Source organism: Cinclus cinclus, chromosome 6, assembly GCF_963662255.1.
Source record: "Cinclus cinclus chromosome 6, bCinCin1.1, whole genome shotgun sequence".
NCBI classification, from domain to species: domain Eukaryota; kingdom Metazoa; phylum Chordata; class Aves; order Passeriformes; family Cinclidae; genus Cinclus; species Cinclus cinclus.
The window spans coordinates 2,729,144-2,801,232 of record NC_085051.1 but is presented as its reverse complement, the minus strand read 5'-3'; the positions used below and the strand labels follow the sequence as shown (position 1 = coordinate 2,801,232).

Below are 72,089 nucleotides of genomic sequence, written 5' to 3'. Positions count from 1 at the left end.
TTTACTGATGACAGAGAAACAAACACACTCTTCACACAGTAGCAACAATCTGCTGAGAATTTGCTTACTATGCATTGAAAACCCCCACGTTTTATTAATTTCTTTTAAATCATGCTAAGTCCATGACACTGCCAAGGGAAGGAACGATGTCTCAAATAACTAATAATATTTGTATTCAAGGGAAAAGAAAATGTTCTGCTTCTGATACACTGGTGATTTGACTGCACCATAACTGGTGCTGTTCCAGTTTAGGGCAGCATCCCAGGAAATTATCAACATATGCACCATTATGCTTCCTTTATTCTCTCACATTACATTAGACATCCACTTCAGGACAGGATATTGGACTATGTGAAAGTCCAGTCTGATACAGTATTGTGATTTTTATGGCAATTTGGCTTTGTTTTTAACTTACAGGCAAGAAATCATTTTTCTTTTAAAGTCATTTGACTAGATGAAATGCCATTTTGAAAATTTAAGAATATATATATATATATATGTTTTATACTAACTACTGCATCAATACCTGTGACTCCAATTTGCAGTTTATTTTAAATATGCTGAATTTTTGCTGTGGTTTAACCCCAGCCAACAACCCAGTCCCAGGCAGCTGCTCACTGGAACCCCGGCAGTGGAACAGGGGAGAAGATGGAAAGGGTTGAAGCCAGAAGATTCATGAGTTGAGATAAGGACAGTTTAACAGGAAAAAAGCAAAAGACACACACGCAGAAGGAAAGGAAAAATTTGGATTAATTCTTTGCTTCCCAAGGGCAGGCAGGAGTTCAGCCATCTCCAGTAGAGCAGGGCCCCATCACAGGTAACAGTGGCGTGGGAAGAAAAATGTCATCCCTTTCAAATGTCCCCTCTTCTTCCTTCACCCCCCACTTTATATACACCCATAAGTGTGGTATCTGCACCACTTATTAGTGGCTTGTCTTCATTTTCTTCTGTCTTCACTCAGAGTCAGGATTAAAAACACCAAAGAGACAAATTTTCCTCGTGTTCGAGCTCAGTTGTTTATTAAATCTTATCTAAAGTACAGAGAGCTCTGCAACACTTTTAGCTACCAGCTAAAAGTGAGCAAAAGGGAGGTGAACCTAGCTAGTTACAAGGTCTCTTAGAGCTACACAGTCCAATAGAGAATTAACACCTATATTAGTGATACTTTTGACCCAATAACCAAACTCCTGTGACCCTCAGTGCAGCACTAACTGTCCAACCAAAATCTACTGCCTGAAACCATGGAGAAGAAGGAAGAAGAATGACAGAGACAACACCCAAAATCCTCCATCTTGTCCCATACCTATTACTATATTGTAAAACCTTCAAATTCCAAACCCTTCATTCACCATGTGAAATCCCACACTTCTGTTTAACTACGCACCCGTGACTTTAACTCCATCACTTAAATTTGGAATCCTTCTCCAAGACTTCAGATCAAATGCAGTGTTCTCCATGGGGTCAGTGCCAGAAAGCACAGAAGGCTCAAAAATTCCAGGTTTCTGGGATCCAGCATACACTGAGCATGACATCCCACGGTCTGGAATTTCCCTTTGGTCAGCTGGGGTCACCTGTCCTGGCTGTGTCCCCTCCCAGGCACCCCCAAGTCCCTCACCAGCGTGGCTTTACCAAAAGCAGAGAAGATCCTGGCTCTGTGCAAGCCCTGCTCAGCAACAACAAAAACATCTCTGTGTTACCAACCCCGAGTTCAGCACAAATCCAAACACAGCCACAGCAAAGAAAATCAACCCTACCCCAGCCAAAACCAGCACACCTTGACTTGCACATATATAAACCTACAAGCCCTTTGCCTCCAGCTCCCCTTCCTCTCACAAAGCAGTACACACTTTGTTAGAATTTTCCCAGCAGTTTTTCAGACTCATTTGTTTCTTTCCACTCCCTTGCAACTTCTTTTTATGTGCTATGTGCAGTAGCTCAGTTTCTAGAAACTATTCCAGATTAAAACTGATGACTTCAGCTGGTTTCTTTTTGGCATAGATCATCTTCCCTAAGTGGTTCACTGAATGCTGGAGCAGAATCCTTACCAGGGAGCTGCACAAGTCCTACAATGACAAGGCACAAGTGGTGGAGGCTCCTTTCAGCAGCAGCACTTGAATACACTGATCCAGAATACACTCAAAACTAGTCCCAGCCACTTTTGCCCTGTCACTGTTGGACATCCACACTTCCCTGGCCAGTCACCCTTTACAGGCAGCCCACACAACTCTAAGAAATCATGGATATCAGTTTAATAATTAATGTTCTAGGTCAAGATATCTCCGTGGGAAAAAACCCAAAGATTGAGTAATAGTTTCTTTCTGTGATGTTCAGAAATTGCTGCTGAGTTTTTTTGCTCCAGTGCACAGACAAGCTTGGTCCGTGTGTTTTGATTATCCTCATCATATTGAAGGAATTGTTCTAGTTAGACAAGAGGTTCTAAGAACATTTACTGCTGAAGAGGTACTACTCACATATTCACATTATTGAATGCAATATCTTGGCATCTATTAGCACCAATATTGACAGCAATACAGTTAACTTTATATCACAAAATGTGGGATGATCTCTATCAAAGGCAACATCAGAAAACTGACAAATGACTTTCCATTAACTGTGCCAGACGTAGTTATAGAGTTCTTCTGGGTATTATTTTGGTGGGTGAAAGCTGTGGTGAATAAATAGAACAGTTCAGCTGGAAGGGACTTACAATGACAGTATCATCCTACAGTCTTAAAGAAAACCCCCAAACCTGGCTGATATAATTCAGGGGGGGCTGAACACCAGTATTCCAGGCATTCAAAATTCCTCGTGTGTAGTGCAAATCATTGCAAAGGATTCCATGTTGTTTATCAACTCTAGGTTTGAAAAGCACTTAAATTTTATTTTTAAAAACCTGTTTCAAACGTATCACAGAATAATAATAGACATGAGGTAGCACAAAGCATATATGCCATGCTTGTTTTGGGACAAATACATTGGCCCTTCTAGACTGACCAGAAAAAGACAGCGTGCAAATTCTTTCAAAACCTACTGAAGTGCCTAGAAAGTTTTAAAATTATTTATATAGAAAAAAGATTTCTGTATATAGGAGAACTTCAGAACGTGGTTATAGTGTCATATCTTTTAAGACAAGCATTTTAACTAGTGAATATTGGTAATATCCAATCAAATCAAAATTGATTCTATTTGCAAACACATGTAACACATATAACCCTCACCTCAGGTAATCTTAGAAATTATCTTCCTTGGCTCTAAATCCTCAGATTACATGCTATTAATTAGCACACACAGAAGCTGGAGAAGAAATAAGCATCACCAGAAGCAAGGTGGCTACTAGGCAAAGACAAGCAGGTTAAATAGCAAGGGGATTTCAGAAAAGAAGGAGTAGGGAAGTGAAATTTCCCTTATGTAACCTGAATATACATGTAATCCCTGCTGTATTGAATTCCAAGGCTTTATAATCTAAGGGATTTTTTCCTTGCTTGTCTTAAATCATAATCTATAACCATATAAAAGCAATGCAACTGCAGTAACAATGAATGTACTTTGGAGGGCATTGATTCAAACATGCTCATAAACAAAGGTTACCTTTTCAATTTGATTTTGTGAAGCAGTATTCTCATAGTTATTGTGCCCTGTGCAGTTCTTAAACACTAAAATTCTAACAGAGGCATCCTCAGTAATTTTCTACACGCAGATGTCAGTGACAGTTCTGGTTTTTCTTTTGCTTGACACCACTGTGAAGAACCAAGCCATTCACTGTCCGAGATACTTTCTTCATCAATGACACATGGTCTGAAAGGAAAAAGAAAAAAAAAAATAAAGTGAATATTTGGCTTCAAAATTAAAAGCAGACACATCATGTTCCCCTTTCTCTACTACCTTAAAAATATACACACTGGCCTGTCTCCACTTAGGTGCTGGTATTTTCTGAAATACTACCAGCAGCTTCCTACTAACCGTGACATAAGCTGCAGCAAGCTGTCTGCAGTGATAGCCTGCATAAATCATCTCTCCTGAAGGGAACAGATGTTCAGGGTATGAAAGAGTAATACCACAATTTAGTCATAATTAAAATTCACCTTAGCATGCCTCTATCAGTGAGCAGAGAGGAACATTTCGCTTCTCACCTACAAAAATGAAATGCCTCTCATTTCTTCTGCTTCAGAAAAATTAAGTCTGGACCTTTTGCACTTTGTTTGAGTCCCACATCTGACGCCGCATCATGTAAATGATGTTTTGATTTCAGTTCAACTGTTAGTTTTCTTCTTTTTCCAAACAGTAGAAAATGACCTCTGAATGGTGTACTGCCACTGCACAAAATGCACTTACAATTAAATCTCCAAAGGAGATTGTTGTGTATTGCATGCAGAAATATAATCAGTATCCAGATACAGATCAAAACTGTGCCAATAATCACAATCATTGCGTTGATAGCAATTCAGTCTGAGCTGGATATATTTAAAAATGTAGGGCCTGAGGGCCTTTAAAAATTATTCAGTAATCTAAGATCACTAAAATCAGTGGGAGTTAGATGATTAACTCAGGAAAAAATTGATCCTTAGCCTTGAAACTGCCATTAATGTTAATGGAATGTGTCCATGCACATAATTTTGAAAATGTAAATCTCATACTGCTGTTATTACAGTTGGATTACATTAGATGCATGATAGTTCTTTTGAAAAATTGTTTTCAAATCGCAGGTCTTTATATCATGAGTCTATATTATTATAAAATACAAGGGATGTGTTCGTTATGTTAATAAATGTCTCTAAATCCACCAAAGTAAAAACGCCTGAGCCTTTCATAGCACTTTAAAATTTTAAGACAAAAAAATTAATCTTCTAATCAGCATTGATACTGACGATCGATTTGAAGAAAAACCCCCTGTCATTAAACCATGTTTTAGTTTCCCAATTAAATATCTTTAGTGGTTGTCCATGGTTTTGGTCCTCAGTGAATGTAAATTAGGCAACTTTATTGAATTCAGTACAGCTACTGTAAGTTATCAGGACTGAGAATGTGAATTGATAACTTATTAATCCGGTAAAGGTTTTGTAACCAAACTTCCTCCTCAACAGGAAAGGAATTTTCAAATTTGCAATTGAACAATTGTGGCTTGTTTTCTGCCATGGGGATGTATCCACAGCATTTCACACAAATGCAACAATTTTTAGGTGAGGAACCCAATGCTTTCACTTAATTCATTTTGATTCATATCACAGATCAGTTTCAAAGCATGCAAACTGAAATAATTTGGATGAAATTAAAGCAATGGATGCGATCCAAAGTCCTTCCATAAGTCCACAGTACAGGCTAGAGACAGGTCAGAGTATTATCTTTTAAATGTGAGTAGTGTGGACAGTGAGATTCTCTGTACTAACAACTGCTTCCTTCCACACATCTGTTTTCCTGGCACTGCACAACTTGGTAACACAGATGCAGTTCCATTTTTCTGCTCTCTTCTCCAGAGCCCTTCCTTTTCCTTGCAGAATTTATGAATTTTGCCTTATCTCCACTTTTTAAACAGCATGAATGTGCCCTTGCACTTGTCAGGAAGTTATTCTCTGGTTGCTGTGAAATTTGGCATGTGCACTTGGTAGAGACTTGTTAGAATCCTCTGCTGAAAACCTTCACATTCCCACTGCCACCGATTCCAGCATCAAATGACTTTGCTGACCTGGCTGTACTGAGGAGTCTCAGGCCCAGAACAGCCTTTGACACAGTGCAGGTAAAACTGCCAGGTAGGATGCAGGCAGGTGAAAATCATCCATTTACCTGCCACAGCCAAACGGAGCAATGCTAGATCAGGAAATGCAGAAGTGCCATTAACAGTTCCATGTATTTCACAGTCCTTATTATTAAACGATTGGGAAAAGTTTGCTACTATTCATTTATTATTCATTGAGAAAGCATGCAGGTTTTAGTAAATCAGTTTTAGAAGTGGGACTCCTGAAAAATTGTAGAGGATCTCACAGAAGAGCTTGAAATAATCTCCTCTCTACAAGGACATAGAAGACAACATGGATAAGAACCATTTAGTCATACATTAAAGTTCCTTTACTTCATGAGCAAGTTTTTGAGGACATTTTTCTTATGGACATTGCTTATGTTAATTACTCCCATTTGTGTGAAAAGAGTAACTTGTTTGACTGTATAAGACACTCTGTCCACTCAGGTTTCAAGTCATATGAGACTGCAGTAATGAGGGTGATGGATTTCAGAATTCACATGAACAACAACACATCTTGAATGTGACACACCTTCCTGTGACTTGTCCATGTATTCCACTTCTGACCATAAAAAATTGTGATCTTGTGATAAAGAGGGTGGTTGCAAGACCAGTTTAATTAATGGTTGAAAAATATGTCTACCAGCATTGGAAAATAGATCTCAAAAATCTCAACAGCAGTGAGTTAAAAGATGGACTGAGAGCCATTTGTAAGTTTTTGAATTAGCATGTTTTCAGAGAAGCTTCAGAAAGTGCCTAATCCTGGGAAGAGGGGTCTCTAATTTGCATTCCCAAATCTAGTCTAAATCTGCACCATGATCTAGTTTGGTGAGGTATTCATTTATTTAGTTACTGGATAAATATTAAGTGTTCTTTGCCATATAAGAAGTGTTACAAGTCATTTGTCATACAAAGGCAGAAGGACACTCTCAGTTCAGGTATGCCACACTAAGTAAGTGTGGTTTGGTTTCCTCCTGAGCAGCCTGGTACTTGGAAAAGAAGCGGCAGCTGATTCAGATTATAATGAAAGATGACACAAGGTGAAACTTAGAGATCCTTTGGCATTGAATGATAAGAGCCAGTAGATGCCTAAAGGCAAATTTAGGGTGATTACAGCTGCCTAAACCAAAGAATGTGAGAGAAAAAATTTGTCCATCCTTTAAGGTCACGCTCACAGTATCCCTCAAGGCTGGCTGGAGAACTGTTCTGAAGGTCAAGCTTGTCTGTATTCTATAGGACAAGCCTGCTAGCAACATTCAAGCACAATAGGAATCCTCCAGCAATCTGCATGGCCACAAATGTGATGCACAACTTTTGTTCCCAGCCTCGAATGAACAAGATGTTGGTGAGGTTGATATTTGCATGGAAGGCACTACATGGTAATGAATAAACTTCTGCCACTCCAGAGTGGCACAGACACAAAATCAGGTACCTGAGTGTCTTTGTCTTACTTTATTTTCAAAAATAAATTACTCTTGCCACCTGAAATTGTCTGTAGGTTGACACTTCTGTGCATCATGATCCTGTCTGGTTTGATAATTCAGCAGCTTCCAGCCTTTTGGAGCTCACAAACCAGGAACCTCCAAAGCAAAATCCCTTCAATGATATACACTAAATGCAGACACACTAAATGCAGAGACAAACAGCAATAGCACTGAGTTCCTCACAAAGTAAAACAGACATGAGCATTTAAATTGAAAAATTACCTGAAGAGTCACGGCAAAGTCTCATTTACAGAGTGGCCAAGTGTTTATATTTCCTGGGTAGAGGGGGTCAGGTTCTATAACCCTCTCATTCTGACAGTCAGTCCCATATTTCACAATTCCCAGGACAGTGTCTACAGTCTCTGGTTTGTAGGCTGCACTGGTATCCCTCTCCTGTTGCTATTGGCCTGTACAGCAATGACAAATGACCAAGGGAAGAAAGAAAGAACAGCCGTGGGAATCTGACTTTACAGACCATTGGCAATAAAGAATTTATCTGGAACGAGGGTAAGAATTTCATAACCCCAGTCTTACACAATGCCCAAACAACGTGTTTAAGTTGATGCCTTTTTGTGACAAGGATAAGTAACAGAAATAGAGAAAAAATGGACAGTGGAAAGGAGAAGATTGCCAGGGTTTGTAGGGAGAGAGAATATCCTATAACTAACAACTACAATAAAAATCCAGGGAAGCTATTTGGCATGCAAGTCCTTCTTGCATTGGTTACTTAGGTCATCTACAAGGACCTACCACCATTACTTCAACACAACAAGTGGATTTTATTCATGTTCAGGCTTGTCTCTGAAGTTATCCCTATCTGAGATTTGATGGGGGCCTTTCCAAGGCAAATTATCCTGTGGTTTTCAGGGGTCTGCCACTATGTAGCAGACAGAAGCTACTACCAACTCTAATGCACCTTCATTTGATAACCACTATGTTAACACTGAGTGCTTGATACTGCAAATCTGCAAAATTTAGCCTAATTTTTATACACGTATTTTTCATGAAGTTTTGTGCTGGAATTTACCATAATTTTCAAAAATTAAATTATGTGTTTGGTATTGGTATTACACTCAGTGTATTAACCAATGTATAATATGTGCTGGTATTATACTTGGTATTATACTCAGTTGTTGAAACTCAGCAAACAAGTTCAGAAACACTAGTCAATGATTTTCTATAGAAAGCAAAGATTAACTCAGCAATCTGATATTATGCTGAGAAGTGTGGGTAAATAGAATATATTACCTAAGTGGAAGCAGCCCCTACCCAAACACACAATAGCACTGTCATTGCTGGTTAAAGCAGCTGCAAAGCTCTAATCAGCCCAAGACAGCAGAACTACAGTTCAAATTCACACACCAAGAAATACCTTCCTCCAGCAAGAGTTCTTAATGACATAATTACTTAGAGGTTCATTGTTAGCAATGAAGAATGGCACTTGTAGAATAACAATATAAACTCACAGAGCCCTAAAATCCTCATGTGACACTCCCTAAGTCCCTATCTGAGGACTACACTGATCATGTTCTGAGCACAGGTTTGCATTTCTTCTTACATTAACTGATTTCAAAATTCAGTTTTCTTATTCTCCAGACACCTCTACCCTTTCATTCACAATTCCTTCATGCCGTTGCTTGCTTAAACAATATTTACAGACTTGTGAGAAACTTTCTTCAACAGCACAAAGCAATAAACTAATAGCTGTAAAGGGAATAGCATACGGTATTGCAAATACATTGATATTGTATACTACATATTACATGATGCCTTTGTACTCAGACACAGAGTACTCACCCGCCCAGAAATAAATTCCAAACACTGCCACAGACAAACTTCAAAACTTAATGAACCCAAAACTTACTGTCTGGAAAAATACATTTTCATCTACAAACAAGAGGAAGTAATTTTCTCACTTCCCACTTTTCAGGGTTTTGAAAAATTGAGCAACACGTTTTAAAGGGTACAGAATAGTAACAGAGACATGAATCTGAAATCTTAGTACACATCTTATTGCTACATCTTAGTAGCAATAGAAGTGTTATTATAATAAATATGAAACTCCCTGTTACATCTTTATGAAATAGGGAGAAAGGCCCGTGATTCCAAAAATTTAAACTCTAGTAGTAAGAACAGATAATGCTCCACTCATTTATGCTCTCTGTTCAAATTCCAGACACCTCTCTATTTGGGAAACACATTATGCCCAGGTCACATTCCTGTGTTTAACTAAGTTTACAGTCACTCCCTTTTCTTTAAATACTTGAGAGTTTTTGTTTCTGCATGTTCTGAAGTGTCATCATTTATTGCCACAGGCACAAAGGCTATATTTAACTAATAATGACAGCAGTTGTCATTAGATTTTAAACTCACTAACACTAGGCTGACATATTATTTGAAGTATGTCCTAATACTAAATTTGATTAAAATTACAAACATCCCATCTTCTCTGCCAATCAAGCAGCTTCATTGCCTCACCCTGACCTTTTCTATGAACTCTTAAGGAAAATAGGTCATGGCAGTAGAATCCATTTAAAATAAAGAAGGCCCCCAGATTACATTCTGTTCACAAAACACAAATAAAAGTTCAGGTTCATTGATGAATGATCAATGTTTTTCTTTTTTTGTGTGTGTGATAAGAATCTGAAATGTAGAATTTACAAAAAAAAAACCTGTGCTATTATTCCTTTCCAAAAAATGAAATTACTTCAGGAAATAATTGAAAATATGCAAATGACTGCCAATTAAAATTGTTAATACGTTTAACTGAATAGGGAATCAATACTAAAAACTGTGCAAAACTTCCTGTGATTACACTTGAGCACTCCAGAAGCAAAGAAAATTGTTTGAAGAAATGAAAAAACCTGGTGTTGGAAGAGTTAAAAAGAAGTTATTAATATTTGTTCATGTAATTTCAAATTAATCCTTACCTTGTTTGCACTCAAGTAAACGTAAAATTATTTGGGGATTAAATAGGTGTAAATGCCAAACAGAATAAGCAAGAGAAGCCCTGAAGACACTGCAGCAAAAATGAGAATGACAGAAACTTACAGAGACTGGGTGAACTCCCATGCTTTTTTGGCTGCCAACCCCAAGCTCAGGTGATGGGTTGATGGTTTACAGTGCAAGAAATTTTCTTTCATTTGGAAGAGAAAAGGGGCAGAATGCCTCTTAGTCACCCCTTCTCTACATTTCTCTTCAGCACTCCTCTCCATTTTCCCCTTGAACTTATAAACACTGGATCTAGAATGATGATGGTTGGAAGACTCTGTCTTGTTTTGTTCAGGACTTGAATGACCTTCTCCATTTGGCATGGCTGGAAATGATTTTTGGTTGAGGGTGTTTTTATATCAAGCATCAGAGACATAATCATAACTTACTTTAAACAGATTCTTACTGCAATCTACAGATTAGTGGGGATACAAGTCTCAGTGTTTTGCATTTCTTGAAGAAAGTTTCATTTAAACACTCTGGCTGAGTGCAAACGAAGGGATTAGACAAAGGCTCTGCAGGCCAAGATTTTCATCTGCTCCCATGTGAAAGGTAGGGAAAAACATTCCTATACCTACTGGTTCTTTGTATTCATAAGGTTGTATCAAAATTTACCCTGGATTTGTCTTCTGGGATACTGCTGGGGAGGTGTGAGCACAAGTCCAAGCCCCAGGTGGATAGAGCTGTACTTTTAGCATTCAATTTAAATCGGTTTGGCTAAAATCTTTTTGTTTCCATATTCTTTTCTTCAACATGCAATTTTAAGCCATATTTCGAAAGTATACTTTCAGTCTAGAAAATAGCAAATTTTTTATTATTAATAAAGACTTTTATTACAGACTTCTTTATCATGATTATATTCCTGCAGATGGGGATATCATGAAAAGGTACAGAAAGACACCCTGTCAAGAACCAGACATCTTACAGCCTGAGCCTAGTGCAGAAAATTGTGAAGGAATTTAAGTTCTCTCCCTTTAAATTCGGGTGGATTGTAGTAAGGGCATCAGAGTCAGCACTCCCTCAAAACTAAGTGCTGACACCTAACTAATGAATACATCTTACTCTTTGCTGCTCTTAACCAAAGTATAATATAAAACAGTGCTTTTTAAGAGGGACAAAGGGTAAGAAATAAGGCATTTGGTTTATATATATATATATATATATGTATAAATATGGAGTGTAGTAGATACTATGGTTTTATACAATCAGTTGAACAAGTGGGAGCTCCTTATAAAGGGTACAGTCATTTCTGTTTAGCAGCACATTGTAATGGGGTTTGGCTGGTCATCTAAACAGTTCCATTTGTGTAAGTGATCTTACCCTTATGTCATTTTTAATTATGGCTTTTCAATCATGAAAAAGTTCCCCATGTATTATTGAAAAAATTTTCCACCTGGTGATGTTTTTTACCCTGACCAACTTGCCTTAAGTGCTTATATGTTTGCAAATTTGTTACCACTTCAGATTACCAGTTTACACCTAATTAAGTTTACCTGTTTCCTTCTTAAAGCCTATTGCTTGCTCCCAGAAATCAAACCACCATGGTGGAAATTGTCCTTACCCCAGCACGAGCATTGAGCTAAAGTACATCACAAAGGTCTCTCATATTTCATTAACAAATTACCAGTGTTAATGGACAGGACAGTAAAGCCAAAGACCGGGAAAGAAAGTTAAAAATCTGAGAACACACACTGTGCCGTTCACGAGGCCTCATGTGTGTTGTCTGGAAGAAAATATTTATCCAAATGTGCTGTGGAAGCTCTTGGGGGAGCACTGCTGGGCCTGCCAGAGTTCAAGAAGAGTTTGGACAACGCTCCCAGGCTCATGGTGTGACTTTGGGGATGGTCCTGTGCAGGGCCAGGAGCTGGACTCGGGTCCCTCCCTCTTAGTGTTTATTTTCTTTTTGCCTTTGCCTTTAGTCAGTACAGTGAGCCCTACAGCACTCCTAGCTAACAAGCTGAAAGAGAAAAAAAGTGGAGCTCTATCTCACTTGTTACAAGGTCTTTTAAAAGCCAAACAGTCTAATTAAAAAGTAACAGCTAAGTTATTTTTATTTTTTACCTAATGACCAAATACGTGTGACCCTCAGTGTGGCATTTGCTATCCAACCAAAAAAATACTACTTAAAATCAAGAAGAGGAAGGAACAAGAAGGAAGAAAAAGAAACAATGCTTCAAAACCTCCATCTTGTCCCATACCTATTACTATATTCTAAAACCCCAAACTCCAAACCCTTCACCATCTGCAATAATAATTGGAATCTGAATTTTCCAACATAAAAGAGTAAAATTAGTTTTCTGAGAGGAGCCCTTAAAATGAACTCTAGATGTTGCTAGCATCCTTGTCAAAGTGCAGGGTTGTGTTATTCTGTCTTTCAGGATATGATCAAGGTGTTATATCAGATTGAAATGATCAATTGGGTCAAAAAGATGGAAATAATTAATTCTATTTTGATATATGATGATGCAAGAGAAAACGTCTATATCTTACAACACATCTCAGTTTCAGGTCTTAAGATCTCCAACCCAAAACAAGGATAAGTTCATAATATATGATGATTCACATATTGTTGCATATTTTATGGGTATTTTTCATGCAAAATCCCAGTTTAAAAGTGCTGAAATAATATCATATAATACAGTCATTACAGAAAAATTTGTGATAAAATGTATTCATTTCAAGTTCAAAGGGAAGATTAATTTTTTTCTGAAAAATAAAATATGACAATTTTAATTTTAATGTGCTGGTGAGAAAAAGCCCTAGAGTACTTAGAATGCTGCTTGGAATTTAAACATTTCCAAACTGATCAATGGTTAGAATCCATCTTTTCACTGACACTCCTTGCAGAAAAGATGTCCTATTTTGAATGTAATCACACTCTGAAGCAAGATCATGGTAAATGGCAAACACAGACACTGAAAAATTGCTGAATGGAACATGAAGTGTTCAATAAGCCATTTTTCCCACAATAGCATGATTGATACGCAGATTTTTTTTTTTATGGAGTGATAGCTAATTGATTATTTTACTCAGCAAATTTGCTAAAGTCCCTGCAATTAAATTTACTAGAAATGAGATACTACCAGCTGAAGAAATTGGTAATTAATGAAGAAAGTATGAAGCAGTACACTGGAAACACCTGAAATTCAATTGTAGTGAGGTGTGGAGGTACAATTAAAGCTGGCAGGAGAAACACAAGGTAATAAATGAATAAATAAAATACCCACTTATATTGTGAAATTCAGCAAGTGCTAAACATATTCATCTGCAAACAAACACTGGTGTGTGCTCCCATAAATTTCCAAGGAATACTTAATTAAATATGACCACTGACCATCACCAAATGACATGCACACTACAGGGAATCTGCTCTTTGGCACAGTTCTGCACCACACTAGTTCCACAACAGTCCCCCAAAAACAGGTCTTAAATGCTTGACACTTGACATATTTTTGTTTGCTAAGCTCCTGCTGGAGTGGCACCCTGTCACCAATACCTCACATGTATTTATTATAAATACTGAATTAAATTACAAGCAGGAATGGCTTTCAATTCTTATCCCAGATCCTGCCACTTGTCACCTCATGTCTGAATCCTTCTTCACTTAATCAAACCCTCAAATTAAATTTCAGTACTTCAGAAAGACGAGAAGATGAATAAATCCCAATAAACCAAGACATCAGCATCACTGGGGATCAGACTTCATCCAGGAATTGATGCCATTTGAAGTGATGGAAGTCTATGCAAGAAAATACAGTTCTGATAAACTTTGTGATTTCTACTTGAAATACAAATTTCTACAAAGGTGTTGACCTTGCAAATATTTATGTTTAACTACACCTGTAAAAAGTCAGTCTGATTTCCATGGCATCACTTGTACATATTTGCAGTGCTTTACACTATATTTTAGACTGATAATTATATATAGTATGATATGATATGATATGATATGATATGATATAATGTGATGTGATGTGATATAATATAACATAACATATGTTTATATTATATAAAATATATATAATATATTATATAAAATATATACAATATATTTAAATATATTACATATTTTTTTTTATATTTTACACTGAAATTTGTATTTTACACTGAAGTTTATACTTTACACTGATCTTCCATTCCCATGTAAAAAAGATTTGCTGCTGGCATTTGACCTGGTTCCCTGTGTGTTCAGGACAGACATGCAGCCATCAGTGTGTTTATACTGACCAGTCACACCATTCTGTGCTCTCTGCCCAGTCTTGGGCTAGAGAAAGGAAATATAAAATAGGTACTGCCTGTCCCTATGCACCTCTGATACCTATCTTTAATATACTGTAGCTTTGTAAAAATCTGTACATTGCCATAGATTGTAGGTGTATATTTTTTTTTAAGTTAAAAAAAGATAATGTGGAATGTTTTACAGAGAATTTGTGAATGTTTTTAACATTGGTGCTGGTTTTTGAGCATGTGGAACTCTACACTATGAAACTGTCATTTTCCAGTTCTATTAAACTGGCAAACAGGGGTGTTAAAAGATCTATTTTCTGGTATTGGTGGCTTTTCTACTTACAGCAGTGACTTTTTTGCTGTTGTACTTACCCTTTTAATGGACACACAATATGTTACTCTGTGCCCAAGCTCACCTACTCTTTCTTTTCTCAAAAGACAAGGCACATCTGCCACCTGCTCTAGTCTGTGTCCCAGCAACAACTGTCGAGCAGCAAAAAGATTGATTATCAGTCAAAAACCATTCAACAACACCAGATTTTGGTAGGTTAAGCTTGCTGATCCAGCAAGAGATGGTGTGAAATTTTCAGTGATGTGTGCCAACATTTTGGTGCTAAAAGAACAGCAGTGCATGTCACAATGAAACACAGCCAAAGATAGACAGACAAAGCACAGAAGTTTTTGTTTTGAACTTGGCTTGCGAGAGGAAAATGAGAGAAAGAGAAAAAAAAAAAGCCTCACTTAATGACTTTGAAAATTTATCAAAACACTCAAGTCATATGCATGGAGAAACTAGAATACATGTACCAGTGAAGACTTTGTGACAAACAGCAGTACTCCTATAAAAATCCTATAATAATAGGATTGTGTAAACAATCCACAGAGCACAAATAGCAGCTTTATCACAGAGTTTTGCAAGAATAAAAACAGTGATCTGTGCCTTTCTCTGAATATACAGAACATCAACTACAACCATTCTGGGGATTCCATCACCTGACTCGTATTAGAAAATTTTTTTCTTATTAAAAGGAGGTTAAAATGTATTAAATTGATTATGTAAGGCACAGGCTTACTAAGAGAAGTTTGCTTCATAAATTCTTCCATGAATATGTAAACATGCCTTTAATTACTGGACTCACATTATAATTAATATTAGATGTTTCTGTTTAGAGAAAGAGTTATATAATAGTGATTTTTTTGGTGAAAAGCCAGTAATGAGTATGACATGGACATTCTCTTAAAACGTATTTTAGTATTATCAAACTGTAAAAGAATTAGTGAAAGATCACTTGAATATTTTGAAATTTTTAATTAATGATTTAACACTAAAATATGTCCCCTAATACTTCCCAAGATAAGAGGTGCTACTGAAAATCTATGTAGAAAAATAAAACCAGAAACTTGTTTCTAAAGAATTCATTCTTTTGCAAAGAAATTTGTATATAAAATAAATACAATATGTGTACAAAATATGCAAACTATGTGAATGATTTGCTCTTGTTTCTCTTTGCAATCCCTAACTTTCAAAAAAACCTACCACACAATTTACTACAATAAGATTTAAAAAAAATAAAAAATTTCACGTTATATTAGATAATTCATCTTATTTGCAATTCTCACTGGAACTGTACAATGGAACTGTAGATTCCTACCTACGAGTACACCATCTAAATAATAATTTTGCTTTTTAGAATGTTTAAGATTGTATTAATTAAAAGTTCTTTATCACAAATATTGGCTGAATTAATAGTTTGATAAAATATCATGAAAGTGGTATCTTCAGTTTGATACTGAACCCTACTTCAGCTACAGTTTTAAAATGCTGCCACAAATGTGCAGCAGCAATCTCACAAGGTACTTAATGATCTTAAAATGACAGTGCAAACATTTACATGGATATCTAAACAGTAGACAATTCAGAAATATTTTTCACCCCTCTTGAAAACTAAAATATATTTACCATTTTGTTGACAAAATGAGAAGGAGCAAAGAAAAATTTTAATAATGGTCTCACCAAACCATCTAAAATTTAGGCAGCATAAGAAAGAAGATATTCCATATTGCTGTAATAAACTTCAAAAAAATGTTAAACGATGGCATTAATTAATCCAATATAACATTCTGGGTTATTTTTGCTGATGGAATAAACTTAATTAATTATGTCTGTTTGATGTCACTGAAACCAAACACTAAATTCAATAATCTCTTTACATTTTCAGCATTTAACCTCCTGCAGGCTCCCTAATGTCTATTCAGATCTATATTAAATTAAGTACCAATGCTAATGAAGGGCAATAAATGTGGCTGTCAGTAGATTTTTCTTTCATTAAGCACATTATCCTCTTACTGAGCTGTAAATGAGTAAACATTAGTTTTGTTAAGCCATGCAAAAAAAAGACAGGATGAAAATAATTTTTAATTGCACCCCTTAAGCCGTTTGCTGGGGATTCTCAGTTCTGGATTTGGGGGTTTACCTTCTGGTTTTTTGAATGGCCCCAGAAATGTTTCTGCAGTTGCAACGTGGGGTCTGTGCTTGGTTCTGGTCCTCGGTGCTGCCTGCCAAGAACTCTCATTGTGCAGCCATGTCCAGAGTCAGCTCCTCAGAGCACTCCTCCAGCAGCTAAATGGATGCAAAGGGGAAGGGATGCTGACTGCAAACCGAGTTCTTTTGTCACTAATATCTCATCAGGAGGAATAAAACTGGAAATGAAGAAATCCGCTCTCGATTAATTTATCCAGCGTACGAACTGCGCTGCGGGTAATTCAGTGTTCTACTGATTATTGCCAGAAATCATAGGATGAGAAACACACATGACCTTAAAAACTTGGTTTCAAAGTGTTTTGCTCTTTCTTTTTAAGGTCAAATAATACTGTACTTAATTCTGAAACTTATGTCAGTTAGCATTTATAAGTATTTTTAACAAGTTTTGCATCTTAGAAATAGTGTACAAAGGATGAGAAGTTTCATATAAGCTTAATTTAAAGCAAATAAAAGGATTTACATTAGGCTTTGAAGCAAAAGCTACAGAGAAACTTTATGCATGCAAGAAAATTTGTATTAGAGGTTACTGGCACAATTAAGGACACAGAAACTTTAGCAAAGAAATCTTTCTTGTGCCATTTCTCTAAGCTATGACTTTGATTACATTTGGCTGCTGTTTAATAACTTTGGATACATCAAATGCCCTGTGGATATGACATGAGTTTTGAAACAGAGAGCACAGTTCATTCTGTGAAAAAAGAAAATCCACTTTAAGATATGAAAGAAACAACTCAATATTATTTTCTTAACTTTTTTTTTTTTAACTTTTATAATAGATAGCTGTGTAAGAAGACAATCTGAGCGTATGGTCATTAAAATTCTTCACAGTGTAAGAAGTATTTCACAGAACATAAATCATAAATATAGAAAATACAGAGAAATTGAACTCTTCTAAACCAAATACATTTAACCTGTCCTGAACTGTGTTTATTCAGAACTTGTAAAATACTGGAAGGTAGTTGCTGTGAAGTCTTTTTATGAAATGCCTTTAGAACATCGTAAGAAAATAAATCACCTAATTTATTTTTCAAAATTTATCAGGTCAAATAAATACAGTAAAAAAATCAAATTCTGAGAAAGCTCCTAATTAAAGAGAGCTTTCAGTGCTTAATATGTAGGTGATTACTTCTAGTTTAAAAAGTATGAACTGGTGACAGACTTTTCTCAGGCAAAATTTCAATCAAACTGACAGCAATTAAGCCTGTACAGTGACTGCAGAGTGAGGCTTATTGTTAATTGTTTCTGTTTCCCAGATAGCAAAATATATTCAATACCACTGCCAGAAAAAAATTAAATAAACTAATAATCAGTTTTAAAACATCACGGTACTACTTTAAAGGCTTATGTCGTGTCTTCTGAATACCAGCACAATAAAATATTGACTATTTTCTTGAATATAAACATAAATTCATGTATAGTGAACATAAAAATAGCATTGCTATTTTTAAAAAGAAAAAACCAAGGAGAGGAAAGCAGATTTATAACAAAATGTCATACTTCAGCAAGAACATTTGTTGACCATGGTCACAGCACACGGTCTCTCTCCTGGTCTTCAGCAAGAGGTTCCCATGCACAGCTCAAAACTTGTTTGAGACCTAAGATGTGAATTCCTCTGCCTTAAAAATTTGTGGCAATTCTCCCATTCATTTAAATTAGCACTGAACTGCTGCTTCCCTTAAACCATAATGACATCTACGGAATCAAGTTTCCATGTTTCTTGAATGGCAAAATAACCACGTGAGAATCCCAGATATTTTGGTCCTCTTCTTAGAATTTCCAAAGTAAGTCATGCTATTAATCAAGCTAGCTACTTCAGTGCTGAGTACTAAATCATACAATAAGAAAGGCAGAATGTGGCCCCTTGAAAAGTAACTATAAATGACTTTCATATACATGGGGAACACTATATTAATATACGTCTTATTAAACAAAATCAGCAATTACAAAGACTTCACGGCGTTGGAAAAAGCCCTTTCAGAAAACAGCTATAAAATAAATTTTAAAAGTTAGAACCCTTTGAATTCTATTTGTGGTCACAAAACAAGGGGTATCATGATAACTCTAATCATCAAGCTTTTTCTCAGTTTACAACAATTCGCTCCCTCAAAACAGAAGACATTAACAACAAAAAGTTTTTGATGAGGACATCTTTTCTTTAATCACCTTTATGGTACATTGCAAAATCCAATTGCTCTCTTGGATTTCCCTGACAGACAGAATCAATTCATTTTAGATTAATTATGGAGAATCACATTCTTCTTTACACAGGGGTCAACTTGTTGGCTATTACCTAACTATTGTTAAGTCTTAAAAATTTGTAAAGTGGACTGGCATGCCTGAATCACCGTAATTTTGTCTTCCAGGTATGTTTGATTGGAATCAATATGGTTTTAAAAGCTATATACTCTCACAAATTTCTAGGTCAAGAAATTGTTACAAAAATTAGAATTATCAACTGAATCATTATTACAAGGTGACTGAGCTGCAGCACCCTTGATTAAAAGCAACAGAGGAGAGCTTTGATTACCTTGGCTGACCTGCAGGAACACTTTCAGCTCTGTTTCTCTCAGATGGTGATATAAGAGAGAAATTGTCTGTACTGCTTGATTTGTATCTGTCTATACATCTGATGCTCCATCAGGGCCCTGAACTGATTTTGTTTGATGTGGAGAACAACGTTGAAGCCTTGACCTTGCTGATACCATCTCTGATCGTAGGTGAATGTCGTGGGCAAACAGAAGTAGTTTAGAGCTTTGCTTCCCTTCAATATTTTAACAGTCTTTTTCACAAAGGGAGGGGAACATTTCACAAAACAAAAATACTATAAAGGTAGTTACAATTTTATCTTTTTGGTCTGGTCTTTCAGCTACTGTTAATTAGTATTAATTGACTGTACAGGGTTCAGAAAAGCCTACAACATCTTAATTTAAGCTGAAAAATGCATTATTATTATTATTATTATTATTATGATGCCTGTGTTAATACTTCAGTCCTGATTCTTATTTCTGCAAACATTATTTCAGATTTCAGCTCAATTAATCTTTGCAGAAGCTGAGATCAGAAGGGCAATGCACAAAGTGCTGTAGGACAGGATTATGCTGAAGTACAGCAGGTATTTCAGCTATGCTGCACTTGCACGTAGCCTATGCTAGCCTTCCTCACACTAAATGAACATTGAATTATCTCATAAGCTCAGAATACAGGCTTTATTTGCATAAAACATTAAAAATAATGAGAACAAAAGCCTCCAGCTTTAAATTTGGGGCTACTATTAATGGCACAAAACTACTTTATACCATAAACAAAAAATCTAAATGTAATATTCACCCATATGAAGATCAAGCAATCTAATTTTACCTTTGGAAGATCCAAATTAGCAAAAGTGTAACTTGCCAAGAGCAGCATTAAAGATCAAGATGAAGCAAGAAAGAAATTGGATGAAATCAAGCCCTCATTGTCCTTTCATGTTCAAGTAACTCCTAAGTATCAGAATATTAAAAGCAATTAAACTTTGGTTTATTCATGGCCAAAACCGGAGGTATTTATGTAATTATTACAGAAGGAACAGTTTCAGAACTACTTTCAGTTACTTCTACATTCTGAAATTCAAAATTTCTATTCTGCTCTTCTCGTGCAATTTTCTCATTATTCATTGTTGTCTCACTAAAGCAGGTCTTCATATTTTTTTTTAAATAGAGAGCAACAGTACACCAAAAATAAATAAACAAATAGTCCATACAATTTTCTAAGGCATAAATCTGCACGTGACTGAAACTCTTCTTTGCTAAGTTAAAAATGCAGTTACTTTAACAGACATACAGCTATAGAGGTCAAAGTTATCCCATAGTTTGGGATGTGAATCCAACAGCAGGATAATGACAGTTGCCAAGGATTTGTGCTTGCTGTCGTTTCCTACCAGTGCTGCTTGTCAAATTGTCTCTTTTTCTCACACAGAAGCCACGGAATTTTTTTATGGATAGCAATTACTTACGATATACAATGAAGTTACATCAGATGTAACAGCCACCCTTTAGCCCTTCATTATTGGGTCGTCTCTTTGTTATTTCTAGTCATTCATTTTCACCTAAATTATTTATTTGTACTGCATATTTGACAAGTATGTATTCTTTGCTTTATTTTATTTCGGTACTTGTTCAAAAGATAGTGATTTATTTCACTGTTCTCCTAATTCAATTTGCCATTTTTTTTATTCTTGCAAGCACTGTCTGAACAGCAAAGGCATTTTGTTTATCTATCAAAGTATTAAAAATTAAAATGATGGCAATATCAGATCTTAACTATGATGGAGCGATTAAGCAAATCTTATATTTATCCATAATTTCTTTACATTTTTATTTTTTTCCAGCCGTCAAAAACTGCATTTGCATTTACAGTATTGTTACACTACGTGCATGTGTGCTCCAGATAACCACATTAATATATCTTCATATTGATAGATGAGCACAGGATGTTTCATATATTGTGGTCCTGAAATATTTTCTGCCACAGGCCTGCATTAACATCATCATAAGCTTGTGAAAATTCTAAATATCATTTTATTATACAAGAAATGGACAAAATACACTCTTTACACCATTAAAACCCAAAGCTTAATAGTTTATCAAATTTAATGTTTGGGAAACAACCTTAATAATAACTCACCCAACAAAGGACAGTTTTACCCACATAATCTGCATCATTTTGAGAAGGACCTTCTTCAACAAACCAAACTGATCTCAACTCATACAGCAGTTGGAAAGAAGAATTTGTTATTTTTTCCTTTATTTAAAACTAAAAGAAAATCACCAGATCTTCCACTTTTCTCCTAGAACTCTTCCAATTACAGGCTATGATGAAACTACAATCCATTCTAAATGAGTGCACGCTGAGTAATAACCCAATAAGTACAGGCTGTCTGAGAAACTCATGTCCCAGTACATTTATGGGAACCTTGCCAAAGGCTTGAATGAAAATTTTCTCCCGCATCTCTGAGTTGATGAATAGAAAGAAACTGTTCCTCCTTTCTCTGTCACATCCCCACTGAATCCCTGGCATCCCACTGATCTCTGGCTATGAAAGTTTTCTTCCAGCACGCTTAAGAAAAGAAAAGAGACCAGAATGCTCAGGGAGGTAAGTGGTGTCCAGCGCAGAGGAAATATGTTTGAACAGTTCTTAGTTATTGCAATAATCGGAGATCATTTGCCATCTCTTCTTAATTAACCAAGAAACTACACAGACGAATGGATCTACTCCCAGTTCCTGGAAGAGGCATAAGCTCCTCTTTGCCTGAGGAACAAAACTGCAACGCTATGGAAAAAAAAATGGGAGGGGAGGGGGAGACAAAAAAGAAAAAAGAAAAAAAAATATCAGTCTTGACGAAAATAATGCTCCCAAAGAAATCTACCACTGAGCTATCATAGCAGAGTTTTACTGGCAGGAAAGGTAACAAGGGAAAAAAAAAAAAGCCTGCAAAACTTTGAAGTGACACTTACACTTGCACAGTGGAAGTGCAAGGCTGCCATCTGCTCCCAGGCTGCTCGGAGAGGCAGGGAAACAAGGGCAGCAGCCCCAGGGAAGTGGGATGGCTGGAAAGGGGACCGGCTCATCCCATCTTGGAGCATGGCTGCTGGGCTCGGGGCCAGCTCGGCTTCCCTGCTGCTGATGCCCCAGCCCTGCTCCTGCCCCCCGGGATCTGCCCTGGCACAGCCCCAGCCCTGCTCCTGCATCCCGGGATCTGCCCTGGCACAGCCCCAGCCCTGCTCCTGCATCCCGGGATCTGCCCTGGCACAGCCCCAGCCCTGCTCCTGCCCCCCGGGATCTGCCCTGGCACAGCCCCAGCCCTGCTCCTGCCCCCCGGGATCTGTCCTGGCACAGCCCCAGCCCTGCTCCTGCATCCCGGGATCTGCCCTGGCACAGCCCCAGCCCTGCTCCTGCATCCCGGGATCTGTCCTGGCACAGCCCCAGCCCTGCTCCTGCATCCCGGGATCTGCCCTGGCACAGCCCCAGCCCTGCTCCTGCATCCCGGGATCTGCCCTGGCACAGCCCCAGCCCTGCTCCTGCATCCCGGGATCTGCCCTGGCACAGTCCCATCCCTGCTCCTGCCCCCCGGGATCTGCCCTGGCACAGCCCCAGCCCTGCTCCTGCATCCCGGGATCTGCCCTGGCACAGCCCTAGCCCTGCTCCTGCCCCCCGGGATCTGCCCTGGCACAGCCCCAGCCCTGCTCCTGCCCCACGGGATCTGCCCTGGCACAGCCCCAGCCCTGCTCCTGCCCCCCGGGATCTGCCCTGGCACAGCCCCAGCCCTGCTCCTGCCCCCCGGGATCTGCCCTGGCACAGCCCCAGCCCTGCTCCTGCATCCCGGGATCTGCCCTGGCACAGCCCCAGCCCTGCTCCTGCATCCCGGGATCTGCCCTGGCACAGCCCCAGCCCTGCTCCTGCATCCCGGGATCTGCCCTGGCACAGCCCTAGCCCTGCTCCTGCCCCCCGGGATCTGCCCTGGCACAGCCCCAGCCCTGCTCCTGCATCCCGGGATCTGTCCTGGCACAGCCCCAGCCCTGCTCCTGCATCCCGGGATCTGCCCTGGCACAGCCCCAGCCCTGCTCCTGCCCCCCGGGATCTGCCCTGGCACAGCCCCAGCCCTGCTCCTGCATCCCGGGATCTGTCCTGGCACAGTCCCAGCCCTGCTCCTGCATCCCGGGATCTGTCCTGGCACAGCCCCAGCCCTGCTCCTGCATCCCGGGATCTGTCCTGGCACAGCCCCAGCCCTGCTCCTGCCCCACGGGATCTGCCCTGGCACAGCCCCAGCCCTGCTCCTGCATCCCGGGATCTGTCCTGGCACAGCCCCAGCCCTGCTCCTGCATCCCGGGATCTGTCCTGGCACAGCCCCAGCCCTGCTCCTCCATCCCGGGATCTGTCCTGGCACAGCCCCAGCCCTGCTCCTGCATCCCGGGATCTGTCCTGGCACAGCCCCAGCCCTGCTCCTGCATCCCGGGATCTGCCCTGGCACAGCCCCAGCCCTGCTCCTGCCCCCCGGGATCTGTCCTGGCACAGCCCCAGCCCTGCTCCTGCATCCCGGGATCTGCCCTGGCACAGCCCCAGCCCTGCTCCTGCCCCCCGGGATCTGTCCTGGCACAGCCCCAGCCCTGCTCCTCCATCCCGGGATCTGCCCTGGCACAGCCCCAGCCCTGCTCCTGCATCCCGGGATCTGTCCTGGCACAGCCCCAGCCCTGCTCCTGCCCCCCGGGATCTGCCCTGGCACAGCCCCAGCCCTGCTCCTGCATCCCGGGATCTGCCCTGGCACAGCCCCAGCCCTGCTCCTGCCCCCCGGGATCTGCCCTGGCACAGCCCCAGCCCTGCTCCTGCATCCCGGGATCTGTCCTGGCACAGCCCCAGCCCTGCTCCTGCCCCCCGGGATCTGCCCTGGCACAGCCCCAGCCCTGCTCCTCCATCCCGGGATCTGCCCTGGCACAGCCCCAGCCCTGCTCCTGCCCCCCGGGATCTGTCCTGGCACAGCCCCAGCCCTGCTCCTGCATCCCGGGATCTGCCCTGGCACAGCCCCAGCCCTGCTCCTGCATCCCGGGATCTGCCCTGGCACAGCCCCAGCCCTGCTCCTGCATCCCGGGATCTGTCCTGGCACAGCCCCAGCCCTGCTCCTGCATCCCGGGATCTGCCCTGGCACAGCCCCAGCCCTGCTCCTCCATCCCGGGATCTGTCCTGGCACAGCCCCAGCCCTGCTCCTGCATCCCGGGATCTGCCCTGGCACAGCCCCAGCCCTGCTCCCCCACAGATTCCTCTCTGACTGAAAAGGAAATCTGGTACCTAGAGATGGGGAAAAGTGAGAAGGCAAATTTTTTAGATTCCAGGACCCCTAAGTCAGCTGCAGACAGGTCCGGAATGAAGGATTTGCGCTTTCCAGAGCTAAAATTTTAAATTAAGTTTAAACTTTAAAATCAGGCTATCTGTAGGATTTTAAGTTATTTTTCTCTTTACTTGAATGAAACTGAAAGTTCACCAAACAGAGGAAGTATGAAATTATGTCAGGTTATATATCTCTTCATACTTATTGTGAGACCGACAGTAACCAAATCTTTACTTGATTTTATTTTTACAATTTATCACTCAGCAGCAAACTAAACATCTTTGACAAGTGGCATGAGTGAAAAGTTGCCATGACTTTTAACTCCTGCTTTTTTTTCTAATGTAGCCTGAGCATCCATGTGGCACAAAGGCATTTGCAAAGTTTAGAGCTCATCGCTTTTTTTGTGATGGTGCACATGCCATATGGCAGTTTTCCTGAGCACTTACTAGACTTCTGTTGTTTGTCATAAAACGAAAGCACAAGCTTTTTGTTATTTGTTAAGATTGATGGTCAAATATTGATGAAAAAAAAAAAGAACTAATCTTGTATAATTTTTTTCTCTAAAGCTTTTGAGAACATAGTGGGATTCAGACAGTTTTGTTTGGAATGTCTCTATACTTTGCATAGATCTCTTTTTGGAGTAGCAAAATTAGAAACTGAACAGGAAATTTGGAAGCTATAAGTAGAGAAATTACGCTGTTTATGGATTGAGAGTAATCTGACTATATGCACAATTATCTCTACAATCAAATCAGAAACACATGAAATCAAGTCAAGCAAATTTTCAATAAATCCATCTCTTTTCTTCTCGTCTTCTCCCTGCTGCCCCCCATCTCCTCTACCCATATTGAAATTGAAACACAGCTGCTGTATTTCAAAAGTTGTTTCTACCAAGACATCACCAAGAAATCAGATTTGTACTTTATGTCTTTTAATAGGAAGGGCTCCTTTTTAAATTTTTTTAATTAAGGAGAAAACAAGTTTGCAATAGACCTTGAGATAAATTGCCTCAGTCAGGTCAGGATTTACATAAACCTATGACACTGGTTTTGGACATACATAGAGTCTAATATTTTATATCAATCTATAATTGATTGATACAGACTGGTCACTTGACTGAGTTGGGTTTTTTGCTGGCAGGATTTTGCTAATGATATTTCTGTACAGTGTCTAACACAATTGGCCCTGAACTTGCCTGAAATATCAATGAAAACATCCCCCCCATCAATCAACATTAAGGTAACAATAAGGTAAAAAAGCAGAGCAGAGTAATTCTGTGAGCCAAGAGAAAAGCCAAATATACTGCTGAAATATAATTTTAATATTAGATAATATAGGGATTAGTTGCAAAAACCAGAAAGAAATGCAGATTTTACCCAGTAACATTTATTTCCATTTGACTGGCTTGGTATCTTTTATACAATTGACTATTCCTCCTTTAAATATCTTAACCTTTAAGCATACATTGGTGATACTAATTATCTCAGACCAGCTTTGTTTATCCTGCACTTACTTTTATCAACTTTACACAGCCTGGCTCAGCATCCAATTGATGAAGTAGTAATGTGGTTTAATGGCCAAGTGACATCCAAATGGGCAGGCTTGTTCCCCTCTGCCATCTCTTCTCCTTGTCCTGGACCAAATCTCCAGCCACCTTCTCTGTGCTGACACTGGCACATGATAAATCTGTTTAGTGGAGCTAAATTACCAGAAAATTACCAAATTTTTGGATTTTTTACCAGATTTTTGCTCCTCTGCCTTCATGAACTATTTCACTGTGTGGTCACATAAAAGGTGGTGCTGATGCAAAGGCAGCAAGAGCTCAAGAATGAAGCAAATGAAGAAGGAATGGCAGAAGAATTTTGCCACTTCCAGTGGTAACTGGCCCTTGGACCAGCACAGATGTATCTTCAAGCTACACCTTTCAGTTCAAACTGAAGAGACAAAAATTTTCCTTGAGGTAAGACTAAAAAATGTACGTGATATAGGAATTTTTAATGAAATGGTTTTGAGGTACAGCAGGTATATTCTTCCCCACAGTGCTAAAAGGACTTTACTACTTCTTGTCACACTTGGAAAGTAATTTAGTCTTTAAAAAAATTCACATAATACAAATATGTTAATCAAAAGTATGATAAATTATAAGCTGTATGTTTAAAGAAAACAAGCGAAAAACCAATTAGCCCAGTGCTTTTCTTCAACAAACTTGTGGCAACATATCCAACAATTTTGGAAAGCGCTACTTAAAATTAAATGAATAATCTAAATATAAGAATTAAATATTTAATTTTATAAACACCTTTCTCAAGAAGCTGGCTTTAACATAAACTGTGAAATGCTGCCAATCTTTTATATTTGAAAGCTTTATCCACACCACAGTTGCCTTTATGTATAATGCACTTCGCATTAGCAAGTAACAAAAGTGACATTAAACCACAGATCCATTTCTGAAAAGGGCATTCAAACAACTGAATAGTTGTCTTAAATGCATCAGATCAAGGTGTATATAGAAAGCTCAAGGTGTATATAAAAAGGAGTCATTAGTCTTTTCATCACAGGAGTTTTAAAAAAAGGAGAAGTATGACACAGCCTGTCTCTACACACACAGTTAGCAGCATGTGACTGTGCAGAATGTGAGCATATGCACAAGAGGGAGAAGAAGAAAGCAGGTCCTTTTGTTTGAAACACCCATGTGCAATAGAGGCATGACTGTAGTGCAATACTGAGAGAGTGGATGGATATTAAAACTGCTCTGTGTTTTATGACAGACATGAAAAAAGGGAACCAAAATGGTCCTCTTTGCTTTCAGAGGTGCAGAAGGATATTGAGAACATGGTGTATCACAGAGTTTCTTACAGGCTCACAGATGGAATTCATTGTTAATGAATCCTACTGAGTCTGAATGACAAAATCAGGATTGGAACTACAAAATCTCAAAACAGCAACTGCAGTGTGTAGAGCTGCAGAAAAAAAAAAGTTGATTTTTTATGTATGTAAAATCTAAACTTCAAGAGCTGGACCTTCCCTTCAGACAGAATAAATAAGACTCCTTACAATGATCATGAGGCCTCAACAGGAAGGGCATGGTGGTACCAGCCTAAACATGCTACCTTTTCCATCAACAAGCACTCAGGATGTGAATGAGCCTTTTTATTGCAGGAGAATATCCCAAAGGAGATCCCATTATGATGAAAATGGGGATTAAAATATACCCTACTGACAAAGTGTGGCCAAATAATGGTAATTTACTGACGAATGAGACCCTCCATTTCAAACAATAGTATGCTGGTAACTACAGATTCTTAGTCTAGGGCAGAATTTATTCCATACATGAAAAATACACGTCTTGGAGGATTTAACACCTGGAGGTTTTCTCTACACTAGTGCTGTTTCTTGTTACCCTTTCATTCCACCACTGGTCACTACCAGAGACAGAAAGCTAAGTATATGTTTAACCCTGGCTTTGTGCTCATAGAAGAAACCACATTAATACAGGAGATGGTTGTGAAGTTTTCCACCACGAGAAAACACTCCAACCCTTTTCTTTTAGAAGATGAAATATGATAATAAAGTGAGTTTTTGAATGCAATTTGTTAAAATTATTGAGTTTGCAAAATCAAGTGTTGAAAATCAAGATAAAAATACAAATTTGCACTTGCAGTTTTTATTTGACTTCAAATACGTGAACCCTGATAGACTTAGCAACAGAATTTCTTTTTATGGTTCATCCAATTTGCTCACTTCTCTGAGCCAGAACATGCAGGGAAATGAGGAAAAAAAAATGAACTGTCTCATGGGTAAGGTCTGCCATCCCAGATGAATGGTATATCATTCTCTTATTTGTCTTAGAAGACTAAAGTGATATTGAATGACTCAACCAAATTTTCTCAGGAAAAACACAAACACTGGTCACACTGCCTAGATACCTGATTTGGAGAATCTGTGATCTGTTTTTTACAGTTTTTCCACTAACTGTAAATTAAGGACGTGCATTATAAAAATAAGTGACATAAATTATAGGAGTTGCATATCCCAAAGCTCAAACAATGTGTAAATGCTTCTAGCAAAAAGTTGGGGAGGGATAGGTAAAATCCAGGGTAAATTTGGCAGGCTAAAAAAGAGAGATAAATAATTTGGCACAGGGCAAAAGAGTAAAAGCACACTGCTCAGTGCTAGCAAAGCAAGGAAAGGTAAGAGTATCTTTGTATTTCCCTCAGTTAATGCATGCCTGGATTAGACTGATTGACACTGTGCTTTAAAGACAAAAACTAATTCATGAAATCTTTCAAATTATCATATTTGACTGAATTTTTATCCATTGATTTTACTCCACCTGCAGCGCACTAGACAAGGTAATAATTTATGATAATTATATGAAAATATACAATTAATATTCATCACCTCTCATTTCTCATCACTTTAGATGATCAGTAATGCAGAGTAAAAACGCTGTCAGATTTCTAATTGCTTTGTAATGGGCCTGAAATAGGGAAATCGTTAAAGACAAACAATCTGTCACTTGTCTGTTACCTTAACTATCTATCACTTAAAAAAACCCTCATTAAATACATTGCTAATGAACGACAAAAGACTGTACTCAGTGTGCCCAGATGTACCTTTTTAAACAATATTGTAAATTGCTTAAATAATTCCCAAGACGTTTTCAATCATTTCTGTGGAAATTTAATGGAAAACATATATTTTCTGTGCATGTTACATCTCATTTGTTCACATCATTATGACATTTAGTCTATCATATGCACATCTCCTGGGAGACAAAAGTTTTTTCTTTTTACTGTTGACAAATCTGATCTAATTAAAACAAATTGTGGAAGAACTCAACGTTCAGATCTCTGACCCCTTTATCTTAAAAAAGGAAAAAAAAAATCAATTAAAAATTTTGAAATAAACCTATCTCTTCCAAGGATTTTTATTATCTAGATTTAAAAAGAAGTCCAACATTGTTCAAAGTTGAACAAATTTCTTTTTATCTCAATTGCTCCCAAGAGAGAAAACTCAGAATGTTCACTTTTACCACTCTTTTGAGTCAGCTGTCTACTACAGCTCTGACAGAAAAAATAAATTGAAAAAAATTCTTCTCACTGAACTGACTGAAGAGCCAGGATGAAAACAGCACACCAGAAGTATCAGTGAGACCTCATAATGAAATCTTGTACTATTATCTGTATCATTAATTAATTACTGATATTAACTGTCACATTAAAGCATTGAAAAAATGAAGACAACAACTGCAAAAATTATTTAAGACAAAATATTCATCTTTGCGTGACTTAAACATGCTCAAACTCTCACATTTATCAAAACCCAGTCAATATTCAGTGTTTATGATGCTGGAAGAGGTTTAGATCAGATATTAGGAAGAACTTGTTCCCCGTGAGGATGGTGAGGCCCTGGCACAGATTGTCCAGAGAAGATGTGGTTGTCCCATCCCTGGAAATATCCAAGGCTGGATACTGGGGCTCTGAGCAACCTGGGACAGTGGAAGGTTCCCTACTCATTGCAGGAGGTGGGAACTGGATGATCTTTAAAGTTCTTTCTAACTCAAACCATTCTAGGACTCTCTATGTAGCAGTATAAAACCAACATGACCAAAAAAAAAAAAAGAAAAAGGAAAAAAGCTTTACTTGTCCTACCAAGACTTTGCAAAATACCATCCAGATGTAAAAATGTAGTTAACAGTGAGAAAGTCTGGATGTTTCAGCTGATCCATCATCTGTACTCATCTTTCATTGCAGTAATAGAAGCACACACAGTATCTAGTTAAGTCTCTAAATAATTCTCCTGTAATTCTGTGACAACAGAGCCCAGTGTTATGTGACGGTCTCAAGAAAAGCTTCCACTAAAAAGTTAAATAACCTCACAAAAATGTCTCAAACCACCAACTTACATCTAAAGTATCTTTAACAAGAGAATGAAGCTTTTTGCCATATTAAGGTGTCCAGCTCCACCTATGCACACTTACATCATTTAAGATAACTAAGCAACCCTGGTTTCTTACAGATGTGTCTCATGTCTCCATTCTGGGACAGCAGTCCCAGCTCTTCTCTGTGACTTCCAGGTCAGTCTCCACTCCTCCAAGACTGTCATGGCAAGTTCTCCACACTCTCCTGCTCTCCTGTCACTTACCTACTTTTTTTTTGTTGTTGCTGTGGTTGTTGTTGCCTTCAGATGGAGAAAAAAGCAGCAAAGCTCTGGCTACACTGAGCCGTGTGCTGACTCACCAGCCAAAGCATTTGTGCTCAGTTTGGTTTTCTCTGCTCCCTCTCCCTGACATACCCATTCCCATTTAACAAATCTTGAACTAAGTTAATTTTTACACCTCTAGAGATGAAAGATTATCAAACTGCCTCGAGACTGACCGATGGCTTCACAAGTCCTTACAACCAGTCAGGGCATGATTAGCTATGACTGACCCAAACATAACATTATGGTTTCTGGAACTGGGTAGACTAAAAGAGAAACTGAGACACAGAGACTGTGACACCAGGCAAGGTCAGTGGTGCATGAACAGCAAACTCTTATATTAAATACCTTATTTTCTTTTACTTTAGCATGCTGAGCATGCACAGAAAAGAACAAGTGTTTATCTGCCAAAATTGTTCCGCTGACTCCAGAAATAATTCCTTAACATGTACAGCTAATTTTCTATTTAACAATTAATTACAGATATAAAATTGCTCACAATCTCTCAAACAGCTCTGTGTTTAAAATACTGTATGAGCTGGTACCAATCCCATCACAATTTAAAACTGAAAAAAATCTCAATATGCGACACTGAAGATTTTTTGGCATAAAGGATAACAAATAAAGAAGTGGATATTGTATCCAGTCTTTAGGAGGATATTAACCATTTTTGGTGAAAGCTCAGGCATAGTGACCAATCTCCAGGCCAACATCACAGTTTTTAAAAACTTTTCTTCAATTTCCTCCCCTCACGACAACAGTCTGTGTTCACACACCAGCTAGTGATGGAGGTGACACACAGAACCACACTGAAACCTTTGCCTGAGAGGAAAATTCTAATTTCTAAAGGGACACTGACAACCAGCACAGACTAATCAGGTGTTGAGTGTTTTTGCAGCTCTGATGTTTTCCCTGCCTTAAGCTTTAAAAAAATTCTTCACGTGTATGACTGAACCCCAGCTGTCCCACTCTGCTCCTGCACTGGTGTTTAATGGGAACAACATACCAGGAAAACTCCCAGTTCCTGCTGCTCTACTTAAACAGCTCAAAGGGTAAGAAAAGTGACAAGAAGTTGCTTTAATTCTAAGTTATCGCATAAAAATATTGTCACAGGATGTATGCTGTACATTTAAAAGTGTAGTGTGAACTGAGTTTGCCTAGAGTAATGTTTAGGGGTTTTGCTAACCAGGTTTGCCTGAGATTCCAAAACCTAAAGTCTACAGTATCCACCTAAGGTTTTGTTTGTTTGTTTTCTTTTCTTTTTGGTAGCGGTCACGGGATTTTGTTCGTGATGTTTTCGTATTTTTGGGGGCGGGTGGAGATGTAAGGGGTTTTGTGGCTTCTTGTTTGTTTATAATGTGGGAACGTCTTTACATCACTAAAAACCTGTTTCCAGGGCTTAACTTTTTTCATCCAGAGGATGGTCTTCCTTGCCCCTTAGCACAAGCATTCCCTGGAAAGCAACCACCATACCACAAGGCCGCAGCCCGACCTGCCGAGCTCCGCCCGCGGCGCCGCCGCGGGAGGCGGAGTCCCCGCGGGGAGAGCGGCCGTGGGGCGGCCCGGGCTGCCGTGCGGCGAGCGAGGGGGACCGGCACGGGCAGCGGAACCTTCCCGCACCGAAGCCCCGGCAGAGGAGCGCGGGGGCTGGCAGGGAGCGGAGCAGCTCCGGGCCGGCGGCGGGGGAGCCGCGGTCGCCATGGGAACGCGTCGGGCTCGGCCGGGCCGCGCTTCCTGCCGGTGCGGCGCCCACTACTGCCCGGCTGGAAACAGCCGAGGAGCGCGGCGGCCGCGCCCGCTGCGGCCCGGCCGAGCTGAAGGGCCTGAAGCGCCCCGGGGGAGAGGAGGGTGTTTCCCGCCGGACGAGTTGGGCGTGGCGCTGCCGTGGACGGTGCGGAGCAGGTGGGTGCGAGGGGCGGCACGGAGAGCCCGGCGGGCCGGGAGAGCTCGGAGGGGCCGGGCCGGGCCGCGGGGCACCGGCGGGATTGGGGAGCTGCGGGGAAGGGCGGCGAGGGGCCTCCGGCATGGCTAGGCCGCGGACCGGGCCGGGCTCCCTGGCCGACCCCGGCCGCTGCGGAAGCCCGAGGTGCCGCCCGCCGTGGGGGTGCAAGGGCTCCGCTGCGGGAAGCGGTGCCGGGAGCGCTGCCCCGGGGCGGGCAGGGCAGGTGCGTGGTGCTTTCCCGGGCAGTGTGTGTGTCTGTGTGTGTGTGTGTGTGTGTCTGTGTGTGTGTGTGTGTGTCTGTATGTGTGTCTGTGCGTCTGTGTGTGTGTCTGTCTGTCTGTATGTGTGTGTGTCTGTGTGTGTGTCTGTCTGTATGTGTGTGTGTCTGTATGTGTGTCTGTGTGTCTGTATGTGTGTGTGTCTGTATGTGTGTCTGTGTGTGTCTGTCTGCGTGTCTGTGTGTGTGTCTGTGTGTGTGTGTGTCTGTGTGTGTGTCTGTCTGTGTGTGTGTGTGTGTCTGTATGTGTGTGTGTCTGTGTGTCTGTGTGTCTGTGTCTGTGTGTGTGTCTGTGTGTGTGTCTGTGTGTGTGTCTGTGTGTCTGTCTGTGTGTCTGTCTGTGTATGTGTGTCTGTGTGTCTGTGTGTGTGTCTTTGTGTCTGTATGTGTGTCTGTGTGTGTGTGTCTGTATGTGTGTCTGTGCGTCTGTGTGTGTGTCTGTCTGTATGTGTGTGTGTCTGTATGTGTGTCTGTGTGTCTGTATGTGTGTGTGTCTGTGTGTGTCTGTCTGCGTGTCTGTGTGTGTGTCTGTGTGTGTGTGTCTGTGTGTGTGTGTGTCTGTGTGTGTGTGTGTCTGTGTGTGTGTGTGTCTGTGTGTCTGTGTGTGTGTCTGTCTGTGTGTGTGTCTGTGTGTCTGTATGTGTGTCTGTGTGTCTGTGTGTGTGTCTGTGTCTGTGTGTGTGTCTGTGTGTCTGTATGTGTGTCTGTGTGTCTGTGTGCGTGTCTGTGTGTGTGTCTGTGTGTCTGTGTGTGTGTGTCTGTGTGTCTGTCTGTGTGTGTGTCTGTCTCTGTGTGTGTGTGTCTGTATGTGTGTGTGTCTGTGTGTCTGTGTGTCTGTGTGTCTGTGTGTGTGTCTGTGTCTGTGTGTCTGTGTGTGTGTGTGTCAGTGTGTGTGTCTGTCTGCGTGTCTGTGTGCGTGTCTGTGTGTGTGTGTGTCTGTGTGTGTGTGTGTCTGTGTGTGTGTGTGTCTGTGTCTGTGTGTCTGTCTGTGTCTGTGTGTGTGTCTGTGTGTGTGTCTGTATGTCTCTCTGTATGTCTGTGTGTCTGTGTGTGTGTCTGTGTGTCTGTGTGTGTGTCTGTATGTCTCTCTGTATGTCTGTGTGTCTGTCTGTGTGTCTGTGTGTGTGTCTGTGTCTCTCTGTATGTCTGTGTGTCTGTGTGTCTGTGTGTCTGTGTGTGTGTCTGTGTGTGTGTCTGTGTGTGTGTCTGTGTGTGTGTCTGTGTGTCTCTCTGTGTGTCTGTGTGTGTGTCTGTGTGTGTGTCTGTGTGTGTGTCTGTGTGTGTGTCTGTGTGTGTCTGTGTGTCTCTCTGTGTGTCTGTGTGTGTGTCTGTGTGTGTGTCTGTGTGTGTGTCTGTATGTGTGTCTGTGTGTGTGTCTGTGTGTGTGTCTGTATGTCTCTCTGTATGTCTGTGTGTCTGTGTGTGTGTCTGTGTGTCTGTGTGTGTGTTTCCCACCTGCTGCTCGTAGCTCTGCTGAGTTTGAAACACGTACTTTTCTTCCCCTGTGAAAGAAAGACTGATCCTGGTTGATTCCTTCACCAGAAAGCAGTTCTAGTGCTGAAATGGAAGAAAACCTGCCCAAATACATTTTTTTTGCTTGTTTCAAAATTAATTTACAGTTGCAGAGCTTGTGTATTTACAAAGCTCTTGCCTGCTGACAGTGGTGTTTGTTCTCTGGAAGTTCACACTAAATCAGCTGCTCTCAGCTTGGTTTTCCAGCACACCTAAGAATATCTGTGAAGTCACTTACTTCTCCTGGTTCTTTTTTTTTTTTTCTGGGCCATTACTTGATGAAAGATGGACAAAATTGAAACCCGCACTACTAGTTAGGTTTTACTTAGTGGCTTGTGCTAACTTTGTATGTTTTGGTTCATTTTTGTTTATTTGTTTTTACATGAGCTCCTACTTTAAGAAAGTTGGCTTCTTACTCAGTAGGATGAAGGAGTTCCCATGCTCTGAAAATGTCACTTTGTAAAAAGAATCACACACCTTTTCTTGTGTCTTGCACAGATCTTATTCCCAGTTTGAAAAATGGCACATTTTTATGTACTTCATGTTTTCACGTGTTAAGTATGGTATTGCTTCAAAGTCAAAAGTTTGTTTTAAAATGTGTCAGGATAAAAGGTGTATCTGTAACCTGGGGCATTTCTAAACAGTTCATTTCACATACAAAATGATTTTTAAAGAAGTATGGATGGCTTCTGAAGGGGATATGCTGAGGCACTTGGACAGGAAACACAAGATTTCCCATTTGACAGCTGTGGGATGGAATGGCCATGTGAATTTAACTTCTTTTACACAATAGTTCTCCTGTAGAGGTGCTTGATGGCAACAGTGAATTCTGTGATCCTGTAGTTCACCACATCTGTGTCTTTGTATTTTCTGTTTCTCTTTCAAGTTGTGATTTCATTTATTTGATTTTCTTACACAGTGCTAAGGAAGCGATTTCAAAGCCTCTCAGGCAATGGCCTTTGAAAGGATAAACCAGAAGGACTGGTACAAGGTCCTGGGGGCCAAACCATCAGACAGCCCAGCAGAACTGAAACGGAAATACCAAAAACTTGCTTTGTTGGTAAGGCTGGATTTGATATTTAAGATATGCCAAAGTCATTTTTATAGACCAGCAAGGTAATAGTTGCAGGGTTTGTTTTTACAGTTTTGTATCCATGTGATTGATCAGATGCAATCCTCGGGTACACAAAGACCAGATGCAAATGAAAAGGAAGATTTTTTTTCCTAATAGTCAGTAGTAATGAAATAAAAAAAATAATAGGAGGAAAATATGTTAATTTTATTGGAAAGTTTCTGGTGAGATTTTGTGGAGCTATATTCTTGGTCATGCATCAAGACTTTACATTCTGTGAATTCCCCTAATTTTTTCTGTACTGCTGCTATTGTGTGTAAGAATCTCAGGGCTTTACCAGATTATTCTGTGTGATTCTTGGTTATGCTGTTTTATACCCTCCCTTGAATTCAGGCTCAAAAAGTGCTTTGGTTTGGGTTTCTGAGGAAAATGGGTTGTCTTTTTTGATACTATTGACTCTTTTCAGCTGAATTTGATAGAATTCCCAAGGTAACTAAATTCCTGTTTCTTGAGAGCTGCTGACTTGGGAGAGAGAAGAAAGGTGAGCAGAACTCAAGATTTTGTAGGAAAAACTCCCTTTTCTGTAGGAAGCTGCTAGCTAGGCTGTCAGTATTGGCACATCTGTACATGGCAGATCTGAGGTGGTTTGAGGTGTCAAAATGAATGTGATAAGAAGTTGGAATTTTTAAGTGAGGAGAAGAGAATGCCTGTGACCAGGAGACTGAGTTTAATTGTTAGAGTTGAAATAAATTCATGGGTTTGGGGAGGGAGGTTGTTAATTTTTATTTCTAACCAGTATAAAAATAGTTCTAAAGTTTGGTCATTTCACCAGTATGTTCCAGTTTTACACATCTTGGTATTCTTCTGCTGAATTTGCTAGGCAACCTCTGCTGTACATCCACTCCTTCTCAGTGCTTCCTGTGAGCTTATTTCTTTGTCTGAAACTGAATGGTGTACTTAGTCTCAAGTTCTACACCTGGCAAGATGTTTGTGTGCAGATTCTGGACATAAATAATTTCATTCTTAGTGTTAAACTTTGATTATTCCAACAAAGGAGAAGGCTTTGGTAACAGTGTTTCTTAGTTCAGTTTTGAATAGAAGTCATTTTTTGGACCTCCTAATGGTTTGTTTTATTGAATTGCTGGTAAAACGTGAGCAAAATTTTAATAAAGGTCTGTTTGTTCTTAATGAAGGTGGTCAGGGGACCATGGTGTAAAATACCTCTTCTGTCCAGACAGGGACAGAATTTAAACTGAATGTTGTAATGGAATCAATGTATTTGTTTTCCTATGAATTGATGTATGATGATGGAATTAAAATTATAGGTGGTGTTCAGAGTTGTTACAGAAGTGAAACTTGCATAGTCCCTTTCTTGTATGAAGTTTTAAAAAATTGTGTTTCAGAGCTGTACTTCGATGCAATTTCATGTCGTTATTGTATGAGCAAGAATTAGCAAAGTTTACCACTGTGTGTCTACAGCTCTAGCTGTAGTTTCAGAAGATTGTTTGAATATACAAGCATTTCTTTAGCACCTGTATATTCCCAGCCTTGGTTAGTGCTCTTTATTTGAAAAGTCAGTGAGAAATGTTAGAGAAAATAAAGATACTTTTTTGTTTTTCTTTTGGTGTCTGTGGTGGATCCCTCTGACTAAAAAGAGATGTTTACTGATGTTTACTTCTAGGTGTTTTCCCAAGGCAGATCTGCTGCCTGTCTATTGTTGTTACCATATGTCCTGTCTGCTCATCTTCTTCTTTTAGCTGACCTGTTACAGACCCTGCTTGATGCACTCCTTCCTGATGCAGCATCTAGCACAGTCACTCTGGGGTCTTTAAAGCATGGTGCCAATGAGACCACCATGGTTTTGATGCACCTTACACCCCCATGGGCTGTAGGAGAGGCTGGAGGGCAGAGCATGTATCTTGTCTTAGTTAAAGTAGCAAAGTGCCTCAGCTGTTGGAGAGGTTCCATGGTTGGAGAAACTCCGAGGGTTTCCTCAAAGGAAAGTCTGCCGTGGCATGTTAACACAGAAATGTTCTCTCTGATTCAGGGATTCAGGAGCCATGGACTTCCAAATACTGGATATATTAGGGGAATGTTTGTCCTGATGCTGTTCCACTGTTCATTGTTAGTAAGAAATGCAGGGGTGGTTGGACCTTTTGTGTCCTTTCAGATGAAGTCACTCCTGCTCTCCAAGCTGGTCCTTGCAGCCTGTGGTGATTTCTCAGCTCTAAGTAACTCTAAGTAACTCTAAGAACCAAATGCTGCCTGGGTTCCCTGACACTGTTACTGGAGATGGGGGTGGTACAAGTGGCACTGCCATTGCCAAGGGCAGGGGACAGGGCTGCTTGCAACTTTTTAGAAGCTGGAATAACAGATGAACACAGCCACGTGTTGCTTCTTAGAAGATTTAATATAAAATTTTATGGTCAGTGCAGCATGTTTTACAGTTTTTATATAGCTGCATAAGTTAATCTCCTGGGGAATTATGCTGTGCTAATAGCCTTAAAAGTCCAAAGGTTTGTAAAGCAACTTGCATGTTGGATACTAGCTGCAGTAAATATAACACTGATTCTGTAATTATCAATATTCTGATCACACGTGTTCCTTAGCATCAAGCAGAATAGATGATGGAATTTATTTTTAAGCATAGTTCTGCTGTTAAAATAAAAATGGCAAATCTCTGAGTCCAAACCTTTTTTGAGTGATCCCCAATGCTTATTGTTGAGCATTTGCTTTTTGCCATCTGCTATTTTCTGTATTTGTCAACACATGTGTGCTTAGCATCGTGAAGGAACAGGCAAATGTAAAATTTCTTAAGCTAAAAAGAGTTGGAGATCTTGCCATATGTCATCCAAGAAGATAACTATATTTGCAGTTAAATCTCAGGATTGACCTTAATAATGCAAAGTAGTACACAATTAAAAGTGATTGAATTGTAGCTCTGTAAGAATGATTTCATCAGGGCAAATTTGCTTAAAATTGATGAATTTTTTAAAACTAAACCCCTTTTTATTAATTCTAACAAATGGAGGATGGAAAAAGTTAATAAGCCAGAGTGAATATATTTTTCTTTACTGCACTTGATTTTTTTCATTTGGTCAGTCACAACATGTATGCAAGTAAATTATTTTGCTGTAGATAATATCAGTTCAGTCCTTAAGAATAGTATTAATTTGATACAGAAAATGAGCTTGGGCTAAAACTAGGGATTTTTTTCTTCCCTGCCACACCTAATTATTTAAGCATATTATAAAGTTTCCTTGGCTGGCTCTTACAAACTCCTGCTAAAGTGCTTTCTGAAGCACAGAAAACTTGTAGTTTCTGTACTCTGAAGGAATCCAGCAAATTCTGAGAATCAATCTCTTGTCGAAGTGGTAGGAGTGTATCTTTAATCTTCTGTCTTTGTAGTGTGCTGGTGGGTTTGAGGTATGTGGGGTACACACAGCCTGTTATCCACAGTTCCATGGTAGTTCCAACGAGGTGATTTCTTAAATGGATAAATGGGTTTTGTCCTCTATGCTTGGTTTTTTAAGGAATCCATTCAGCTTCTAGGAAGGGCAGCGCGGATGTTCCATTTCCAAATGTGTATAAAATCAACAGAAGATCAAATTAGAGAAATAGGACACTCAGGGGAATCTTATTTTATATCCATCTTACTTTTGGCACAATTTTTGCTTTTGGTCTAGTACTTTGTGGTCAAAGAATACGTTGTGAGATTGTTCTTGAATTTTTATGTAGCTGCTTCATATGTGAAAACTGCTTTTCACCAGAACTACAGTCACCAAACACATAAGCTTTGTCTAGCTGAAAATCAGGTGTCTGTTCCTGTTGATGCTGATGATATTACAGGATACCTTTCAACTGGAAAAAAATTATTGTGCGGGAAAATTATATGCTGCTGTTACAATGTGTGTCTTAATCTTAAAGAAAATCCATGTAATTTGAGCAGGCAGTATGCAAGAAGCTCCTATTTTTAATATGGTAAAGAAATAAAATGTGCCACTTAGCACAGAGTGTTACGAAGATTCTTTTTTTATCAAAAGGGGTGGTGTGTATGTGTATATAAATACAAAATGTTAAGGTGCTCCACTTGAGCTCATTGAAAGAGTAGATTTGCAAACAGGATCAGGCATAGGTGAGAATGACTCTCAGCAACAGTAAAAAAGGAAATTAATAGAACTTTAATGAGGCAAAATTACTTCAAGAAGAGATTATTCTATGGAGCATGTTTAAAGGAAAGACACAGGACTTTCTGGAGAGAAAGGATCTGTTATCAGGTTTATGTACACATTTAAATTCTGCAATCACAAGAAATGCAGAGGGTGTAATACGTAAAGAGCTGCTTGCTTGTTTTAAAGTTTGTTGCAAGGTAAATTCAGATTTATTCCTGAAAGGACCTGCCTACTGAGGAACTTCATGCTAACTTTGAGAATTTGAAACTTAAAAATGAGAAGACTTTGAGTTTTGTATTGGAAGTCACATAATAACTTTTCATGAGAAGCAGGCAGTGTATGTATTCCTTTTTCAATAGCCTTGGCCAGGTTTCTGGTTTTTTGTTTGAATAGCAACACACTTGCTAGCGGTATTTAACAGATCATTGTGCTTATTTAACTTCACCTAAGTGGTAGAAAATGGATTTGTAATTTGACAATATAAACAGAACAAGTTCAGTGCAGCCTGACTGGAGCTTGACTGGAGTTAATTTAATAGCTGCAGAGAGAAAGATAAGCCATCAACTTTAATACAAAGGACTATTGTTTCAGTGGTCGGAGTAGTTTCACTTTGAGCTGTTCTTTACATCTGATTTACCAATTGCCACTTCAATGCAAAGAAGGGGGCATATTTTCAAGTTGTGACTTGAGAAGTTGATTCCCAGTCTAGGTCATATCAAGTGAAGCTGTGATAGAGAAGTCACTAATTCCAGCAGCTTCATTAGCCAGGCCATGATGGTGCTGCTGCTGTTTAAACTGAGTTGTGTCATTTATTCTCCTGACTTTGGTGTTGACTTCTGTTTGGTTTACTTTGTAATGTGTAATGCTTTCTTAAAGGTAGGTGAATTTTAACGAGTGGGTGGGATGTGAATATTCCTACAGAAGTTGTTTTGTCTTTAACTTACATAGAACATGAGAACCCGTAGCATCACAGAATAAGCCAGCGAGTAAATTGTGTGTTGCTTATTCAGATAGTTCAGCCAGTTGTGAAAGTAATGTTAGTTTCAAAAATTATTTCTGAATTTAATCTGTTTACTTATGGGGTTATTGTCCACAGCTCATTTGTTAAAATGAGCAGCTTCAGGTACGTCATCCTCTGTAGATTTATGGTTCATATGTAACAGAATGAGCACCAGGCAATTGAAGTGGGAGTTTTGGCCAATATGTGCTTGGCCTTTGATGTCATTTGTGCTCTGCAGAGGAATGTGGTGCCTCTGTTGACCACTTTGTGCCCTGGTTATGTAAGTACTTCATTGTAACATATGTAAAAAAATGGATCTATACTGTGTTTGGTAGACCTTTTGTGAAAGGTGTTCAATACTTACAAATATTCACTATGTCCCAAATCAGTATAAAATTAAACTTCTGATCAAAAATAAAATCTTTAGTAGCTTCTTAAATGCCATAAAGACATTTATTTAATATTTGCAACTGTTCTTTCAGCATTTTCAAGACATATTTATGTAGTTTTATATTGTGCAGTGTGCTTTTAATCTCATTTCTAAAGTGAGATGTTTGAAATAAAAATAGTGTAGCAAAAGATATGAATTAAAGCACAAAGAAGGAAACTACAAGGACCAGAATAAAGCTTTCACATCATAAGTGTTCTGGTTGTTCTGATGTTTGAACAGCCACAGTCAAGAGTATCTTGAGCTGTTGAACTCAGCTGATTTCCAAATCAGACCATTCATTCAGGTGTCTACTTCAGAAATTTTAAGCACTAGGTCAATTAAAGAAGCTGTTAAGTCCAATGGTCTGATCGACCATGTTTGTGTTTTTCAAATATTGTCATGTGATGTAGTAACCTGTAAAATTTAGTGTTTTGGCGACTTGTTGGGTTTTTTATTATTTAAGTAAATAGTCTGTGTCTAATTTTGTATTTTGTTTGAAATACATAATATAATTATTACAGAAAGTTGTTAAAGCAACACATTCTCATGTTCCTTCTTTCCTTCATCTTCACACTTCAGAATCAGAGAATCCCCATCTGAATGACAGAGCTGTCCCACCCTCCTTCTTTTCCTTGCCTCACTGCATCACAAATGCTTCCTCATCTCCCATTGAGCTCAAATGCTCAGCAGACATGAGTTCATTTGAGCTGATTTAATGCAGAATGAGTTTATGTACCTGAAGGCTTGGCTTGTAGGATACTATGTAGATAGCTTATTACTATAGAAAAAAAGTTCTGCTTTTTGGACTCTGCCAGTCATTTGGATGAACTCTTTATCACTTAATTTTCAATACATTAAAAGTGATGTTTCAAGGCTGAAAAGTCAGTAGTCAGCTTTGACTGACTGTTGTCAAACTTAACCTTTCCTTGTTATTCCTACTAAATTATCAATAATGAAAAAATTCAGTCTGTTTTACTTGGCTTTATAACCTAAGGATGTCCATAGTCAAAGACAAAGATGAATGAGTTTGCTGAGCAGCATCTTAGCTAAACATTTTTCTTCCCTTGACAGAACATTAGATTGTAACTAATGAGTTGTTTGAGGAGAGGCTGAACAGGAGCTGCTCTTTTAAGAGGTACTTGCCTTCTGTCAGAGCAATCCAGGATTGGCTCTGGCTGCTACAGAGGAGCAGTGCCAAGGATGGGCTTGGGAGGATTCTCTCAGTGCAACTCTGGCTCCTGGAAATGTTGCTGTTGAAATGGAAGGGATGAAAACCTTGGGTTATTCCTCTACATTTGCTGACCTGTGCTAAGTTTTGACTTCACCTTTCCATCTCCTTCTGTTGACTATTCCTTTCACAAATGGGGCGGTTCTGTACGGGCTGAGACTGCCTAGGTAGAGTGTTATTAAATAAATGTCAGTATCCTCAGTAGTGAATTCTGGTAAGTGAGCAGAATAGTCTATGGATATGTGATTTCCTAGAGTCCCCCTCAAAGTGTGTCCCTTTAGCATTGTGAGGACATGCTGCCAAAGTTGGTGTCAAATCAGAAGTTAACACCAAACTAGTGATCAGTCCAGATGGGAACACATCCTTCAAGCCTGTGTATAAATCCAATGTAAGCTAGTTCCTAAGTGTGTGTGATTCCATAGATTATCTTTGGTGTTGTTTTATCACTGTGGCTATGAATTCTTGAAATAGTGCTGACTTTTTAATTGTTGTTGTTGTTAGGGGTTTTTTTCTGTTGTGTTTTGGTGGGGGGTTGCCTATTTGGGTTTTTTAATGCTGGTTTTTACAACTGAGTAAATTCTTTTAATAGGTAACTTTATATGTCCATGTTGAAAGTTATAATGCAGCAAGGGCCAAACCTGTTATTTTGTTATCTCAAATGGCTTCAAACACTGTATTGATTTTATATTGCTCTCAGAGATGGGAAAAGCTGAAAGAAATAGTTTCAAGAGAACAAAAAATTAAAACCACTTGTTATGTAAGTGTTGGAGTTATGGTATAAAGATTAATAACTGATTTTTTTAAAAGGCCTCCTTTCCATCTACTACAGAAGTACCTTAGGGACTTTGATTATTTTGCATTGTGCTTAAATCTGACCTCTTAAAGCTGTGGGGCTGTTTTCAGGCATTCCAGATGAATTGGAAAATGAATGTTATACTTTGGTTTGTGACTGGGGCAGGGGAGCAACACAGAAATTGTGCTTTGTGTTCAGCAGCTCTTAGGAAGTATCTTAGGGTATCAAAGTGCTTGACTCTGCCTGCACAAGGGTTTCCTCTTGCAAGTCCCAATGCCAGCTGAAGGCTCCTGCCCCAAACTGTCTGTCCCTGCCCTTCTGCCAGATGTTACTCAGCCAGGACATAGCATCCTGTGCATTTTCCCTCAAGCACTGCAGTTTGTGTCAGCTGGAAAGGTTCCTCCCCGTTTTTTCAGTAGTTTAAGCAACCCTGCTTGGTTTGGTTTTCTGGAGTGGTTTTTTTTTGTTGTTTGTTTGTTTGTTTGGAGCTTTTGTCTGCAGTAAAACAGGGGATTCAGGAGTTTGCTTTCACATGAAAGTAGCATTTGTGTAAACTGTTTTCCTAACCATTTGTTTGTCTGGAATTATTTTTATATGACTAGGGCCACAATAATCTATGCCTAAACAACTGAACATTGTTCAGTGTGACATTATTAGTGTAAATTGTGAGCATAGGAGCCAGAAATTTAGAAAAAAATTAGAATTCTCTTTCTGTTTTTACCTTTATACTACTGTAAATTTAAGTGATTTTTCCCCCCCTTCGCTCCTTTGCTAGTTTTTGATGGATTTTCTGTTGTTTTTTTCTTCTCCTGCTGTATAGTGTAGTTTTCAAAGGGCTTTTTGAAGTGCCTCTTGAGGCTCTTGGATCACTCTTCATGAGAAAATAAGGAGCCATGGAAAGGGAAGAAAAGTCTATTTCTAAAAACGTACTTTTTGGTAACCATAGCTTCTGATTTTTCTCCACATTTTCATACCTTCATTGGCCAAAGGATTGTTTTCTTCTATTTATACAACAGCAGTATATATTTATACTGTTGTATTCTTTCCCATCAATAGAAATGGAAGCTTTTGCACTTGATTTTTCAGGGGGAGCTGAAGGCCTCTAAAGTAGCAGATTCATGGAGTGTTGCCTTGGACAGAGGAGAAGCCACTGTGACCAGTTAAGACCAGTAGAGAGTGTGGAAGTTCAAAGCAGCAGGGTGATGCTACAGCACCATGATAAAACCAATTGCACTTTAAGTATGTTTAAGCAAGGTGCCTTTAAAAAAAAGAAAGCCAGCATGGAAATGAATGAGTTTATGACAGTGTAATTTAGTCTATGGGGGCTTTTAATTGCACTTTGAGGACTCCAGTAATTTTCAAGAATTTGCTGCACTGGATTGATAGTCCCATCCTGTGTTTTTACTGTGCAGCTGTCAGTGAACTCCCATTTTGTGTTCTGCATACCTGTTGCATGTTGCTGTGTACATTGAATCCTAACTTTTTTTTTTTTTTTTAAATTCTGGCTGGTTTTAAAAGAAAGCAGTTTGGGTTGTGTGTGGGTGTTTTCTTTCAGAATTATCCACTGGGTGATGAATAACTAAAATGTTAGGGGAAAAACTTCTTTTTCTTTCAGAGTGTTGTCTTGAGGATGTTTTGCTGCAAATATTTGAGTCACAGCAAGTACTTCCTTGTAGTTACAGCTATAGCAACAATAGTGTCATCTGAAATATTTCTGTTTGGATTTCTGGTGGATTTTATTTATCTCAGGCAGAGGTCTAGGTGTGCTGTGCTGGATGTTGTGTATAACAGTGGTTATTTCTGGCCAGAAGGTTATGGAAAGATAAATAATGCATGTAAAACATGCAAGCAGTGGAATATTGTGTAGGAAGATTGATACTTGCACTATAGTTTTGATCGTGGCAGATTACAAGGAGGAAAAAGGGACAAGACTGGACACAGTTTTCACCAGCTAATTGATCAATGAGCAATATTAGAAAAAAAAGTCATAGGATAGATAAATTCTAAGAGATGAGAAGGAAAATGAAGTGGTCATCTTTTATCTTCCAACAAATGAGGAACATTTCCCATGAGAAAGAATCGTCCTGGAGATGGGCAGTGCAGGCTGTAATTAGTGTCAAGGCTGATAACAAGATCAGGTAGGGCAAGGCTGAAGTTGCTAAAAAGCTTAAAGGTTGTTTGTGTTTGGGGGAAGAAAGGATGAAGAGATGGATTGAAGTAATGAATCAAGTAGATAAATTCTTTGCTCTTTTGTCCATCTGTCTTTGGACAGACATCCTTTGGTGAAGTTTAAATCTCTATATGAAGAGATTGAATGTCTCAAGGAGCTCCTCACTTTCTGTTTCTCCTCTTTGCAAGTGGAAGAAGCAGGCTTCCTGCATGTTCTCTGCTGACTTCTGCCAATTAAGTGAGCGTGTTGAAAAGACTGATTGTGGACTAGGAAAGCAAGTTTAAGATTTGGCATCATCCTTTTCATGGAAGTGAACAAGTTTCACATTTTGGAGAGAGTGCTTTGCAGCATCAGTGCAATACAAAAAGCACCTTCAAAGTAATCTCTTTTTTGTGCTGTTTTAAGAGAAGAGCACTCCTCTCTTTTTTTTATCTACTTATTTTTTTCACTTCCTAAACATCTGCCACATTAAGCTTTTCAGTACTGAATTGTGCTAATTACTTCAGAGGAGACAGCTTATGAAACACAAACGAGTGTGGAGCCTGACCTGGTGGGGGCCCTCACTTCTCACTGTGCTCCTCCTGAAACACACAGCTTACATCCCTGGTGTTCCTGCACACCTACATTCATTCATCTTGCCCATCCCAGCCTTTGTGTACCTTGCTGCCATCCCAGCGGGTCAGTTTGGGAAGACTGTAGGGGATGAAATGTGAAGCGGGTATTTAAGAGCAGCCCTGAAGTTTGTGCTTAGTGCAGAGGAACAATGCCCTGCTTTGCTGTGTCCTGGTAAGCATTAGATGGCAGTAGCGTGTTGTGTTTGGCAGCTGCTTTGTCGTCGGGTTTTTATCTTTGCTCTCTTCGGTGCAGTTTCGTAAATGGAGAAAACATGTATTTTATATCTCGCAGTTTTTATAAAATGCTGATTGAGGGTTGCTTTGGCTGTGGGACTGTAAGGGCAGCTCTTTGGAGTCCTGCGTGTGCAGGTGGGGTTAGTGTGCTGTAGTGTGTGCTCAGTGTCCCTGACTTATTTTCTGATTTGTAGTACCTAACAGTGATAGCATTAACCACACATATTCTAATGATAAATATGCTGTTAATGCCCAAGTGACTTTAGTTCTGCAGCCTTTACTTTTTCATAAGCTGTTACCATGTCTAAACATAATATATAGCCTGTTAGATGAAGTAAGTAGGTTAAGTAGGTTTGGTTTTTTTGTTTTTTTCTTTTAGTCTTTATTCTTAGATGAAGACAAATCTTATGCTCAAGAGAAAGTTGGTAGGAACGTAATTAACCTTTCAGCACAGTGGTGTTATTGTCACTCCAGGCCTTGGACAAGTGCAGTTACCTTGTGACCCTTTTGGGAAGGTGTTTTTTCCCTTCATCCTTGTTTCTCCCAGGTAAAGGATCTCAAGGATTTCAGAACTCTCTTGCATTGTATTAATTGGGCAGGATGGTCAATTAATGGAAGAAGAGCAAGAAAGTGTTGACAGAACATGCTACCTAATTAGTACCTGATGGACCATGTAGGCCACAAAGCCCAGACTGTGATGTTGCCTCAGGGTGGCAACTGTACAAGACCTTTATATGCAAAATAGGCCTGTGGAAAAGCCAGGGAAGGAAGTCTTCACTGCAGAAATATTTCCCTTTCTACTGCAACCTTGGGGCCAGCTTCCTACTTCACAGAAGGAGCAGACACCAAATTATCTACCCTGTGTTTTGTGCACATCTTGCTCTGAAGTCACGTAGCCTTTTCTTTCTCAGGTATTTTTTAATGGAAGAGTTGATCTACAAATAGGTGTTCTTTTTTTTTTTTTTTTTAATAAAACTGTGTAGTAAGAGAGGAAATACTAGGGCAGTCAGATTTTCATGTGATAGATAAAATGGCAATCAAAAGGATTCTAAATGAAGAGCAGTTGGCACCACAGTGCTTGGGTTCCACCCCAACTGGTTTTTGGTTACACAGCAGTGCTTGAGAGTTTTTCAGGTGAAACTTAAGTCATTCTGATTTAAAAAGCACTTTGATTCTAGGAAGGTAGGGTGCTAGAATTATTTAGTTACTGGTGATCAGTGGTTTTTTCCCATTCATTTTTACAAATACATTGGTGGTTAATTCACGTTCTTCGTTCAGGAGTTCCTCCTGTAGTGACAGAGGTTTAATGTTTACATGGTTATATTAAAGACTTTTTCAAAACTAACTCATTTTCTCCTGCAGTTTAGACTTCTTTGTTTTACTGAGATAAACATCTTTCAGAATACTTTTACTGAGTAAACAATCTCTCCTTTTTTGGTGTGTAAAATAGTGTATTTTTTTACCCTGCCCTAATTTTATAAGTTCAGCTGGTGTAGTTGGGAAATGGCTTCTTTCTGTGACCTTTCAGTGAGTGCCACAGGGTGGGGGCCAAGTGCACGTTTCTCACTTTTTTCCTTGATTGTCACAGGTGCCTAAAATGTGCTTTTCTTTAATTTTGTTAGCCAGAAGTTCAAATCCCAGTTTAATAAGCAAACTGATAATTTGGCCTGTGTTCTGATTTGAAACCCATTCCAGAATGGATTGTGCAAGACAAACAGCAGCCAGTCTGTGCTCTGTGTATCCTGCCCACAACCAGAGCAAATGCTCATTTGGAGGCGTTGTGCTTGGGTGCTCAGCTATGGCTGACATATGCATGGCAAAGGTAATACCAGATCTGGGTGTTAATTCTGCTGCAGGCTGATGGGGATTTGCAGCTGAAAGTGTTCAGGGTGACGATGGAGGTAAAATGAGCCAAAGTGTTAACTTTAAATGTAATTATAGAGCTTTCGGAGTGTTGTAATTGCATTGTATGGTTCCTTCTCTGTGCTGTGTCCAGCAGGGAGACTGCTCAGCTTTACATTTTGGTGATTTATCTGCCGATCTGGAACTTTCAAGACACACTGCCTGATTTGATTGAAAATATTGCTGGAAGCCCTGTAATGAGAACTGGAAATGTGCAATTTTTCCAGGGTGTGGGGTGATGGGGGGAGCCCACTCTCCTACACTGTGTTAAGCTTCGCTGATAGTGTTTCAGATGCAGAAGTTCAGTATCTTGGATAGCTTTAAACTTAAATTTGTTGAGCCCTGAGACCAGTAGAAGCAGAATTACTTGCTCACGAGGTCTGGATCAGCCACTCTTTAAACTGTCTGAGGACGGAGATTTCAGGGTGGGTACCCTACATGAAAACCCAAAGTCAGTCTGAACTTCGCAGTGGAGGCAGGGTTTTCCCACCAGCTCTCACACTGATCTCTCCTGCTCAGTCTGTACCAAGACACCCTCTGATAAGCACTTCTGGATCAAAGCAACAAAACTCTACCTCCAAATGTAATTTTAGGAAGAGGAGGAATGCTGCACTAAGCATAATTGTCCAGACTTGATGCCAAAGCTATGGGAAGATGAAGACTGAACACGGTCTTTTTGTGGAGAGAGAGAGAGAAAAAAAAAAAACTGAGTGCAAAGAGAATGTCAGCCTACCAAAATATTTTGATTTTTGAAATTATTTTAAATATTGTTGATTTCTTAGATATTTATAGATGTGGCTTAAATATTGTGGTCATATGGCCAGATTGAGAGGTATTATTTTAGGAATTATAATTGCTTTCTTACAAAAACGTGTCCTCATGGTCTGTAAATAACTAGAGAAATGGATGCAATTATATGACCCAATCCAGCCCTTGTTTAGCAGTTAATTTCTCCAGATTTCTGTGAGCATTTGTTCCGACCTACACAGATTTGGTTGTTGGTTTAAATCTAGCCAAGGCTGGTGGTGTCTTAATTGCTACCACAGAGCAACCATTTGGCCTGTGCGAGATGAATGTTGTCAAGGTACCTTCTGCAAGGCGGACATTCATCCACTGGGAATGTATCAAGAAAGTTTTCATTAATTGGTCCCTTTGTTGGCATTTGTGGCAGAGCAGCCAAAAACTGAGTGTGAACAGACACTGTGTCAGGGGGTGAGATTTATTGGCAAGTCTCAGGAAAAACTGGTGTTTACTACATATACTGTAAGCAGGGGCAAGGAGTTTCCTCCCAAGAATAGGCTGGCATTAAATTTACTGAGGTTTTTTTTTTTTGTTTTTGTTTTTTTTTTAAGGCAGGGAAATGTAATAAGAATTCTGACTCAATCAGAAGTTAAATAGTAAATAGCCAGTTAATTTTTTTTTTCTTAATTTTGACTGTCTTACAGTTTCTTTTTAATGTGATGTGAAGTGTTATGATGGGCTCTGTAATGTACAGACAGATTTGCATGGACCTATGAATGTGTCAGATGAGAACACTTGACAGGTTTTGTCCTGACTTCACTTGCTTTACCTGTAGATAATGGCAGTTATACTTGATAATGTGTATATGTATAGAATAAAGCATGAGAAATGTTTTTAAAATATAGCTCCCAATTTTGATATTTTTATGTTCACATTAATTTATGCATTTTGATCTTAGTGCTTTGTTAAAAAGAAAGAACTTCATTGTATTGCAGTGGTAATGCACAGATACTGGTAATGATTTGTGCATTTTGTCTAAGTGGAGCATGATTGTTTAATTTTGTACAGAGCCAGGCTGTTTGCATGAGGCTTTCTGTTCTGCTTGCTTAAACCCATTTTAACTTTTTTTTTTTTTTTATGGCATAGTGTGCCATAAATAAAATAACAGTTTGAACTTATTTCTCTGAGGCAGAGTTCTGAAATTTGAATATATTGCCTGTTCGATATTGAGCCTTGGTAAAAGAATAAATAGATTGAACCCCCCAATACTGATAATGTGATTCAAAATTGCTTGGTATTAATCTGTGCAGCTCCCATAAGGAGTCAAAGTTTCATCCACTTGTATTCCCAGCCATGAGTCTGGCCATGTGGTTGGAAAATAATGGCTTGGGTTTCCCTATTCCTCCAGCTGCTTCCAATGTTTCCCCCATGCTCATTCTGTGTTCTGAGCAGCAGTGTCCAGCTCACTGCTGCCAGGACAGGGCTGTCAGTGCTGTGTCCTGCTCTCATCCCACACTAACCAGTGCTTATCCAGGGCCGCTTCCATTTCTGCCATGTTAGTCAGTCCAACCCTTTGCATGCCAGTTTCGGGGCTTGGATCTCTTCTGTTTGCAGTTTTAATTCAGTTCTTTCATTCATCAAAAATGTACCTGCACCAGATAGGAAGAGTGTTCCCTTCGTCAAGTTTGGATTGAATTTCTCTTCCCCGACCATTGCTGAGTGTCTTTTTTGAATATAAATACGTGTCTTTTTACACATACCAGAAGGTGTTGTAGTGTAGGTTGTGAAAATTGTTTTTTTAAAAAAGGTAATTCATAGTTGGATGGAAATCATACTTCTCATTGCATTCCACAGATAAAATAATGTCTAGCTATAAAAATACTATAGTTAATACTGTGTGCCTAACATGGAGAAAGGGTAAGTATGCTGAAATACTGAGTTAATTTGAGATGTTAATCTATTATATATATTAGAGATTAATTAACTGTATATTATAGAAGTTAGTATATTTGCTCTAATTTAAAGGTCAGATTTAGTCATTACATGTAATTCTTTCAAAGGTAGAAATACTGGGTACATCTGAGTAATCCTCTGGTAAAATCCTACTACTTGATTTACTCAGGGCACATTTCCAGCTTTAAATATAACCCTTGTTCAAATATAGGCACGCATCCCCTATGGAAATAAAACAGGACTTCAAGACTTGTCTAAACTTGTCTGTTCAATTTAGCAAGGTGATTCCATGAGACTGTAGATGATTTCAGAGTTAAAATCCTTAATAAATCAGGTGGTTTAGAAATTTACTGTGCTGTAAGTGTTGGTTTTGCTCACTACTTAAGGGTTACTTTATGACTCACGATAGTAAGTCCAGAATAATCTTACTTGAATTTTTGAGCTCTGATGGTTTCATCATTGTTCTGTGCCTTCCAATACTTTTGAATTTTAGAACCTTAGTAATGATTTCCTAATGGGGGAAAAAAAATCTAAATGGTGTATAATAAAAATTTTAAAATCTGAAAATGTTTCTCCAAAATAATCACTGCAGAAGAGAAGGTCAAGAATTTAATGCAGCCACATTTGAGTCATCCTTTTTATATTACTTTTTATTTTCTGCTGAAGAGTTCTGCAAAAGCTTTACAACTTTGCAGAAAATACTGGAAAGTAGGAAAGACAAAGCTGTACAAGGTAGAGAGTACTCCTTAGTTTGATTCTGGAAAAAAAAAAAGAGAGCTGATTTCTCTTCCGTTTCCTCAGTCAGAAAAAAACAAGTTTTTACATTTTAAGTGGCTTACTTAAAAGCTATGTGATCTCAGCAGGGAGGAGTTTTTTACAGTTATCTGTGAAAATACACAGTAGTAGATTAAATCACTTGTCTGTAAGTGAAATAAAAATTTGGAAGCAGTAGTAGTTTTCTTAGAAAGGGAAGCCTCCTGGTTTGATGTACGGAATTAGGGATGTGGTGCATCTTTTGTTTTTGGAGTGAATACCCTTTGTACACAAGGCAAAATAGCCATAGTAATGTATTAATTGCTAAATGAGAAGGGATAGTACTTTTTAAACCTTTTCTAAATAACCAGCCTTTTCAATCAGCCATGTGGAAAAGCAGCTGTGAGTAAAAGTTTGACCATATTGAGTGGTTTAGTTGTTGTGTATTCCAGAGTTTAGGGGGAGATTACAAATCCAGTGTAACACTCAGTGCTGTAATGCTTCACCCCTCCCCTCCCACTGAGCTGTATTCAGCCGATTCTCACTGGCTGCTGTAAATGTCTTTTGAAAAAATAATTCATGAGCCCCAGTAAGAAATGCACATTACATTGACTTAACTAGAGGGTCTCTGCTTGCTAATTTGAATTTGATTAAAATCGGTCACCCTGTTCCATTTATTGGCCAAAGTTAAGGAGCTGGTGGCAGGGTGGGGAGCACGGGAGTTCCTCAGCCGAAGCTCAGGCAGCTCTGGTGGCTCCTCATCCTGCCGTGTGAGAGTTCTTGAGGCCTCCTGGGCTGTGTCTGAGGTGTAATACCAGTTACCAGTTACCAGTACCAGCTGACTAAATGGTCATGGTAACTACCAGGGATCAAAGCCCAGGGACTGATTTTGCACTTCTTTAAAGTGCAGAAGGGTCCAACCTTCACGGAATGTAATGTCGGCAGAAATTCAGAGAGTAGCAGTTGATTGTGCTGCAGCATGTTCCAAATTCTTATACAAACCTAATTGTGTGCTACACTGAACAAATAAGAATATCATAAATAAAATAGATGCTGGAACTCAAGGCATTTTCCCAGTCTACACTTGAAGCAACATTAACACGTTTTTTTGAGACAGAAAAGGTTTGTTTACTTGCTTGTTCTTTATTCTGTAGCAGATAGCAAAGACAACAGATCAGCATAATGAAATACAAGTAATTTACCTAAAAAAATTCCATGAAAAATTTCCTAACTTTTTGAATGCTTGAAAAAACACACAGCTGTGAACTGAACCTGTGTCTGTGTTTCAGGGTATGTTTGCCAGGTGATACATTGTTTCTCACAGTACCCAACCTTCTGAAAAGTGTAGTCTGATGTGTATTAAAAACAACGGAGTAGAACGCAGTTGTTCCATCAAGGTATGATACTGATACTGTAATTGAAAAGGGCACAAGGTTAATTTTGTGTTAGCCAGCTTTTCCTTGTGGTTACCTTGCAGTGCCAAACATTTCATCAAGATTCCAACAGACACTGCTTAAAGTGTGTTTTTCAAACGGGCTTTGGACTTCGAGGTTCCTGCTTTTCCAGAATTATTTTTTAGCAATTTCGAAAGCTAAAGGAAATGAAACCTTTAAGAAACGGTCTGTGAATTAAATCATACACCAAGAACCAGAGTCCTCAAGAAATACTAGGACAGACAACGTGGCATTTAAGATAAACACCAGGAGACAGACCAGCAGTATCACATGCATGTTATCAGATGAACTAATGTATTTCCAGAATCAGTTGGCTTATTTTTTAGCATTCAGACTAACTGAAAAGCATCATATGCTCTAAGGTGATACAAATCCCAGACAGGGAGTCAGCAAGTTAATTCTAGTGCAGCTGTAAAAAAGGCAAATCAGGTTGGGCATATATCACCAACCTTCTTCATTTTTCCTTGCCTCAGCTGGACTTGGGACAGGCTCACTTACTGTTTTTATAAAATCCTGTAAAATAGTAACAAAGTAAAAAAGTAAAACTTGGTTTTGAGCAGTTATCAGGATGAGTACTCAGCAAAAAGTTACTTTTATAGAGTGTTGCTGCCTCAAACCCGTGCTCGTATGCAGCTGAAGAACTTCAACATATCCCGTGACGGGGCTGAGAGCAGTGCTCAGGCAGGGTATGAGTGACAGGAGCATCATCTGCACAGATCCCGAGGAGTGATGTTGCAGGGACACGGGGGCTGCAGCCTCCTGAGTGAAACCTCACAAGCGGGTGCATGAGGGAGAGATGAGCAGCAGCTCAGCTGGAGCCCAGGGAGGGAGGTCGAGTAGAAAACAGGCCCTGTCTGTTTGCATTAGGGGGCCTGGACAGCTGCAGCTGAGATTAGCCCAGAAATAAAGCTGAATGGGAAAGAGGAGGAGATCTCAGACGTCTGTCTTATTTCACCTCCTGCAGAACAAAACCAAACCCCCGGCTCTGTTTCTTCAGGCAGCTCCTCTGAAGGTTACGCTGGAGAAGGGAGCAGGATCAGACACAAGAATCTGGTACCTGGGAGTGAGGGAAGATCCCAAAAAAGAGTATTTGGTTTACGTCTGAATTATCCACAGAGGACATTAGAGTGCTCCCTCTGAACTTCAGTACTTTACAAAAGTGTCCTCTGTGTCTGAGTGGCTGAACAGTGTCTAAAACGACTGCAGACAGGACTCCTCATTTGCTGTCTTGGAGAGGGAAGAGAAGGGCAGTTGAATCAAAGGTGGATTTTTGCTACAGATAAATTCCTGGATTTTGATTAGCAAGCTAGAGAGTAGGAAAATAAGTCAGTAAGAGCATAACAATAAGCACATAAATCCAGATGAAATGGGGTGCCTGGAATAAAAAAAGAGGAGTATTAGAGTAAAAGAGCTGATGTTTGAGGATTTGAGGATTTTTCCTAGTGTAGATGTAGTTTGCTAAAGGCATTAGGTGATAATAGAGGAGAAGGGCCAAGAGAGGAAGGAGCAAATATGTTCAGAAGGCATGGAGACCAAACTGGAGAGAAATAGATATAGATAGGTATTTTAATGAGTAGGTCCCTTACAATGGAGTTGATACAAGTTAGATGAAATTGTATTCTTTCTAACATAAAAATTGCACATGCTGCAGATACTAAATTCTCCAAATCTGTAGGAAGGGCATTAAGGGCTATGTGATAAATCTGAAGAATAATTAATTTTTTGCATTATTCAAGAAATGAACAGAGAAATGTTTTCATTATTTCATATAAATGTTTCATTCAGTTATTATTTTTTCACAGTACTTTTGTGATGTGTGGTTTCCTGTATTTTGCTGTCTCCTTCCACTATAGTTCAGAATCACTTTTCAGTCAGACAAGGTTTTGGTGCAGCAAAGGGAAAGTGTGACCAGTTTTGTGGGAGTGTTCTCTCAACATTCTTGGCAGGAGAGAAGACAGCATGCTTAGCTCTGCTCTGGGCAGATGGTCAGTGATGTTTCCATGTATTTCTGAGAAACTGATCTGAGAAGGTGTGGTCTTTGTGGTCAACCCAAATATCTAGCAGTTATCTATATAGAATAAAATAACTTAATACAATGACCAAAATTTTTGGGTTTTGTTTGCACCTTAGAATTTTTTCCTCTTCAGTTGAGGAGATAGAAAAGGGATGAATCTTTATGGATCACAACTGTTCTTCAGCCATATTTGCAGCAAGTTTTAAGATAGTCCTCAGTCTTGAATGCAGAGGGAACAAAAGTGGAACAAAACCAGGATTTTGTGCACAGACATCATACATGAGGTTGGAGGTACATCCACCTGTGTATGGAAAAACACCTGTGAAAAAACCTGAGGTCAAAGCATTTTGCTCACCCATCCCTGCTGTTGTTGAACAGGGGATTTGTCTGGGTGACACCCATCAGTGCCAATGACAGATACATCACTGAGCAAATAGACTCCAGGAGAAGTGCTCCTTTGCATTTGGGATTTTATCAGCTACACATGTTACTAGTACTCTTTTCAAAATTAATTATAAACTAAAACAGAGATTTATTTAATCAGAAATCTGCTTAAACACTTATGGAACAGGTGTTCTACATCTTAAAATCCACTTCATGTTTCAGTGCCCGAGCTAATGTGGGTATAAAGGGCAGTTAAAGCTCCAGAATATGGGAAAACTTGGTCTGTGACACAGTTATCAGCTGCTAGGCCTGATAATATTGCAACTTTCTCAACTTAAATGCTATTTCCTGTTGCTCCATCATGTCTACTGAGCAATTGAAAATATCAGAAAAAAGAGATTACTGGAGATGAATTAAAGCTACAGGAAGATGGAGCTTTGAGGGTTCCTTTTCAGTAGACCTTGGAACCACTCGAGTCAGAATGCTCTGCTCAGAACAAATGAGAAAGAAAACGTGTCACCATTTTAATTATTATTGCCTGTTTAACGTGGGATTTCTTGAATAGCCATGTCCTTGAATAACCATTTCTTAACTAAAATGACACAATTTTGTAGCCAGTGATCCGTGACTTTAAGTATTTGGAAGGGCTATTGATTCACTGAACTGGAAGAAATTAAAGATGTTGAGGCATATTTTCAAAAGTAGAATTACGTGTAGTATAAATTATATTTGATCGTGTATATTTTATTTACCATTTAAATCTCAAAAAGAGCTAGGCACGTGTCATACAGCATCCAATTTATCTGTAATAGCTTTAACTAAACACTGGTGATTATGTTTAAATCAGCTCTGTGTAGTATCACGAGAGCTTCCAGCACCTCCTCTTGTTCCTGTGTCGTGGTCCCCTGCATGTACCTATTTCTGTTTGTGGTAGTCACTCTCTAGGTAAATTGTCCATAAGGCCAGTGATTCCATCAGCAAATTATCCAGAAAATGCCATCAGTGCACATGGTGACACTTGTGCCACTGGTGGTTCTGTTGCCACTCCAGTGGGATAATTAAATTGGCAGGTTCTTCTTTGTGCCCAGCGTCGTCATCTCCCTTCCTCTGGCTCCTCAGCTTAGACCTTCTCCTTTTCTCTGTCCTCCTCACTGAGTATCAAATGCATTATTGATTGCTCCTCTCTCACCCTCCTCACTTTCACTCTCCCAACCCTTTTTTTTTGTTTGTTTTAATGTTGTTTTTGATTGGCAGTATCATCCCGACAAACAGGAGGCAGATGTGCCAGCAGGAGAGGTGGAGGAGCGCGTGCAGCGGTTCATCGAAATTGATCAAGCGTGGAAAATTCTAGGGAACGAGGAGACAAAAAAAGAGTATGACCTGCAGCAGCGTGGTAGGTTCCTGCCAAGGAGTGCTGGAGTGGCAGCAGCTCTTTAAATAAGCAGGGGCTGGGAGTGGTAGTTAGATGGTATTTTAAAATGCTGTTTAGTGCTGAACCAAAGGTTTCTTTCACTCTTGTCCTACTTTCCACCGTGGATCCATTATTTATAGCTTGTGCTACACATACATTAGCTGCTGAAAACACAGAATTACTTCCAACAAAACGTTAGGGGGCATTATTCCCGATAGTTTGAATTGTTATGAAATTTATTCTAATTGCAGACCTTAGCCCTTTTTATTTTATGAAGGTAGCTTCATTAATTATTCTTAATTTTAAGTTTTATGCTCCATTTTGTTGCGGTGTTTTAGAGGTAAGTATTAATCCATCTGCACCTAGTGTTCTTTGTGTATGGATTTATAACCAGAATCATTAGGACACATTCTTTTCTGTTGCGGGTGTTAGGTAGCGTTCATAATCCATCCGTAGTGAAAACTAGCCTTTCTAAAGCAGGTTTGTAAATAATATTTCAATATAACATATTAACTAGCTCTAGCACGCATTCCTTTTTATAGCTCTCAGAAAACAGCTTCTTAAAACAGTGACAGGCTGTTGTGAGAAAGAAAGGGGGGAAATGTAGGTCAGGTCTGTCACACATGGGCTACCATTACATGAAGTGATAGGCTGTCTTTCTGCTCTGGCCTCAGGATAGGAGTCCCTCAGCCTTCCATTAGAACCTTCAATAAATGTATATCCACCCTACATGTTAATGGGGGGAGTCAATAATAGTGGCTTGCCCGTGGGGAAAACTCTGGGTCGCACTCTGCAGTAACACACTGGGGCCCGGCATTGACGTGGAGCCACCACCGCTGCGGAATGTGCTGATAAAAGCCCACTGTCTGTGAGCTTGTTATTGAATTCCCTGCCATTGTACCCTGGCACACCATCAGACCTTGCTCCCTCGTGCTGATTTTTAACTCCCCTGCCGCCGTCGGTGCCACAGCTTGGACAGACAAAGGCGTAGTCCCTGTGGCACACAGGCACCGCTGCAGGATAAAGAGGGTGCTGGAGAACTGGAGGTACACAGGGTGACTTCTCCAGCTAAACAACCTTGTATTTCAGACTTGGTGTGGCTTTGGGAAGAGAGGGGGAGGGTTGGAAACAGAGCTGTTGAATAAATATTTTAGAAGAATGAAAAAAATTGGATCTTGTTCTATTTGTAATATAAACGGTATTACGATCAGACATAAATAAATTTTTCATCTCAAAGTTATTTTTAAATGCCCAAATATGATGTCAGAACAGGAATTTCTGCTGTGCAGCACTCATGCTATTGCACTCTTACCATTGTAATATTGGTTGTGCCTTTTCTGTTTCACAAATTGTACGTGCAGAGGAAAAAGGAAATACTAGAGATTAAGTTGGCAATCTTTCTACTATTTGGTGAGTTTTACCTAAATCTTAAATTCAGACTGTGAAGTTGCATTTTGCCTGGGTCAGGTTAATCCACCGAAGTAGAAAGCTACATCAAGATTTTATTTTCCCTTGGGATTTGGAGGCATTGCTATAAATTAGTTTTGACGTTAATTTGAAGATTATCTGTATTCTCCGACATTCTTTTGCATCCAGATGAGTTCTTTGAAAAGCCATCTCAAAATTCTGTATAAAAGACTTGGTAAATAAAGAAGTCAGATTGTACCTCTGTTTCGGCAGGTGTTTGGTACTGGGATGGTGATGGGACATTCTGTTTTAGCACAGAGGGTGCCATTCCCAGGGCCCCCGTGTTTCAGGCTGAGCCACACCTAACACACATGTGCAGTGCTGCTGCATTCTTTCCAGCATGTTCCCTGGCAGCAAAATGATGGGGAGATAAATTCTAGTTCTTTGAATGCCTGTCAAGCTGCTTCTGAAGTCATGATTCTAGACAAATTCGTAGACACTGCCATAAAAGCTCACAAAAACAAAGGGGGTGAGACAGCAGCTAAGGGGAATAGTGATGAGAGACATAATACAGCAAGTTAGTAAGATGCGAAGGAAGGCCAGGAGGCAGGATGTGAAGGATGGGTGTATGTCAGTATGTGTGTGTGTGTGTGTCTGTGTCTGTGTGTCTGTGTGTGTGTCAGTGTGTGTGTGTGTCTGTCTGTGTGTGTGTGTCTGTCTGTGTGTGTGTGTGTGTCAGTGTGTGTGTGTGTGTGTGTGAGTCAGTGTGTGTGTGTCAGTGTCTGTGTGTCAGTGTCTGTGTGTCAGTGTGTGTGTGTGTCTGTGTGTGTGTGTGTCTGTGTGTGTGTGTGTGTCTGTGTGTGTGTGTGTGTCAGTGTGTGTGTGTGTCAGTGTCTGTGTGTCAGTGTGTGTGTGTGTCTGTGTGTGTGTGTCTGTCTGTGTGTGTGTCTGTGTCTGTCTCTGTGTCTGTCTCTGTGTCTGTGTGTGTGTCTGTGTCTGTGTGTCTGTGTGTCAGTGTGTGTGTGTCAGTGTGTGTGTCAGTGTGTGTGTCTGTGTGTCAGTGTCTGTGTGTCTGTCTGTGTGTGTGTGTGTATCTGTGTGTGCGTCTGTGTGTCAGTGTCTGTGTGTCTGTCTGTGTGTGTGTCTCTGTGTCTGTCTCTGTGTCTGTCTCTGTGTCTGTGTGTGTGTCTGTGTGTGTGTGTGTGTGTCAGTGTGTGTGTGTCAGTGTGTGTGTCTGTGTGTGTGTCTGTGTGTCAGTGTCTGTGTGTCTGTCTGTGTGTGTGTCTCTGTGTCTGTCTCTGTGTCTGTCTCTGTGTGTGTGTCTGTGTCTGTCTGTGTGTGTGTCTGTCTGTGTGTGTGTCTGTCTGTCTGTGTGTGTGTGTGTATCTGTGTGTGCGTCTGTCTGTGTGTGTGTCTGTCTGTGTGTGTGTGTGTATCTGTGTGTGCGTCTGTCTGTGTGTGTGTCTGTGTCTGTCTCTGTGTCTGTCTCTGTGTGTGTGTCTGTCTGTCTGTGTGTGTGTGTGTGTGTGTGTGTGTCAGTGTGTGTGTGTCTGTGTCTGTGTGTCAGTGTGTGTGTGTGTGTGTCTGTGTGTCAGTGTCTGTGTGTCTGTCTGTGTGTCTGTGTGTCTGCCCATCAGCAGGAAGCCCTTTGCACTGCACTCTTTTCCCCATTTCACAGATTGTTTATTTGTGTGTACCTTCTTGTGCTACACTACCTAAATCTTAATTACTTGGCACAGAAATTCAGTAGCCGGAGAAGTTCCAAGGAGATGAAATTCTGTGGGGCTTTATGGTTTTAATTTTCTTTTTGTTTGAATTGTTGAGAATAACAGGTGAATGTGCTTTTATATCTTAATACTGCTTTTCCCTGAAGGTTTCCCAATAATCTCCTATTTTTTTTTTCCTTTGGGCCATAGCATTAAAGGGGAAGGGACAAACGACAAACTGTTCAGAGGCTAGGCTCAAATACTTACCCAGCTTTTTCTCATCTGGAAATCTTGTAAGAATAACCTTTTTGCATGTTTTCTGGAATTTTTTCCAGTTCCTTGTTTTGTCATGTAAGAATACCTTTTTATCATGGTGAATCTTTTGTTTACAGTCCCTGTGAAAAGTTTGGGGGATGGAAAGAAAAAATCTGCATAACAGTTTGCCTATGAAGAATGGACTTGGGTTTGTCAATAGATTTTCTTCTCAGATTTTCCCATTCTTTCTTTGATACCCCATTTAAAAAAGATGAATATGCAGTTAAAATCAAGCTTGACTCTGATAATTACCAAAAGCTTTTAGTGTGGATAAAACCTGTTTCACATTTTTCACATTAGAAATCATGTGAATCCTTAAAGTTCATGCTTTTGTGACACAGGTGGAAAGATGAAAAATTTCTCACAGAATCAGAGAATCACACAGGCTGGAAGAGACCTTCACAGGCCATCCAGATCAATCTCCTACCTAAGGCCAGTCAGTTGCTCAGCCCTTGTCCAGCCTAACTTTAGTGGCTCCAAGGTTGGAGATTTTCGAGCTGCTCTGGGCAGCAGTTTCAGTTTTGAACATCCTCTTGGTAGGAAAACCAACCAAACAAACAAAAACCAAACCCCAATTCATCCAAAACAGGTTTCTCTTCTCTCTCATCTATAAAGGACTTCACAACTTGTGCCTTTCACTTCTCTTCCTTCCTGTGTGCACCTCTGAGAAGTCTCCCTGCACCCTCCTTGCCCCTGACCATGCTGGCACTCCAATGGACTCGCTCCCGTGTGTCAGGGCTTTGTGCTGGGGACACCAAAACTGGACACAGGATTTTGGGTGCAATTTCCTTCGTGCTGAGTAGAGAGGGAAAGCAGTCCCTGTGTTGACCTGCTGGCCATGCTGTTCTGTCACAGCCCAGCGTGGGGCTGGCCTTGGCCACAGGAGTGCCCTGTGCTGACTGGTGTGGAGCCCTTTGTCCACCCAGCCAGGTGCCTCCCAGCCTGTACTGGTTACTGGGGTATTCATCCCAAAAGCAGGACTTCATCTTGGCTGAACTCTTTGATGTCCCTTGCAGCCCATCTCTACATCCTATCCAGGTCCCTTTGAATAGCAGCCCTGCAATGTTTCTGCTTTTTTGTTGATGTATACGAGGGAACTGTATCTAAACAATCACATTACCAAGGTAATAATATGAATTCATTTTGTCTTAATTATTGATTGATTTTATGTTTTAAATATTAATGGTTGAATAGCAGAAAGGTCACAAAATTAAATTAATCAATTGGTGCCTTAGGTTAGTTTCTGTTGATAAATGTAGCAAATAATTCAAAGCTAGTACTGGAATAGACACTAAACCTTGTTGCTTTGTCTATGATTTTGGGTGGCGAATTTAAGAATCTTGGGGGAGTTTTCCAGTTATGCTCTAATGAGGTTCAGTCAAGGATGGTCTATTTCCACAATGTCCATAACTCATAGAATCACTGAGTGGTTTGGGTTGGAAAATACCTTGAAGACCATCCTGTTCCAGCCCCTCCACCATGGGCAGGGACATCTACAGGACCAGGCTGCTCAGAGCTCCATCCAGCCTGGCCTTAAACATCTCCAGGGATGGGGCAGCCACAGCTGCTCTGGGCAGCCTGTGCCAGGGCATTACCACCCTCACAGCCAAATACTTTTCCCCACTATCTAATTATAACTTGCTTTCTTTCAATTTGAATCCATTCTTTCTTGTCCTGTCACTATGTGCCCTGGTAAAAACTCCCTCTGCATCTTTCTCGTAGCCTCCAAGGGTTTATGGGGTGGGGGGAGGAGTTTTCACATCTCGCCACACACCTCCTTTGGATTTCCAATTTTTAATTACACTTCTAGAAAATGACTGTAGATGCAATTTTCATACAGGAGTAACATTCCAGCGTTAACAAAATTTCCGTTTTGTTCTTGTGTCAGTTCTTAGGCATGAGAAATTCCAGTATCTAACTGGAACTGCCAGTGTTCCAACTCGTGCCTCTGAGAATGGCTCTGGTTCCATCCTCTCTGTTTCTCTCCATCATGCAGTGAGGCACAACAAAAAATTGTACTTAGCCTAAACCAGCTCATTTTGTAATATCTGCTCACCAGAGCTGGCTTTGCTGACAACAGCAGTGGTTTTGCAGTGTGCCAGGTTATGCTCTGTGTGTGACAGAAGTATATATTCCTTCTCCAGCCATGGCTTTGTGGCTGTAGCCCCTCAGCTGGAGCACAAGCCTTTGAAACTCTCTGGAGTTAAATCTCATCCTCAACAAGCGGAGCACGATTCTTTTGGTATTTTTATAACAAACATATCTCTTTGTTATGGAAATTCTTAACACATGACTTTTTGTTAAAATTTCAAATTAATGTGATTGTTCTAGATTAACTAAAAAGACTCAAATTTAAGTAATTGCTTTAAAACTGAAAAGCCTGTTAGAAAAAATGAACTTATGAAAACGTCCAGTGAGTACTGTGATTTTTATGCAGAGTAGATACTGTGAACAGTGTTTCCCTGACAGTACATATCTTGAAGTTTAATTGTGTTTGGTTTGAAAAACGAAAATAAGTATGTATACCTGATAAAGAGTTCGAAAAATCTTTTCATTGTTATGACTATTTTTACTACAGTTAAAATAGGGTTAAAAGGGTTGAATTTCCATTTACTGCTTGCAACCCTTTCCCTAAAACTCAGCCTTAAATAGCTCAAGAAATATTTATTGTATCTCCAAGTGAAACTTAAATACCTTTCCTCTTTTACAATTTCTGAATGACCCAGCAAGGGCTCTAGTAAAGCTTTACTGAACCAAGCTGCTAATAGTTATTTAATGTTGTTCTGTAGCCTGAAAGAATCTCGGTAGATTTTTCCTTTTAATCTCTTTGAATTGCAGGCTCATAAACCTCTCTGATGAGCCTGCCAGTGTTTTCTTAGATCCTGCAGTTGAGACAATGGAGCTGCAGAATCCTTTCACCTCTTGTTGTCAGACAAATCCAATAGATGGCGAAGCCAGGCAGGCTGTGCTGCTGGGGAATTAAAATTTGTTTCACGAGTTCTGGTGGACGATCAGGTCCTCACATTTCCCCCCGCATGTTCAGGGTGTGTTTCAGAAATGACAGCTCTGTACGCAGAGTTTTGCAGCCTGAGCAGACATCACGTGCAAGGCCACCACATAACTCAGCACTGGTAAATTCCCACCCTCCTTTGGCCAGGGAGTGAAAATGGGACACTAGTTTACTTCAGCCAAGCACCAGCAAGGAGTCATAGCTGTAAGAACAAAGATGCAGATGAAGTAAGGAAGGGCACAAGAAATCTGAATCACTGTGGGAACCATGAGGTTGGATGTTCTGCTTGCAAACTCAGACTGTGCGGTGCCTCTGTTTGTAAGTAAGTGGCTACCTCTGTTTCTGCTGTCTAGAGGTGTATTAGGCTGGGAAATGTATTTAGCAGGAGAACTAGAAAATAGAAAAGCTCGGTTCATCTTTAGAAAATGTTCCTCCTTCTTGAACCAGACAGGCAAACAAATGCAGTGTGCAGAACTGCTATTGAAAACAGAGCTGTTACTAGATTATGTGTGAAGTCAAGAGTGCTAATAGAAAAATTTTTAATTTTTTGAGATAACCAGATTTCAGACTTCAGAGAATCAGTCATAGAATGTCCTGAGCTGGAAGAGACTTAAGAGGACTTAAGGATGATGGGCCTGCACAGGACACCCCAAGAATCACACCATGTGTCTGAGAGCATTGTCCAAGCACTCCTTGAGCTCTGCCAGGCTTGGTGCAGTGACCACTGCCCTGGGGAGCTCTTCCAGTGCCCAGCCACCCTCTGAGTGAAGAATCTTTTCCTGATATCCAGCCTAAACCTCCCCTGACTCAGCTTCAGGCCACTGCCTTGGGTCCTGTCACTGTTCACACAGAGCAGAGATCAGTGCCTGCCCCTCGTGGGGAAATTGTGACTGCACCGAGGTCTGACCTCAGACTCCTCCAGGCTGAGCAGACCCGGTGCCCTCAGCTGCTCCTCACAGGGCTTCTCCTCCGGAGCCTTTACCATCCTCGTGGCCTCCTTTGGATGTTCTCTAATGACTTCATGTCTTTTTTATATTATGACACCCAAAACTGCGCACAGGACTCGAGGTGAAGCCACCCCAGCTCAGAGCAGAGCGGGACAATCCCCTCCCTTGCCCAGCTGGTGATGCTGTGCCTGTCCTTCAGGATCTGAGCATCAGATGGGGAATACCAATCTCTGTTCAGCCAGGAAATTTTGAGACGGATTAGTTTTGCCCATTGGTTGGGGTTTTTTTTGTGTTTTCAAAATTACAATTGCAGGGATCAATTAGAAAAGTTTTGTTGAAATTCTGTTCCCTGGGCTTCGTATTATACCACATTCAGAATAGAAGAGAGCAGACTTTTTCTCAGCTGCTTCTTCATTACTTTAATGGTTGGGCTCAATGATCTTAAAGGTATTTTCCAAGATAAATGATTCTGTGGTTCTGTGATTCAGTTACTTTACTTGAAGTATGGTAACCTCATGAATTTGCATCATACCAGTTCTCTTCAGGTGGCTCATGGCACATCTGCCCTTTTTGTACTTTCTAGTGGCCAGGCGTGACCCAGACCTCCACCACCAATCCTATAAAAATTGTTGTGGGAGGAATCCTGCTTCGTTAATTACAAATGGGAAACTCTGGATGTTTTCTAACTCAATTTTTGTGTTACCTGTAGATGCAAATCTTTTCATTCTACAACCTGAGACCATTTTCCTTTGTGAAAATTGTGACTTTTTCTTCCCAGCATTAAAAATAAACATGTGAAACAGGAAACATTTGCCATTTTCATACTGTTCTCACAGTTATGGTATTATCTTATTTGGTCACAGTGGTGAGCCAGACAGGTAGACAAACTTGATTTTGAACTGGTTTTTTATGGTTTTCTTCCTCTGAGAAAAGGAGGAGTCTGCTTCAAGCAAGGCCTGCTGGAGGAAAGGCCTCTGGCTGGTTTTGTGGGTGTTTTCAGGACATTCACCATTCCAGTCCTCATGGTTTGTAGCTTGTACCAAGCAAACTGCCAGTAACGTTGGTGTTATTTGGGATGAGGCCATCTGATCCTGTATTGTATTTTGACACCTCACGCAGTTGACTAATGTTCTGATCAGGTGCAAGGAAGATGCTATTACTCCATATAACTGGGGTGTTTTCCTGTTATGCTGATTTTTTTTTTCCTTTCTTTTGAGAGTAGTAAAACACTGGGTCTGAGCAGGTTAATTTTCTTTTGGTTCTGACCTTTTCATTACCAAATAGTTGTTCTGCAAAGGTAACATGAAAGGTTGTACTGATCCTGTCATTATTTCCAATGTGTCCCACTTAATTGCTTTCATTAGAAGTAATTTAGATGAGGCATATATAATGTACATTTCAGTTGAAAATAGAACAGCAAGTTGCAAAGGAAAGATTGGGATTTAATACTTGGTGGTTGGGTTGTGGTGATAAAGAAGGGAATTCTCAGTTACCTGATCAGACAAAAATGGGGAGAGGCAGTTTTTCTGGGCTGCTACTGGAGAGGGGGCTGCAAAGTCCCTCAGCTCTACTTTTCAGACCAGAGCAAAAATGTTACATGGAAGTTACAAGTTACACAGAAGAAGCTGGGAACCACTTAGAATGATGAGGTTTTGATTAAGTAGGGCAACCTCTTGGGAATTAACGTCATCTGGGCCTCTGACTTTTCCAGCAAGTGCTCAATAAGCAGTTCTGGAATAAGACATTATTTCACTGCCAGCTTTTCAAAGAAAGCTGTAGAAAACCCTCCATGCTCTCAAAAGCTACTAAACTATAAACAGGCTTAAAAATTCAGCACTCCCTCCTCAAGAACAACCTCATTTAAACTGTACCTAGGCACTGAGCTCCAGAGTCTTGCCAAACCCAAGGACTCTGTGTGTTATGTCCTGTAGTTCAGCTTTTGGGCATTTCTTGTTCAAAATACAGCATCTGGGGAGTTGGAGCTTTCAGGGGGTCAGGCAGCAGCTAGGAGGGTTTGTGTCATTAATTATAAGGAGTTTATGTCTTTTTTTCACTTTTTAGATACTTCTATGGCTTCACTTGTAACTTTGATGAAAAGCTCTCACATTATTAAGCTAAAGAAATTGGTGTGAACTTTGTACATCAAATATAGGTTGCTGATAAATGGAAAAAGCACCAATTTGTAGTGCACACGTTGCATTTGATGCTGTCAGTTGTGTTGCAGATTTTTCATTTTATGCTGTACTCAGTGTTGGAAGAGTCTGGGGGATCAAATGGCAGCAGATCTCTCAGGTACAGGCCAGAACTTGATTTTCTCTCTGTGCTCAGAGACTCTTCATCATAAAAGAGGACTTGGATCAGTCTTCCCCTACAAGTGTTCTGCATTTATTTCTCTGCAGGAATCTCGGTGTTCTCACACACAACATTCCCTTGGATTGCTTGGATTGGAAGGTTTTTATTTGACTTCTCCTTTCTAAGGAGGAATGGGCTGCCTGAGAGATACTGAGAAGTTTCCATTTGTGAAGATATTTAAAGTCTGCCTGGACATGGCCCCCATCCTGATAGGTGATCGTGAGAGGTCCCTTTGGACCTCAGCCGTCCCACAAATCAGTGAAAAGTACAGGTTAGCAGACCTTCACTATTTCAGCTTGTGCAGTTGGAGTTACAGCCAGGTTTTGAAAGACAGCTCCATCAAAATAGAAGTTTGCCCCTAATTTCATGGAAGTGGAATGTGCAAAAGTTCTGGTTTGAGGGTCTTAATTCAGTAATACATTCTCACCATTTATTTCTCCTGGCTACAAGAGGGCATTTTCCATCTTAAGCAGATACATGGAAACTAAATTTTAAGAGAACTACATTTCAAACTGATACAGTGGTCTAGGTAGGACTCGCTAATAAGGACCAGATTGACTGCTAGGTGTATAAAACTATTAATTTATCAGAAAAGACTGAACATGTGTCATGTTTGCTTTATAGAAGATAACCTGACAAAAGAATGGCCACTTCATGCACAGATTTATCTTGAGGATATGTCCTGGAATGAAGGTATGAGTGCCTTGCTGCTGGTTCTTAATGCTTTTCATTGTCCCTGTTAATGTTTTCTAATTTCTTCTGCATCTTGCACCATTGTTGTCTTAGTTTAAGTGCTGTTTTTTCTATATTTCCTGGGACAAAGGTGTTTGCTCTCTGAGATTACCTGGATTAGAAGTTAACTTTCTGTTACATTTGTTTTCCATGCCATCTACATCACTTCTCCCCAGCCTCACTGGCAGTGCCACTTTTCACCCACTTATCCTCTTGTATAATTGAGAGTACATAGATTTTTCCCATCTCTTGTGCATCTTTTTGCTCTTCCTGTGATGGTAAAATACTTTTGCTTCCTTTTTCATCTGCCACTGTTACTTCCCTCCTGTCTATTGCTCTGGCTTTTCTTGTTTAATTGCTTCTAGAATAAATGGCTGATTTTTTTTTTTTTAATTTTTTTAATTTGAAGTTGGGAGGGGAAGAATCCTACTTTCCTTTCTTCTGTTTTGGTTCCTGGGTGGGCAGCCTGGTTTGGAAGCATCCTTGATCTGTCACATGTATGACTAACACCACTTAGTTTTTTCTTTCAGCATCATCATAGATGTGCACCTTGTTGCTACTGGGGTCAGTTTGTTTTTTTCTAAGAGACTCCACTGGCCCTGGGTTTAGTGTACGAATACCTCAGTCACTGAAACATTTTGAGATTATATTTTGAGCTACAAGCAGTAGCACAGGTACTGATATTTACAGCCCAGCAGCGGGAGGTTATTTTTTATTAAGAGCAGCTTTGTGAAGAAAACCCCAAAGAAATTCTTGATTCTTCTCCAGCACTAAAGGCATTTTTGTTTTCCTTTCTGGCAGATGAACAACTCTACACTCTGTCCTGTCGATGTGGTGGGAATTACAGTGTCTTCAAGAATGAAACCAAAGATGTGTCTTTGGTCTGTTGTGACTCATGTTCACTTGTTATTGAGATCCTGCAATGATTGTTTCAATGAAGCACACTGAGTGTTACAAACTTTTCAAAAGACTGGACAAACAAAAGACAGCATCTGTTGCAGAAATGGATGTTAAAGAAAAGGGGGGCACTACAAGAACAAGTTAATTCAGGCTTAGAAATGACAAGTGCCCTTTTGCTCACACAGCTCTGCAGAAATGAGGCTTGGATTTTCCTTCTGCACCTGAAGAGTTCATTGTTAAACACCTCCAACCCAGAACATGAGTTCTCAACAACTGGAGTGTATCTCCTGATCCAAACATTTCTTTCTGAGCAGACAACAGAGTAGCTTCTTTCAATTTCAGTCTGAAGCAGCTCTACCTTGGGCCCTTCCTCTTAGGTTAAATCCTTTTAACAGCTCAGATGACAAAATTCAATCAGGAGGCACAGGTGTGAGAATGCTTTGAGGATAATCAACAGCCAGGTTCAGCAGTGGGAAACAGGAACATTTTCTATTTATAAGCTAAATATTTAAGTTCATGGAATCCTCCCAAAGACTGGAGCCTAGAAGGAGGAGGCAGAGGCTGGCAGCTGGAAGCAGCTGGGTGTTCCAGTGCTGAGGAGCAGGGCTGGTGGCTGTGCCCTGCCCTGTGGCAGTGACATCACCTGGGCAGCCCGGAGCAGGAGCACGTGTTGAGCTGAGGCTCTCCGTCGTCGGCAGAACACGAGTCATCATTCCTGAGAGGAAAGCTAAGGAGGAAGCTGTGCTCTGACCCCACTGGGCAGTCAGAGGGAAGCCCCACAGCACTCCTGGGAGTGACCAGCAGATCTGGAGCCCCACTGGTGCTGTGTTCAGTGCCAGCCCTGGCAGCACCTGCTGATGTAGGGAGAGCCAAGGGATAGCTTTGGCTGTGTGACAACACAGGAACTGCACCGTGCCTTTTCCATCCCTCTTAACACTCACTGCTGACCTTGGCTTGGAACAGAACCCCAGAACTTTACCATCAATCCAGGCACTCACCGTGGCTCACCACAGGAAGCAGAACAAGAGGCACATCATTTTTGTTGGTGACACAAATGTATCGTTATTCCCACTCTGAAGTTAGGTGCAATCTCAGAAAGAGACATCCTCTGTCAAGTAATATCTGTGTTTATTCTAAACAAAAATAGTTCCATTCATTCTAGTAGAAAATACTATGAAAACTGTCAATAGTAACTTAAGTCTTTTAATCATCAAGAAATCTGTGGCCATTGGGGCTTGCACGTAGAAATCCAAAGTCATTCAGAGGCCATATCTGTAAAATAAAACGCAATTGCAAGAGATTTTATTCACAATTCCAAGTTCACTATTTTTCATTTGTTATTGTAATTGCTTCATAAACAGCATATTTTTTTTTTCTCTTTGGTAAAGAACTTCGCTCACTCATGTGCTTCTCTTACTAGGAGTAATAAATATTGTGTATTACAAGGAATTGTTCCACAGTGTGAACTTTACAATTTATACAGGGCATGCTTTGCTACGGAGAGCCTCACAAATTCCATTGCTTTTTTCACCCTTGGAAATAAATATGTTCCTAAAGAGTGTCTTTCCAATTCAGTGTTTTGTAGCTTGTAAAGCTCTTCATGACTTTAACGACAAGGTATGTGTTTTTTGGTCCATCTAGGAGAAAAAAAAAGTACCCCACACGTGGACCTCCCCGTGGTGAGGTGTACATTTGTATTTTCAAGATGTGCCTTTGAACTGAAAATACCAAACCTTGGAAAAGATTTGTTGGCTGCAGGTAAACTTACACAAACAGGAATGAAAGGGTGGAGTGCCTGCCACCATCTGGGCTCTGGACCAGGGGCTCCTCTGAGAAGGAGGCAGTTATTTACAAAAAAAGCACAACTCCTCACCAAGTAGAGGTGTCAGAGAATGATGCTCACCAATAAACAAATCTTCTCTCCAGAAATTAATTGTATAGCTGTTCATGTACTGAACTCTCCCAAGAGTACTTCGCTCTGCACAGTCATTAATTACATGTAGGATGGTTTTGGATGCAAAAAAACCCAGGAAAGCAAGGACATTCATTTCCTCATTGTCCTTTGTCTCCCTTGAATGTCTGTGTCTCTTGGCAAGATGTTCTTTCAAAGATGGCACAAGGGGCTCAGCAGGAAGAAGGGAAAGATGATGCTGAAGAATCAGTGCCCTCTGTGGCTCTAATCCCATAAAAATTTCATAGCCCCTACCCAAGATGAAGCAGTCTAGAGAGAGAAAGGTGGGATACTACCTTGTTCCCAAAGTATCTGTCAGTATTTTGTTTATCACTTATTTTTCCTTAAAATTTGGTCTTAAGGTATAAGAACAGCAACCAAACAGCAACTCTGAGTTCACAGAGCAGCCACAGCACAGAAGGAGCCTTTGCCACTTTCTGCAGGGAGTGAAAGAGTAATTGTCTTATTTAAAAGAGGAAGCACAGGCAAAGGTTCAGTTATTTCTACCCCTGGTCTGTCCCCAGCACCGAGGGCCATGACAGAAGAGGCTGAGGCAGGTCAGGGCAGGCATGGCGGGAGGCAGCAGCAGCAGCTCACTCCTGGCTGGGGCTGTGCACTGCTCCAGGCTCCTGTCAGGCCCCTGGCAGCACTGTGCCCCATCAGCTTCTGGGGCCCTCAGGAAGGCAGAAGGGTGAGTCATGCTTGGGATCTTAAGTTCTGTGCATCAGAAAAAGGCTCCTGTGCAAGATCTTAGAAAATACTTGTGGTTCTGGCATGTGCAGTTAGGAGCACAAGAAACAGCTGCTGATACACAGAACCACAGAGGTGATGTCTTGTCTCTGTGCTGATCAGCCAGTGAGCTATTTTAAGTTCCACACAAAAATACAGATACAGGCCAACAACAGAAGGGTATTTGTGATCTTGGTTAGCAGCAAAGCTGCAGAATTCAAGGCTGGCCAGAGGGCCTGTGCTGGCTGCAGGCTGGGTGTCAAGTCTTTGTTTGGCCTTGAAGGCAAACAGAAGTAAAAGGAAAGAAAAACATCCCATATAACAAATCTAAGCTGATCCCAGCAAAGGCCTGGAGAAGAAAGTTTTTTAATCAGTTCACTCCAGCACAAATCTCATTTCAGGCAACTCAAATCACACCTACTGCAACCTGTTTTTCAGTGAAAGTAATCAACTTAGCTTTAAACGTTGCTTTGACAGTGTAGTTTGAAATTTGTCACAGTAGTCCTAGTGGCAGAGTTAGAATGAAAATGATGTTTTATCTATTCTGCATGCAGGGAGAACCTGAGAAACAATACTCGTGGTTGGAAAGAGATGGAAACCCCTCCTCTGTGAAACAAAGACATGCCACTCTGTCGTGATGCAAAGTCCTTTTAAGTTCTGACAGAAGTTGACTGTGACTTGCTCATTCAGACTGGCTCTTCCAATTAGCAGCTCTTTGCCTTCTTTGCTTTGGCCTACATAGATAGATTTGATCTGATGGATGGGGCACAAATGGGGCTAACTAGCTCTTTTGAAGATACACCACAGGTCTAGTTCTGACATGGAGCCTAAATCCAGGAAATGCACAGGATATCCTACCTCGGATAGGACGAAGCATGAGTTCTGTCAAAGTGGGATTCCCAGTGTTTTTACTGAATGTTCAGCTGCTTTGATTTCAGCAGCCCTTT

General features: G+C 40.2%; 2 protein-coding genes across 3 annotated transcripts in view; one reads left to right on the top strand and one right to left on the bottom strand.

Annotated features, from left to right (window-relative positions):
- Positions 1-32,833: 32,833 nt before the first annotated feature.
- DNAJC24 (DnaJ heat shock protein family (Hsp40) member C24) lies at positions 32,834-68,498 on the top strand. The gene is made up of 5 exons (XM_062494886.1): positions 32,834-32,939; positions 35,688-35,828; positions 56,937-57,075; positions 67,455-67,523; positions 68,364-68,498. The coding sequence occupies exons 2-5, from the start codon at positions 35,721-35,723 to the stop codon at positions 68,486-68,488; spliced, it is 441 nt and encodes a 146-aa protein (XP_062350870.1). The 5' UTR covers positions 32,834-32,939; positions 35,688-35,720; the 3' UTR covers positions 68,489-68,498.
- A 1,110-nt stretch (positions 68,499-69,608) lies between these two features.
- IMMP1L (inner mitochondrial membrane peptidase subunit 1) overlaps positions 69,609-72,089 on the bottom strand; it is a 30,895-nt gene continuing 28,414 nt past the window's right edge. For both annotated transcript variants that reach the window (XM_062494884.1, XM_062494885.1), the window contains one exon: positions 69,609-69,734. In XM_062494884.1, the coding sequence (XP_062350868.1) occupies positions 69,666-69,734 (69 nt within the window). In that variant the 3' untranslated portion in view covers positions 69,609-69,665. The remainder of the gene's footprint in view (positions 69,735-72,089) is intronic.

Bases quoted from the DNA above. Each gene is read 5' to 3' on its own strand.
- DNAJC24 (XM_062494886.1), top strand. From the start codon at position 35,721: ATGGCCTTTGAAAGGATAAACCAGAAGGACTGGTACAAGGTCCTGGGG. The intron at 57,076-67,454 runs GTAGGTTCCTGC...TTTGCTTTATAG, and splicing joins GTATGACCTGCAGCAGCGTG to AAGATAACCTGACAAAAGAA. The intron at 67,524-68,363 runs GTATGAGTGCCT...CCTTTCTGGCAG, and splicing joins GGATATGTCCTGGAATGAAG to ATGAACAACTCTACACTCTG.